At 47.4% G+C, this 69,169-nt stretch overlaps 1 protein-coding gene and 1 pseudogene across 2 annotated transcripts; one reads left to right on the top strand and one right to left on the bottom strand.

Annotated features, from left to right (window-relative positions):
- The first annotated feature begins 30,566 nt into the window (after positions 1-30,566).
- Zfp36l1 (ZFP36 like 1 zinc finger CCCH-type) lies at positions 30,567-37,015 on the top strand. The gene is made up of 3 exons (XM_090344344.1): positions 30,567-30,784; positions 31,422-31,663; positions 34,111-37,015. Exons 2-3 carry the CDS (start codon positions 31,607-31,609, stop codon positions 35,068-35,070), a joined length of 1,017 nt encoding a protein of 338 aa, XP_090200470.1. The 5' UTR covers positions 30,567-30,784; positions 31,422-31,606; the 3' UTR covers positions 35,071-37,015.
- A 12,823-nt stretch (positions 37,016-49,838) lies between these two features.
- On the bottom strand, positions 49,839-57,123 carry LOC150054605 (small ribosomal subunit protein eS10 pseudogene; annotated as a pseudogene). The gene is made up of 2 exons (XR_016537647.1): positions 56,905-57,123; positions 49,839-50,627 (listed from the first exon to the last, which is right to left on the bottom strand). The product of XR_016537647.1 is annotated as a small ribosomal subunit protein eS10 pseudogene (transcript).
- Positions 57,124-69,169: the final 12,046 nt, after the last annotated feature.

Here is a 69,169-nt window from a genome sequence, read left to right as displayed (position 1 = left end):
TCACAGTTCAAAGCCAGCCCAGACAGAAAAGTCTTATGATACTCTTATCTCCAATTAATCACCAGAAAACCAGAAGTGGCACTGTGGCTCATGTGGTAGAGCACTAACTTTGAGCTGAAGAGCTCAGGGACAGCACCCAGGCCCAGAGTTCAAGACCCACAACTGACAAAAAAAATCCTTTTGATAGCCATGGAATTTATAGTAAAATCATGACATTCTTTTTTGGTTTTAGTACTGCATTTTTTCCTCTTTTTTTCCTTAGCTCATTGCAATCAATATTGTTGATAGTTTTAAAGAATCAACTTTTGTTTTCATTGGTTTTTCTTTGTTGTTTTCTAGTCCCTATTTCAATTATCTTTAATCTTTATTATTTCCTTTCTTCTGGTAGTGAGAACTGGGTTTAGTTTGTTCTCTTTTTCATAACAAGTTGTAAAGTTAGGTTGTTGATTCAAGATCTTGTTTTTTACATCATGAAATAGTTCAGGGACTGTCACCCCCAAATATGGAACCTAATATACTGCTTCTTTTTAAACAAAATAATAAGGAGCATCAGATGCTGGCAGAGGTTTTCCTCTGATAGCTCTCTGTCTCTGTAAAGTCCACGTGGCCACATACGAAAATAGTTTCCTTTTGGCTTTCTCCTAACTCTCCAGAAGCTAAACTCATTGCAGGAAAAGAGGCAGAAGTCTGTCAACACATCTCCACAGTCTTTGGTTACCCATCATTGTCTTTTACATGGCTCTATCCCAAAGAGAATCATTTACAAGCCATTGTCCATTGTCCCAAGCCATTGTCCATTGTCCCGAACCATTGTATGTTCTCTAGCCAACCAAGTTCCCCTGAAATTATTTACACCTCAAAGTCATCTATATTCCTCCCATTTTTCATCTTCCTTTAAAAATAGGATCCCTATAATAAGCATCTGAATCATGTTGGGAAGTGGCCTCCATAGAAATAATACTTCTGGATGCCTTTTCTCCTATTTAATCTGTCAGTTTATTCCAGTGAAACCTCAGAAGGCAGAGAGGAAGTCTCCCTTTAACTCTACATTAGTGTTCACAGCTATCAAGGTCTCCTTTCTCTCTCACAATTTTTGCTGGGTTATGTTTTCCTTGTGGTTTCTTCTTGTATCCACTGGTAACTTAAGAGCATGTTGTTGAATTGCCACAAATGTGTGAACTTCCCAGTATCACTCTCCTTCATGGATTTCTGATGTCAACAGTGGCTGACAGATGATAACTGTATATACAGATATTTGTGTGATATCCTGTATCTTTTGTATGGGGTACATTTGTATGATATTGATTGAAATTGATTGAGCCTGAATTTGATGTTGGTTTTAGCTGGGGTGAAGGTGATGTAAGGCTGGAGTCACGTGAGCATATGCCCACAGCCCACACACGGCTGGTGTGACTGCAAATGGGATAACACAGGCAATAGACCTAACAAAATAAGGACAGTTTAAACTTGATAAAGTTTATCAAGATAAGGACTTTTTTATTATGGAGGGGAGGCCCTTCGTGGTCTTCTTCCCCATAGTGCAGTCTTGTGGGAGGAGGGGACAAGAGAGAAAAGGTTGCCCCTTTGGGTAGAGATAGCCTCTCTTGTTAAAATCTGCACTGTTAAAGTGTTGTGCTGAGAAAATAGCAGTCTGGCATTGCACCTGCGTGGAGACCCAAGTTGTTCTCACCACAGTTTGCTCTTTAGTACGTCCACCTTTCATTTTGTGAATTAGAAATGGTAACATTATGAGGAGTTAAAAAATAATGTTTATTGATGTACATTAATGTTATTTGCAGAAAGCCATACAGAGAGCTGAGAGTGTGGCCTAGTGGTAGAATGCTTGCCTAGCATGCAGGAAGCCCTGGGTTCAATTCCTCGGTACCACATACACAGAAAAAAGCCAGAAGTGGTGCTGTGGCTCAAGTGGTAGAGTTCTAGCCTTGAGAAAGCCCAAGGACAGTGCTCAGGCCCTGAGTTCAAGCCCCAGAACTAGTAAAGACAAAAAAAAAAGCTCTGTGAAGAGAGGGCTGTCCTGGTTGTGCAGTCTGCACAGTGACCTTTTGGTCCAAATCCTACCCCCCCTTTCTTCCTCCCTGCATCCCTCTGTGTGTTGTATGTCTTCTTCTTTTTCTTCTCTTTTTCTGCCTTTCTCTAATCCTATCCTTCTTCCTCCGGTATAGAGCTAACAGGATGTTGTGGTTGATCTGATATCATGCTCTTGGGAGTTGAGTCTGTGGAGAAGGAGGCTCTACTTAGCTGAACCAAGGATGACCACCAGAAGGAAAGGTGTCCAGCCTGAAGTATGCTACCTCACCTGTTGCCTCAGTTGCCATAATTTGTGCCAACATCTTGCAACATTTCCCAGGATGGAGAGCAAACTCCAGAAGGTTCCTATTTGGGAACAGGGGATACTAAGCATGCTTAGTTTGTCTCAGAGCAGGGCGGTGAAAGCATTTGTCCTTGCCTGGGTTCCAGTGATCTTGCTGTGATCAGTTGAGTTTGGGGCTGTGCTAACTACATCTGACTGGGATGTTGGGGGCTCACAAACAAGTCAGGAAGACTAGGTTGTACTACTCCTTCATTCTTCAGGAAAACTTGTTCCTAGATTCCCTATTATTTGTGTCCCCTTGACCCAATCTCCGTTAGCCCCTGAGCTCAGAATGCTAGATAAGAATTTTCTGACTCTTCTCAAGTCTTATATTTTATGAGACTGTATACTTATGTAATTAGTTACGACTTTTCTCCCATTAATCTGTCTTCTGTCAGTTTAATTTGTGGCCTAGCTACAACCTAGAAGGGTGGAAGGAAGCCATTTTTTTTTGTTTGTTCCTGTACAATAATTCTCTTGGCTTCCTCTATCCCAAATTTGAATGGAATCTGGGACGTGTTCTCTGGTGACACACTGGCAAGTGCTTGCTCAGTTTCTTGTCTCAGCTGGGTGGGGGATGCCTGGAGTTTCTCAGTATGCTTTTCATCTTAGAGAATTGCTTTGGACTTGGTCTAGTTGTCTTTCCTATGGAGCCTCATAGAAGGTGTGACTGTGGGCTCATCGGCCTATCCGAGTCTCTGTCTTTAAGATACCAAGGTGCACGGGACCACATAAACATCACCATTCTGGCCCCTTTTTAGTCTTATTAGCCCTACTCCTCAGTCCAGAAACCAAGTGAGGCCTCCCTAGCTATGGCAATGAACCTCTGTGAGCTACTTCCATGCTACCTTGCACCCATTCTCTTATGTAAACAGGGCCTGGGCATTGACCCTCTGGGGCTCAGTGGCCAGCATACAGGGGTGCGCTGGGAAGGCCTCCCTGCCTATACAGGACAGCTGTTAGGGCCTCTTGGCCAGCGCACTCCCACCTCAGGTACAGCCAATGGTTCTCTTTCTCCACTTTTCCTCCCAGTGCAGGGTCAGCAGGTCAATATCGGGTTCCTCTTAAGCAATGCATCTCTCAAAGGCTGGTCAATCATTGACCAGGCCCTCCTCACTTGGCCCAGAGTCTCTAGGTTTCAAATCCCTTGTTTGGAAGGATTCCTTCTAAGGAGAGACATCTGAAGGGTGCTCAATGGTGAGTCAGCACCCTAAAAGGTATACCCAAACTTCCCATGGTCTCCCTTCTCTCTAGAGGCCATTTCCCAGAGCAGCCACGACTTACTTTTCCAGCTGAGCTCTTTGGTTCCCCTTTCCTTTTTTTTTTTTTTTTTTGCAATTCACTTGCCCACTTATGCTGATCCACTCACTGACCCGCCATGACTTAGTCATGTGACCTACTCACTGTCCATTCATCCACTCACTGATCCCACTGAGCCATTCTCTGATCCACTCACTGAATCTCTCCTAGATGTAGTCACCTACTCAGGGTCCACTCGCTGCTCACTCACAGATCCACTCCTCTCACTGAGCCACTGATTTACCCAAGGGCTTGGTGGCTGTAAGGATGTACTTCTTTCCTCAATGGCTCATCGGTCCATGCTCTTGTCCATTCTCTCTCCAGCAAGTGTATGAGCATCTCAAGTAGCCTGCCCTGGTTCTGCACATGGCCCACAGAGAAGCTTTAAGTAGGTAGCAAAAGCAAAGACTTTGACATTATTACCTTTCCATCATTCGGGGCAAGATGTGTCGTTTATATCAAAGAAAATTGGCTCCTTGTTAGGCCTACCTGGGAAAAGGGTATGTAGACTTCCCCCTCCCCTTTTGTTGGTTTTTCCACACAGGATGGCGCATCTTCCCTAGAAGCCTTGCCCCGCCCCCCAGCACCTCTGTGACCCAGGTAACTGGTGCACCTGGGGGCCATTACCTTCCCTTTCTCTGAGGTACTTCCTGGACTTGCCCAGGTCATGCCTCCCTCAGAGGACCGTGGGAGGTTCCCAGACTCTGAGATCTGGTCTGCATCTGCCTTGGCCACTCCTCCTCCCTTCTCTTTCCCAATCCTGCCAGAAGCCTTCTTCCCTCCTTTTCTTCCCTTCCTTTCTTGTCCCCACCTTCTCTCCAAACATTTCCATCTCATACAGGCCAGCACATAAGTATGCTCTCACCCAGCCAACTCTTCTTTTGCCCAAACCATATGGGTTTCCTTTTGGCTAAGCCGTACACTTCCTGTTCACCTTGTGAGAATTGTTTTTCTGAAAAGTCCTTGCTTTGGCCAGGTGGATTAGCCCTTGTTAATTACATTAGTTACATCCATTATTTTCCTGAGCACTTTAATTAGAAGCTGCTCCGTGTGTTTGTTCGCCAGTCTTCTGGCTGATGGTGCACCCTTCTGTAGAAGTAAACCTTGCCTTGTTGAGTTTCCTTTGAGTTGATATCCTTCTTCCTATACAACATCCTGAGCTATTTCTAACGATTCCCAGTCAGAATAGGACATATTTAATCAATCCCTCATTTCCTGGCCAGTGCACCAAAGGCATTTTATCAGAAAGTTTGGGGTAGCTACATAGCCTTAGTCCTATGTCTGGAAAGAGAAGAATTCAGACAACACACACATATAGAAACTTTGCCGTTTTTTTTTTTTTTTTTTTTTTTTTTTTTTGTGGGTCATGGGGCTTGAACTCAGCCTGGGTGCTGTCCCTGAGCCCTTCAGTTCAAGGCTTCTACCCTACCCCTAGGCCTGGGCGCTGTCCCTGAGCTCTTTAGCTCAAGGCTACCACCCTACCCTTGAGCCAAGCCCCACTTCCCATTTTCTGGAGGTTAATTGGAGATTAGTCTCAGGTCCTTTTGTGCCCCACCTGGCTTTGAACCTTGATCCTCAGATCTCAGCCTCCTGAGTAGCTAGGATTACAGGCGTGAACCACCACATCCAGCTTTTTTTTTGAGAACTTGTGGAATAGTCTTGCAATGAAAAGACAACGCTTCAACCTGTCCCCATCATCTTGGGCCCTCTCACCACAGCAGATTAACCTCTGGTTACAGAGGAGGAGAATTGGAGTTCTTGAAGACTGCTTTCTGATTGGTGGGTCTCATTGGGATTTCCTGAGTGGCCCAGACACTAAAGAGGGGCTGTCCCTCCTCACTTCCTCGTTCTATTGTTTTCACTTCCTCATCCTCATTCTTCTGTAGCCCCCTGCTTCCATTTCCTTATCAAGCAGATTTGGGTTTATCGGCTTTATCCTGGCCATCTGAAAATGTGTAGGCCTCAATTTCCTCTGACTGCCTGCTTCTCTACTACCCAAGTAAGATTTTTTTTTTTTCCCCCAGACCTCAGGCTTCAACTCAGGGTCTGGGTACTATTCCTGAGCTTCTTTTGCTCAAGGCTAGAATGCTACCACAGTACCACTTCTGGCCTTTTCTGTTTATGTGGTACTGAGGAATCAAACTCAGGACTTCCTGCAGTCTAGGCAAGCACTCTACCGCTGAGCCACATTCCCAGCCCAAGAAGGACCACATAAGAATCCTGAAGGAGCTATTTCCTGGTCACCTGAGTATGGGTATATCATTTTTTTTCTAGTCATAGGGCTCAAACTCAGGGCCTGGGTTCTGTCCCTAGTGCTAATGCTCTACCACTTGAGCCACGGCGACACTTCCTGTGCATAGCTCTCTAGTCTCTGTTGAGCCTTAGTTCTTCACCTGCAGAGACCCCATGTTTGTTCCTCTAGAGTGGTTGTATAGACTGACTTCAGAATTAGTGTAGGTAAATTGCTTCAGCCAGAGCTGTATATGTGGGGCTTTTAGCAGCTATGTCCAGCTGTGGAGATGATATTCGGCCTGTTTTTCACAGCCACCCTATCTGGCCCATGTCTAGCCTGGGATAGCAGGGACTCATTCCTACCTCTCAACTAGGTTATGTCTCTCACGCCCACCCATGGAATAGAGAATGGTAACCAGCCACCTTCCCACACAGCCCTTTTGCCTATTTCCTGGCAGAGCACCAGGGTCTCCTCAGGTCAGCCTAGACATTAAGAGCAGGACCCAGCTGGCTCCTTCCGCCCTCAGCCAGGGCAGGTCCCCATGACAATCAAGGGGTAGGAACAGGCCTGGAGGGGGTCTTCTCTGCCTCAGTTAGACCTTGTCAGATCATGGCCCCACCCTGTAGGGCTGGTGCCTGGACCCTTCCCTCCACACCAGGGAGTCTCCTGGGGGCAGGAAGTGCTTTTCTACTGTGGAAAAGCTGGCTGGGCTGGGCTGGGGAGGGTGAGGCTATGTCCAGGTTGGGTGGGAGCTCTGAGTTGAGGATCTTGTATACAAAGAGCCTCAGGGCTCTTGTAGGAGAATAAATGCTAGCCTTCTTGGTGGTGGTAGCTGCGGGGAAGGCTTCAGGTGTAGGTACCTTTGAGTTAGGGTCTTGCTTCCTGCCCAGGCATGCACTTAGATCTAGAGTTACCTATTTGAGGCTTCTTGTGGTTGCTGAGGGGACAAGTGTATGCCACCACGCCCAACTTCTTCCACTGTGATGTAAACTTGTGGATTTTACTGCCCAAGCTGGCTTAGAACCATGAACCTCCCAATTTCAGTTTCTTACGTGGTTTGAAATAACAGGGGGGGGGGTGTTAGGGATTGAGAGGAAGAATCTTGTAATCATTTCTGCCCGAGCTAGCCTCAAACTTTGATCCTCACCATCTCGGCCTCCCAAGTAACTAGGATTACAGGCATGACCCACTGGCACCTAGCTGTTTCTTAATCTTCCCATACCTGGCTCTATGTGACTCTGCTCAGAGAACTGTGACCAGGATATGTGATAATGGGATCCCTGCTACTAATCATTACATTGCACTAGGGAGCTGGGACTGCCAGTGAGCCATTGCTTATCCTTGTGCAGTTAACCAGTTTCTTTGTGTGCCTGGCACATGATAGGTAGTTAATAAATATCTACTAAATGAACAAATGTGTGAAGCTTCCTCATTTGCATAATGGATGCCAGTGTCTGCCATGCTAAGCACTGTTATTATCTATTCCCAGTTAGCAGATGAGGCCTTGGGACATGGGACTGGAATTTTGAGCTGGCAGTCCAGCATTCGAGTCCCGACTCTAACCCACCCAATCCTAGGCTTTCTATGGCCCCAGCCTGGAATATCATTCTGTTCCCCCCACCCCTGCCCCCCAGCCCTTCCACTCCAGGCTCTCTGAAACCTTGTCCCCTCACACCCCAGAGCTTCTTCTCAGGCTCCCAGCCACAATAGCCAGCTCCCTTTCCTGAGAACCTTTGTCATAAAGAAGGTGAGGCCTGACCTGGCCTGCTTCTCTGCCCTTGGGCCTTCCTCACCCAAGGGAGCCTTGGTTATAAATACCAGGTCACGCCTTGAGCTCCTATTCAGCACCTTTCATCTGGGGGTGCTCCTGGCTATTGGGAGGCTAATTATCTCCTCTCTGGGAAGAGTGAGTAAGAAGCTAATGAGTCATGGGACTGGTCCTCCTGGGGAGAAAGAAGTGGGTGCACCATCCCCGTGGGCCACCCACCCTTCCATGTTCTTTGTCACAGGACCTCCACACAGGGGTCCCTATTCTATAGCTGATAATGAAGACCAGAATTTATTGGGAACTAGTGAGGCTCCGCCCATCCTTTCCATGTGCCCACATGGACATGCGCAAAGCACTCAGGCTGTTGGGAAATGGTAACCACGAGGGAGTTTTGTGGCTCTCTGGCAGGAGCCAGTGGCCCGGCCCCTCATGACCTCCTTCTGAGAAACCCTTGATAAGTAGGAGCTATTACTTTTCATCTTCAGTGGCCCGATGGGGTGGGCAAACTGCCATTCCCATTTCCAGATGCAATAACTGAGCTTCAAAGAGGTTAAGACACTCACTGGAGACTACCCAGTGTCCTGGCTTGGAGCTAATGCTACCCCTAGTTTTCCAGTTATTGTTCTTCCCTCTCTTCCCCCAACCTGGAGTCTGTTAACCCCAAAGGACTTACTTTGCATAATGTTGGAGTTGGAGGGAGTCAGCAGGAAGTTACCTTCTCTTCAGCTCTCCAATGGCACACTGGTGGGCTGGACTTGGGGGTTGGGGAATTGTCTACTGTCATCATCACCCACTTCCCAATGAGACAGGGTCCAAGGTGACAGGACTCAGGGGAAGAGGTCCTAGTGGAGGCTGAGGGACAAAGAGGCAGTGGCTGGTGTTACCCCATCTCCTTCATCAAGGCAGCATGGATACCAGATAGTATCCCCACTACAGACTTCCGAGCTGCCATCTGCCAGTCTGGTCAACCCCTTGGAAGTGGCCCAGGGACATTAGGATGGGGTGGGGGTGAAGGTCAGGTGGGTGCTGAGATATCCAGGGATGGTATATTTCACCTTCCTACCCCTCAGGTGCTGGAGCAGTTGCAGGGCAGGCCTGGGACAGCCTGGTTGCTTTGTGCGGACATGATTCATGGGTATAGAGCATACAGGAGGCTCTTACTAAGGCTCAGAGACAAGGGTTGGATTTGAATCTCAGGTGAATGGTCAGCTACATAGGTGGGTAGATGGAAGACTCATGCCATGTCTTCTCAAAGCCATTCCATCAGCTGTGACTCTCAGGCACCTGAGCCTATCTCAGTCAAGGCCATGGGCCATGAGCACTTTGGCTGGGCTCTTGAAGGTAAAACAATATTCCTGTACTCTAAGGAAGTAGCTAAATCTCAGTATCGAGCTCTCTCCTGCCTCTGAATGTTGCCCTTGTGAAGAGACGGGCCTCTGGTGTCTCATAACAGTCCTTACCCGCTCTGATCTCTGCCTGTGCCCACAGCTCTTGCGTCCAGACTCTGCAACCACCCCAATACCTCCATCTTCATATCTGCACTACTGCTCCCTCCCTTTGTTGCCCTCAGGATCTCTGCCCCCTCCTTCTGGCCTCAATTTAAGGATCTCCTCACAAAGGACTTCCCTTACAGTCTCCTCAATTTGAATGATAGATGCTCCTTGATTTGCAGTGAAGTTGTGTTCCAATAAACTTACCATGAATTAAAAGTATCAAGTAAGTATAAAATATACGCATTCAACACACAACCAACCTAAATGATGCTTAGCCTGGCAGCACACTAGAAGCTATGGGCTTTTTTCCCTTCATATCCTGGCTGGGAACTGCATGCAAGACATACTGCATGTGATTACTGAGGGGGGAGAGAATCAAAGTTCAAAAATCCACATACAGCTTTTCCTGAATGTACATTCTAATTAATCTGTTAATTGATTGCTTTTATTTCTTTTTGTGGGGCTTGAACGCATGGTCCCTTAGCTTTTTCCAAGGCTGGTACTCTACCATTTGAGTGATAGAATCTCCACTTCCAGAGTTTTGCTGGTTAGTTTTAAGAGTCTCACTGCCTCTTATTTGGCCTGGACTGAATTGAACCACAGTTCTCAGAGCTCAGCCTCCTGAGTGACTAGGATTACAGATGTGAACTGTCAGTGCTTTGAAACAGAAACTGCTCCCCATTCTCAATATCCCTTAGCTGCTTCTACTCAAGACTAGAACTCGGGGCCAGGGATTTAGCCTAGCAATAGAGTGTTTAACTAGCATGAACGAAGACCTGTGTTCAAGGACCACAGACATAGAAAAAGCCCCAAGTGGTGCTGTAGCTCAAGTGGTAGAGCTCTAGCCTTGAGAAAGTCCAAGGACAGTGCTCAGGCTCTGAGTTCAAGTCCAGGACTGGCAAAAAAAAAAAAAAAGACTAGAACTCTATCACTTGAGCTTCCACTACCAGCTTTTCTGAGTTTTTCTGCCTAGATTGGCTTTGAACTGTCATCCTCAGATCTTAACCTCCTGAATAGCTAGGGTTAGAGGCCTGAGCCACTGGCTCCCTGTCTGGCGTCTGGCACTCATTTTAAAGTTGAAAACTCCTAAATGGAACTATGGTAAACTGGGGACCACCTGTAGGGGAAACCACGCGTCCAAATGCCACAGGCCCACCCGCGCATGCTGTTTGGTAGGCTGGCCACTGGAGGGCAGTGTGGTCACGCGCAGGGTCACGCACTGTGGCCCGAGCGCCCAGCCACTTGCGGAGGGGAGGGAGGGGGCTGGCCCTCGGAGGGAGCCAGGACACAGCAGCGGGGCGGCCTCAGCCTGGAGGAAGTCCCGACCCCGACCTTCTGGGAAGCCCACAGGGCCACTACCGGGCCGGCCCGCACATCTTCGGATGGGCCTGGCTGCAGGCCTGGGCCTGGTACGCACAGATTTGGGGTCTAGAAGGTGGCAGGGGCGCAGGGGTGGAGGCGGTGCACTGCCTACCGCGGCCGGGTGCCAGAGACGGCGGCGGCCGGACCTTGACTGAGGGCCCGGGAGGCAAAGGGCGGCTCTGCGCGTGATGCCGAGGCCTGCAAAACAAGCCGGCCATCTTGGCGCCCTTCACCGGGTTCACCCGTGGTGGCCGCGGGGCGCAGGGCTGCGGGGCGCAGGGGCGCGCGCCCTGGGGATCGGGGGCTGGGGGGGCGGTGGGCGAGGGGCCGCCAGGCCATGAGAATGGGGAGCATTTCTAAGCAGAACTCAGGCCCTGGCAGCTTTCCTGGGCGGAGTTTGGAAATGCCAAACACTGCGCTTTGCGACTTGGATTTGGATACACGGCCTACGTTCTTTTTAGCCCCACAGTGGCAGAGATGAGAGTCACAGGCTGTAAAAGCAGGTCAGAGTGGTCTAAAGGCGTTGTCCCCCTCACACCCCCCTCGTGTCAAGGTTCAAGACCAGGCGGGTGCGTCGTCGCTTAGGCCAGCCCTTCACAGGAGCCAGGCTCCAAGCCAAGCAGCACCCGCTGACCCTTCAGCAGGGTCTTCAGGGGGCAATGAATCTTAGTCCCTTGTTGCCGTTCTGGGTGCCATCCGAGTCGCCACTGCTTCTGCTATCAACTTAGGCCCTATTCTAGTTTACACATAGATGTTTTCTTTGACACTACTCCCCCCCACTACCCCTCCCAGGGTCTAGAAAGTTCTTACTCCTTGTGCTTCTAGGTGCTTTCCTCAGTTTCCCTCTGTTTCTGGTATCCTTTATTTTCTTCTGCCCACCCGTGGGCCTCTGACCTCCCTTGTGAGCCTCTCTGGCTGGAGTGAATTGTGAGAACACAGGAGGGTGGGCAGCACGTGTGCGTATGGGTCTTTGTTGTGTTGCCTATGGGCACCATTTGGGGGAGAGCTGTTGCCAGAGAAATCTGAAGTTATATTGAATGGGTTTTGATCTGACTTGGGTATGGGAATCAAGATTCCCAAACGTCTTGAACTTTGAGCATGGGAACGTGTAATGGTGTTTTCTTAAGCCCTGTAATGGAACCCTGTTGTGTGCTTTATTTCTCTTCAGCTATTTTGAGTGGAAATGTCAGGGTGTCGTAGGAACAAAACCATAGGTCTGAGCCCAATCAAGCAGACTCGGCCAAAGAGCCCAGGGTCCAGGCTTCCTCTGTGAGATGGGGCAGCAGTCATGTTAGGCTCAGCCAAAGAAGGGTTGGAACACAGGACTGGAGGTCTAGGTTGAGAACTTTAGGAGAAAGCAGATAAGAAAAATGCCTTTAGAGCTGTGGAGAAAGCAAATGCCAAACGAGGGCTCCCTTCCTTTTCCTTTTAAAAGAAGCCAAACGTTTCCCCAAGCAGGACTCCCCAAACCTTCTTTCCTGCCTCACCCACAGATGATTTGCTGAATGCTCATTAGAGGAAAAACAAAGAGGTGGTTTTGTTTATTTATTTAAGAGGAAAAATAAATGAGCTGTGACAAAACAGTTTGAGACCAGGCCCCTCTGAGACCTGGGCTTTCACTTCCTTGATGGGAAGTAAAACAGAGAATCGAATCCCCCTCCAAATAAAAGTGAAGTTAATAATCAGATAGCTGAGCCTTGGCCACATCCTGTGTCAGCTCCCTCCCTCCCTCCCCAGGCTCTCTGTTTATAGCTGCAGAGCCCTCCTTCCTGGCCCAGAGCTGACTTAACCCTTTCCTCCCTGCCCCAAGAAGCCCAAGTCTGCTGTGAGGCCAGAGGCTGATGCCTCATTCTCTCAGGACAAAGCCTGGTCTCTGTAAGGGGTGGGGACTCCCAGGCCCACCCACCCAAGACTGTTTCACCCTGCAGTCCCAAGGCCAGGACTTGAACTCAGTACCCCATGCTTTTGCTCATTGGCTAGTGCTCTACCAGCTGAGCCATGCTTCCAACCCTCTTGGGAAAACCCAGGTCTCTTATTGCCATTCCATATGCCATTCCCCAAGAGATGCACTGTGATTGTTACAGGCACCATCTTTAGGGTGCAGTGCCTGTGTTGGGAGCAGTTCTCTGTACATGCTTCTGGATTCTTTTTTATGAACCTTCCTTCACTATCTTCTCTTGTAGCGGCCCATGTTGATTTCTCCTAGGCCCAGGGGATCTGACCAGAAATTTCTTCGGACCCTGTGGGGTCAGCAGGAACATAGCCCCACTACTGGGCTGAAGACATCTGTGACTAAGCTTATTGGGACATTCTACTGTTCCAAGCAACAATTCTTTGTTACCCTGATTTACAGAAAAGGAACAGCCCTTGAGTACTTTGTCCAGGGTTCCAGAGCTAATAAATACCAGGGCTGGGATTTGAACTGGGGCACTCAAGGTCTCACAACCAGAGACTCCTTTCTTCCCTGGAGCCAGGGGCTTAGTGAAGTGTAGGATAACTGCTTGAATGCCTTCAAAGGTTCCAAAGCCTAAGGACTTTGAGGATCATTCCTGTGTTGTCTGGAATCTCCTTCCTGATTCATCCTAGGGAAGGAGACTTGGAGAGCCATTGGAGCCAGTGTGGTGCTGTCATCCTGTTTGATCCCAGGGAACCTGGACTGTGGTCCAGAATGGGCTGGGATCTAGCTGGTTGGAATCTTTTATTCCTTCCTTGGATTGGCAGTGGGATTTAACGGTGCAAACCCAGACACTTGGTGCAGCTGCTCTGACAGCAGTCCTAGCGACCTTTGCTTATATTCCCTTGTCCCCTCTCATCTTGTGGCCTGTGGGTGCCTCACCAGAGGCCATAATCACCTTCTCTGACTGAAGCTTGTCACAGGGTGCCACACGCCGCCTAAGAGGCCTGAGGCAAGTAACTTAGGAACTGGTTGTGTAGGCCCCTCCTGAGATGTCCAGACCTCTCTCTGAAGGCTGTTACTTGAGAAGTGTATCTCTGGCCAGATCCTCTGGGCCTGCCATTTTGCCAGGTCCCTCCAGCCTGATAGGTGTATTATGCTGCACCCTGGTGTCCGGAGGCCCTCATTATATTATGGCTCCGTTGGAGCTCAGCTCTGGCTGAGCACAGAGCCTGTCTTTGGGAACAAGTCTGGTTTCTTAGGACACATTTTCCCATTTAAAGCCATGGCTCCTTGTTTAGCACATCCCACTGGAGAGAAAGCTGGGGTAGTATGAGAAGGGAAAGGCCTGTTTCTCCCAGAGCAGGGGCTCCTCTTGGGGGAGTTATGGCTTCTCTGACACCTAGCAAGATGCCTGACCCAAAGAGGTTGAGTCAGGAGGGTAGAATGTTCCAGGCAAACCTGGACATATGTCACCTTGAGCCACCAGCTCCAAAAACATCTCCCAAATAACAAATAAATATACATTGAAACCAACTTTAACATATTCCGTTACTGAGCTTAAAGGCAAAATGACAAAAAAAAAAAAAAAAAAAAGTTGCTTCTCCTCTTACTAAAAGGTGCTGTGGGCCAGGCCTCACTGTGGGGCCTTGCTCAGGTTTGGGGAGAGGATTAAGGAGTTTTCCTGACCCCGGGTTGGGGCCACACCGCCTCTTCTCCTCCTGACAGATCTTCCATTGCCTCCTTCTGTCTAAGATCACAGGTGTTTAGGAAGTAAATAATGTGATGCAAGAACCAATATGAGAAGAGTCATTGAGTTAAAACTGTTAGGCTTTTATTAACTTAAAACAGTTTTATTAGGGACAATTAAGTATACGTAGGAGGCAGCATAATTAGGTTGCAGCCTGGTAGCCCTTCATCCAGCTTCAGTATTACCCATCCAGCTTGTTCAGAGCTCAACTTGTGTTTATTCACCTTCAGTTCCTTCCCTACTCCTGGAAAAGAAATGCTCTTTTTTTCCAGGGCTGGGACAGAACTCAGGGTCTTGCACATACTAACATCCTCTACCATGGAGCTTCATCTTTACCTCTTCTCCTGTGTGTGTGTGTATATACACTTTTTTTCCCCTTAGGGGATTTGAACTCAGGGCCTTGAACTTGCTAGGCCAGGTGCTCTACTGCTAAACAACACCTCCAGCTCATTTTTGTACTCATTCTTCCCGAAATAGACTCATTTCCTGCCCAGGTAAAATCTTCCTATTTTAGGTTTCCTATCACAGCTGGGAAGACAAGCGCATGCTGTTAGGCTCAGTTTCCTCCATCAAGATGGCATCTCAAAGACACAGCCCCTTCAATCTCAGCCTCCTATGTAACTACTCTGACAGGTGTGTGCCACTGGGCCAACCTGTGGGTTAAGAAGGGGCCTTGTGAACTTTTCCTGGGAAATCTCATGAACTCTTCTGTCAGGGCTGGCCTTCAGCTGCAGTCCTCCCATTCTCAGCCTCCTAGGTGGCTAGGATCACAGGCCTGAACCACTGGTGCTTGGTTCCCTTCTACAATTTCGAAGTAAATCCCATATATCAGACCATAATTGCTTCATATCTATGTTTCACTGTCTGTTAAAATTGCATTAGCCACATAGTCATTATTTCCTCTAAAAATTAATAAAACCCCCTAAACATTACCAAGATTCAGATTTCCACTTACTCAAAGGACAAAAAACAAAGAAATCAGCCTTGCAATGAGACTTTCTTGGGTGGTTGGTGTGTTCTTACAATGTAGCTTATACAGAAGGAGAGATTTTGAATCTGGGCTGTAATGCCTGGTTCTTAAGTCTGAGCTCAGTGAACACTTGGTAAGCCACAACCTTCTGTGTCAGCCAGTGCCTTGAATGGGTTCTAGGTCAGTGTGTGCTGAGTTTTACGTGAGCATGAACACACACAAAGTGGGGTGCAGCCATGTTGAGCTAATGCGGGGAGACTGGAGTGCAGCTCCCTGCCATCTCCTGTGGGCACAGACATCCTGACAGCGAGGAGGTGCGCCTGGCTAAGGACAGCCTGCACTCCACCCGCCAGCTGCCTGGGCCTCCGCTGGGACCCTCTTTTCTCTCTTGCTTGGGATACTTGACTGTGCTCCAGTGGCTCCGTGGAATCCCACTTTGTGAGGCCTCCAGCCTCCCTCTCGGTCTTGCCAAGTTGACTGGGCTCCTTTGTCAGAGGCTGGGGTGGCTCTCACATGCCTGTCCAACATGCCAAGTGCTTGTCTGTTCCCACAGTGACCCCAGGAAAGAAGCATGGGGGCGACTGTCACTCACAAAGGAGACAGGGGATGGTGGGTTGGAAGTCTGTCTGCCCAGAAGTGGCAATGTCAAATTTGAACATGGTGGGTCTGGACATGGAGTCCGTGTACTCCAGCCTAGCGTATCTACTCCTGAACGTCAAGACTTGTTTAAGAAACATGGAGGCAGTTGGCCTCCAAGCAGGCCCCTTCCCTTTTGAGGGCAAATCTCAACACGCTGAGATCTGCAGTCACCGTGGTTTTCCCTGCCATGTTCAGGTCTGTCTCCTGAGCGGAATCAAGCAAGACTCACACACACCCTTCTTAGGAGATTAGCTAAGTAGAGTGGAATACATTTGAGGTCATTCAGCCCCTTGCTTCCTGGTTTGTCTTTTTTTTTTTTCATGGTTAAATAATCCTTGGGTCAAGGATTATATGGGAGGAAACTGGGTTGAGTGTGAGGCCACAATGTAGACATTATCCCTCCTGCACTTCTTGTCACATCTCCTAGCTCTTGATCAGAGAAAAACGTGACTTTTGGCATACAGAGAATCAGGGTCAAGTGCTTAGGAATTCTTAGAGGGAGGAGGATTGGCATGGGCCTTGTTTTCTTTGTCTCAGTTGGTCAGAGTTCAGCCTATGTGGCTTTCCCCTGGCTGAACTTTGGAGGAGCAGTTTTTAGGTGGCCACCTGTCCTTGAGAAGGCTGTCTCACCCACCAAAGCCAGCCTAGACATGCCAAATGAGCCCCAAACCAATGCTCAGGTTTTAACTTCATTTGCTTCTCATTGTGCCTGGATTTGCTTCCGGGTGGTGCTTAGGGAAGTAGGAGAGTGGGCTTGTTGGTAAGGAGACTGGGGAAAAAAATAACTAAGAAGGCTGTGACAGATCCCCAAGGGAGGCCTTGCCACCAGAGGGAGCAGGTTAGTGCCAGCTCAGTCTTCTCTCTGTATTGTGTGCACCCAGAGAATCAAGGGTGAACTTCCAGAAGCTGTCTGCCAGTTACTGCAAGGGGCAAAGCAGGGATCTATTTAGGTCTCTTGGAGAATACCTGGAAATTAAATCCTCTTAAGTTATTTCCAAGCCTGGTGCTGGTGGCTCACTCTTGTAATCCTAACTACTCAGGAGGCTGAGATCTGAGGATCGAAGGTCGAAGCCAGTCCAGGCAGAAAAGTCTGTGAAACTCTTATTGCCAACAAACCACCAGGAAACAAACAAACAAATGTGGCACTGTGATTCAAAATGGTAGAGTGCTAGCCTTGAGCAACAAAGCTCAGGGAGAGAGCCTAGGCCCTGAGTTTAAACCTCATGAACACCCCTCCTTCCAAAATTTGTTTCTAAAAGTTTGCATTTGCTGGGATTTCCCAGCACTCCCAGAAGCCCCATGCATTGGGATAGACCTCGGCCCAGAAATTTCGAGGCTTCTCTTCCAGCCGCATGGCTCCCAAAACTCTTGGCATAGGACCTTCCTTGGGGTGCCATGATGGAAACCTCAGTTGGAGGTGAACTGGATTGGTTTTTGGCCGTGCCTCAGGAAGACTAGATTGCTGCCTCTGCAAAAAGACTGAAAGTAGGGGTGAGTTGGGGGGACTGTGAAGAAAAACAAAGACAAGAAGGGAAGCTGGCATTTCTAGGCCTGTCCTTGCTCAGCGTTTCAAAGAGCCTGACAGCCACAAACCCAGACTGTAGGACGTTAGAAATGTGTCTGGATGAGGATCAGAGGCCTTGTTCTAAATGTACCAGTTCCTCCTCCTTTCTCCTGGGTCTCTTTAATTTTTTTTCTAGTGTCTGCTTCTATATTCTCTCTTTTCCGAATATTTATAAGTGCCTCCTCCCTTTATTTTCCGTTCTCTTTTCTATCTCACATCATTGTTTTTGGTTCTTTTGGAATGCGTTGTTTTACATCTAGATTCCTGGACGACTTATTTTGTCTGTTTCTTGAGTGTCTCTCCTGTGGCATTTCTCGCAGTTTTTGTTGTTTCTTTCCTTATTCAGTTTTGGTTGTTCCCCCTAAAGCTTTCCTTGGGCTTTGCAGCTTTTATTTCAGATCTTCTGTGTAGGCAGGGTGGGCAAGGAGGAGGCTGCAGCTGGCAGGCAGGGCTGAGGAGGTCTTGGGTACCTGAAGACCTCCCAGCCCTGTTATCTGGTGTGCCCTGGAGGAGGAGCTCTTTCAGGGAGCGGCTGGGGACAACACTGTTCTTCCTAGGATGCTGTTACCGGTGCCAAGCTCCAGCTGGAGGCGGGGGCAGATGGTGTTGCCTCCTGTGTGTGTGGGCCTGGGCTTCATGGCGTGGGTGAGAGCAAGCTAACTCTACCATGTCCCTCCATCTTCCTTAGCTCCATGCCCATGGTGAGGGAGAGCTTACAGCACAGGGGCTGCCTCTTAGGGATGCGGAGGTGTTCTCTCATCCTTGCGTTGTGCCACTTGCCCTGGAATCTGGGCCTATCTGCTGTGAAGATAGGAAGTTTCCCAATAGAGCATCTTTCTTTTTCCTACCCTAACACCCTACCCTTAACCAATGGGCATTTTGAGGGCACAGGGGAAATGTTAGAAGGCTGGCACTTGTCTTTTAAAGGTATTCATCGTCAAGGAAAACACACAAACTTACCCTTAAAGGCTACCTTGAACTTGAAGGTCAGTGCTGGTACTGATGGAACCAGGTGGCACTGTGAGTATATGTGCGCACACACGTGTGTGCCACTGTGTAACTCTGGCTCATCTTGAACTTGATCTTCCTGTCTTTGCTTCCTGAGTGCTGGTATTACAGGCATGTACACCATGCCTGGCTAGGTGGCACTTCTTGATAGGTACAGTAACAGAGAAATCCTAGAAGTTGCAGCCCCTCCTTATCTGGAGTGGTGGAGGAGTGGCCTAGGTCCTGCTCTCCAGCTGTCTTAGACAAATTGAATGAAGTCCATCTGGCTGTCTGCAACGGCTCAGGCTTGTTTCCCTTCTTGGGCATCAACTCTGTTGGTCCCAGGCTAAGCCCTCAGCAGGCCCACTGAGATCGGGCCTCCTTGCCTGGGCACACTTGGAGCTGAGCTACACGGGGGGTGCATGGGGTGGGGATGGAACTGTCCTTCTAGACTTGACCAGTGCCACCAGGGGCTCCCTGGTCACCACAGGTGCACCTTGATCCTGTCATTCTAATCTCTGTTATCTATGCAGAATGTTCTCTGCCACTCTAGAAAGATCTGGATGAAGTTTTCCAGGAGATATGTAAAAAATAGTATTTCATTCTTTTGCTTATGTTTTCTAGGCCTTTCATCTTTGGAGTCCAATACTTGGGATCTCAAATCCTTTAAGACTCTGAAACTGGAAGTCAGGAGTCCCCAAGCCCTTGTTTCCAGACACCATGAACTCAGTTTGTATCCTTCCCTTTGACTCTATCTGCCATGCCTCCCTATAGCAGATATGTGGTGTAGAGGAGGAGCAGGGGCCAGTGGGGAGCAGGTGATGGATCTTCTCAGCTGCTCTTCCTCACTGGAGCCAGGCCCAGGCTCCCCTCCAACAGGAGGAGTGCAGGTGAGGATGAGAGTCCTTTCTGCCTTCGCACCTGACCTGCCCCACTGTGCAACCTCCTAAAATCTGTCAGTGTCTTGTCCCTGCCTTCACATTCCTGCCACCTCCCCCGCCTCTCCTCTTCCCACGCACCACGTTGTATAAATATTTACACCCACTGGGCTGGCAGGAATCCTTCTCCAGCTGCTTTCCCTGTTCTTGCACTTAGCAGCTGCAGCAGATCTAGTTGCCTTTGGTCAGACAAGGGCTGGCCCTGGTGTGGGGGCACATGGTCTCCCCAGCATGAAGGACACAGTTGGCAGGAGAAACAATACTGGAGAGGTCACAGGGGCCGTGGTGAAGGCCCAGCCACTGCCCTTCTGAGCCGGCTGTCCACTGGGGACTTTCCAACAGTGTGGATCCCTGGCCTGAGAGATTCTTGCTTCTTAAAGGAACCACTCCACAGGGTGGCCTCTGCAGCACTGGGCTTTGCTAGAGCAATGGAGAGTGCTTCCAAAGAAAACTGGCTGATGGCAGGATAGAAGAGGAAAGTTATTTTTCTTGGGTCATTTTTCAGCTTACTAGTATGCAGGATGCCCTAAAGATGATCCTTCAGGTTGGGGCAAGAAGTTCAACTTCTGCCCCAGGTCACCCTCCGTCTGGCCAGTCCTTTATCAGTCAATCTTTCCCCATTGGGTAAGGTGGAGAGTTTGGGTGCCCCTTTATTACCTTCCTTGGTGACACAGGGATCAGGGGTTTACTAGGGAACCACAATGGCTCGGTTCTCATATCAGAGCATTGAATGAAGTACTTTTCCTTATTCTCCTGTGGGCATTGGAGTCTTGATCTCTGCCCTCGTGCATGTTTCTTCTTTTTATCCCAGTTCCTGATAGCCATACACATAGAACCCTGTTGTTCTCCAGCCCTTCTGGGCTCAGCCAGGGGCATCTGAAAGCCAACTAAGGATTGTACATTGATATCCCCTACCCAGGGTGCATGCAGATCATCTGCTGCCTCCCGCCACATCTCAGTTTCCCCACTCTGTGGGAGGTTAATTAGTCCGTGTTCCATAAAACATTCCAAATTCAGCTCCAAACAGGGTTTTCAAAAAGCAATTTGACAGTTTCATTGCAAATTCTTTTGCTAGTTAATATGGTAGAAGAGATTCACCAGGTATGAGGGACTGAGGAGAATGTACACTCCATGCTTTTGGGCACTTGGGAGGAGGGAATTGGGGTTTGTAAAGCCTGTTGTATCTAATAAATCCTGGATTCAAGTATGGAGTCACTGGGTGGGCATGTAGGGTTGGGTAAGCAGTTGGGACAAAGCCTCTGGTTTCCTGGTATGCTCTTGTGCTTCCTTCCCCCCCCCCCTCTCTCTCTCTCTGAATTCAAGAAAAACTGATGCCAAAGGTGCCACATCTAACAGCAGTGCTCACTATTCAGAGGGTACAGGATGTGGGCAATCTACCCTACAGCTGCCCCGAGTTGAGGTAGAGGAGGCATGGACTAGTTTTGGCCCACCCTTTGGGAAATGTTTAAGGAGAAAGGTGGGAAACCACAGCTCAGAAGCTGTCTGTCTACTCCCCTCCACCCCCAAGTAAAACAAAACTGAAATAAAAGCAGGGCCTGGCAGATATTAATACTACAGAGCTAGGGCTGGTGTGCTCACAGCCACCCCCCCTCTCCTTCTGTTTCTATAAGTGGCTGAAATAAATTTAGTGAAACAACCCCACCCGTCTGAGAGCCAGAGATTTCAGAGCAGTGGAATTCTTTACCCAGAAAGCCCCTGTTTTCAGAGTGGAGAGCTTTTTGTTTAAATTCTGTTTGGGAATGGAATGCTTTCAATTTAAACTAATTATTTTACTGCAGTCAACTCTTCCTCATAGATGAATGCTTTGACATAGTAAGGCTTGCTAGAAAGATGATCTATAAATGTGCGGCAGCTTAAAATAGTTGGCTATGAGGCCAGTGTCTAGCTGGATCTGTTCGGGGATTTATTGTAAGATTACTTTTCATGATGTCTGTGCATGTTCAGCCAAGTCTTCTGTTGTCTGTCAGGGAGGAAAGTGGGGTGGCTGGCTAAGTTAACAAAGTAGACGAGTACTAAATCTATTTTTTTTTCCTCTTGTGAGTAGTTATGGGGCCCTACTAAGTGCACAAAGGCTAACATGTAAGCCATACCCTCAGCCCTGTCAATGTGCTGGTGAAGAGATGGACACAAATGAACGAACAGAATAGAAAGACCCACAGCAGTATGATCGTTTTGATTTTTAGAAAGATATAAAGAAACGAGAAATGAGTCTTTTCAGCTGTGTTGGGGTATGACATTCACAGGCAAACAAACAACTTCAACATAAAACTTACATCTCAGACAAAAACACTCTGAACATGGATCATGGATCTAAATGCAGACATAAAGCCAAGAGAGGAAGGGTTGGGAAAAAGGTGGCGGGTACGAAGCACAGACTTGTAGGAGTCTTCTTGGACATCTACACACCAAGGATGCTGGCGGATCTGTCTGTCACTGTTTGGGAACTCCGAAGTTTATTGAAGGCTTACAACTTCCAGAGGAAGGCCTAGATAGCCACTGTGGATGACTTCGATCCATTTCAGTTCTTTGAAAAGTAGCAGCTCCTATCCTGCCTGTAGTGGGCAGTGGCTCATGTTCCTGGAGCAGTTTGCACATAGCTTGTGGAAGCCAGGGTGGGAAAAAGAATCCTTTCCTCTAAATACCAGGGATCTGTACTCTGATTGTTGCTTTTGACCACAGAGCTGTAGACAGGGATGCAGAAGGCCACTGTTGCTATACCTCCCCCATGGGTGTAAGCACCTTCCTTTCCAGCTAAAGTGACTTTCAGGGCATTTAAAGTGACAGGACACTTTCATATCTCCTTTTACTCTCATTTTCCCTATTGGGGATATGATTAGGATATGCAAAAATATGACTGCATATATAAGGAAAAGTGGAAAGTGGTTGTACATATGTAGGGAAAGGCACAAGGTTAACAAACAAAAGCAAAACAACAACAACAAAACCTGAGAAGACCTTAAGTTTAAACCTTGGGCTGCTTCTTTGTATGAAGACAGCCTACAACAACAATAACAAAACCCTCAAATAATTAAAACATCAAGTCTTGATGAAGGAGGAGAAACTGATTACCAGAGCTATCATGTTATTAGATTAAAATGTCTAGTTTTCAACAAAAATCCCATGACATACAAGGAAAGCACAGTCCATTCAAAACATAAACCACCAGAAAATATCCCTGAAAAGGGTGTGGCTTCAGATCTATTATACAAAGATTTTTAAAGATGTACAACAGCGGGGCCGGGAGTTTGGCCTAGTGGTTAAAGTGCTTGCCTAGCGTGCATGAAGACCCGGGTTCGATTCCTCAGTACCACATATAGAAAAAAAGCCGGAAGTGGTGCTGAGGCTCAAGTGGTAGAGCTCTAGCCTTGAGAAAGTCCAAGGACAGTGCTCAGGCCCTGAGTTCAAGCCCAGGACTGGCAAAAAAAAAAAAAAGACTAAAAAAAAAAAAGATGTACAACAGTATGTTGTATAATGAAAACAAACATTAATAAAAAGATGGAAAATCTGGGTTAGGGGAGGGAAATGGGGACAAAAACATGAGAAGGGGTATCAATGCGTGTGTGAAGTAATGCACCTTCTATCTGGCGAATATAACTGTAACCACTCTATTAATTACAATAAAAATATATGAAAATTTAAAAAAGACGGAAAACCTAAAAGGAAACTAAAAGAGATTCTGGGGCTGAAAAAGCACCCTAACTGAAATTAAAATTTCATTAGAGACAGGGATGGGAGTTTGGCCTTCTGGTAGAATGCTTGCCTAGCATACATGAAGACTGGGGTTTGATTCCTCGGTACCACATACATAGAAAAAAATGGAAATGGTGCTGTGGCTCAAGTGGTAGAGCTCTAGACTTGAGAAAGCCTAAAGACAGCACTCAGGCCCTGAGTTCAAGCCCCAGGACTGGCAAAAAACAAAATTCATTAGAGAGCCCCAGTTCTTGTGAGGCAGAGGAAAGAATCAGTCAACTGGAAGACTGGGCAATGGAAATGATCAAGTCTGAGGAACTGAAAGGATAAGAAAGAAAAGTGAGCAGAGAGTCTGTGGGATGCTAGCCTAGTGAACCAGCAAACTTGTAGGGGTTTCAGAAGGAGAAGAAAGGGCCAAGAGTGTGGCCTAGTGGTAGAGTGCTCATCTAGCACGCACAAAGTCCTAGTTCTATTCCTCAGTACCACATACTCAGAAAAAGCCAGAAGTGGTGCTGTGGCTTAAGTGGCAGAGTGCTAGCCTTGAGCAAAAAGTGTCCAATGACAGTGCGCAGGTCCTGAGTTCAAGCCCCAGGACTGGCAAAAAAAAAAAAAAGAAAAAAAGGGCAGAGGCAGATAGACATATGAAGAAATAATAACTTAGAAGTTCCAAGATTAGACAAGAGAGATGGACATAAACATGTAAAAAGTTCAATGAACTTTAAAGAAGATGAACATAAAATCCCACACTGAGACAATTATAATCAAGCTGTCAAAAGCCAAATAGAACAGGAGAGAAGTGAGTTTATCAGCATGTGTTTCCTTAGGAGCCTTGGAGGCCAGAGGCAATAGGCCAATATATTGTAAGCATTAAAACAAAAACAAACCTGTCAAATAAGAAATGAGTATTTCTGAGCACTGGTGGCTTAAACCTATAATCCCAGCTACTCAGGAGGCCAAGACCTAAAGATTGTGGTTCAAAATCAGCCTGGGAAGGAAAGTCTGTGAGACTCTTATCTCCAATAAACTACCCCCAAAAAGTCAGAACTAGAGCTGTGGTTCTAATGGTAGAACACTAGCCTTGAGTGAAAAAACCAAGAGAGCTTAAATCTGAGTTCAAGTCCCAGGACCAGTACCCAAAAAGAAAGAACGATTTTGTTCGAGACAGGGTCTTTCTGTGTAGCCTATGCTGACTTCATACTTAATTGTCCTGCCTTGGTCTCCTGAGTGCTGGGATTATAGTGTACACCTGGAGTTATAATAAGATATTTTGATTTCTTACATTTGTTATAATTGTTCTATTTTATTACACATTGGTGTTAATTTCTTATTATGTCTAATTTATAAAGCAATTTTTCTCCTATGTTTGTATGTATAGGCAATAATGTAAAACATTCTGCTTGGTACTATCTGTGATTCCAGGAACCTACTGAGTGTCTTGGACAATATTTTTCAGGTTCAGGAAATGAGTGACAATCTACCTAGAAGACATACAGAAAACAAATAGTGCTATGTGTATATGTGTGTGTGTGTGTGTGTGTGTGTGTGCGTGTGCGTGTGCATACATGACTTACCTAGCATATATCAGATCTTGGGTCCTATTCCCAGCATTGAAAACCAAACAAAAACAACCAAAAGACTCAAACCAAAAAACAAACAAAAAAAAAGAAAAAACAATAGTGAAAAACCAGAATGAAGCCCCTCCTCACGAATTATTACTTTAAATGCAAATGAAGCAAACACTCCCAATTCAAAGACAGATTGGCAGAAGGGATTTAACAAGAAAACATGATCCAACTACATGCTGTCTATAAGAGACTCACATTAGATCCAAAGACAAAAACTGACTTAAAAGTAAAATCTCCTGTAAATGATCTAGCTCAGTGGTGGGACCTACATGAGGCATACATGAGGTCCCGGGTTCATCTCCTGCACCTTCCCAAAAGATATTCCATTAAAATAGTAACCCAGAAAGTAGAAATCAAAGGTTACAGGAAACAAAAGACATTATATGTTAATAAAATTTTCAAAGTAGGATATGCAAAATAGCAAGGAGGATTTATAAATGCAATTATATATAGTTAAAAAGAAAAATCCTAGCAGAAAATCCTAGCTGGGTACTGGTGGCTCACATCTGTAATCCTCGATATTCAGGAGGCTGAGACCAGGGTAATGTCAGTTTAAGGCCAGCCTGGGCAGGAAGAGTGCACAAGACCCCTTCTCAACCCATAACTAGGTATGATGGCTTGTACCTATCATCCTATTCATGTGGGGACCTGAGAATGGGAGGATCAAGTTTCCAGGTCAGCCCAGGCAGAAAAGTCTTTAAGGCCCTATCATGACAGATCTGGGTATCATCCCAGTTATGATGAGAAACCCAAAATAGATCAACCAGGGCAGGAAGCAAGACTCTGATCTCAAAATAACCAGTGGGGAAAAAAGGACTGGAAGAGTGGCTCAACAGAGGAGTTTTTGCCTAGTAAGTACTCAAGGCCCAATCCTGTTGTTGTGGTTTTTTAAATCTTACCTGGGTGTAGACAGAGTCCTTAGCTATGACACCAAAAGCATGAACCACAAAAGATAAAACTGATAAATTAGATTTCATTAAAAGGACACACTTTTGCTCTGTGAAAGGCACTTTTTTCAAAGATGGAAAAGATTGCCGGGCAATGGTGGTTCATGTGTGTAATCCTAGCTACTCAGGAGGCTGAGATCTGAGAATTGAGGTTTAAAGCCAGCTTGGGCACTAAAAAGAACATGGAGATGCTTATCTCCAACTAACCACTATAAAATGGGAAGTGGGGCTGTGGCTCCAGGGGTAGGGCAGTAGCCTTGAGCTGAAGGGCTCAGGGACAGCACCCAGGCCGAGAGTTCAAGCCCCATAACCCACCCAAAAAAAGGAAAAATATTAAAGTGCAGACTTGAAACATTTGCAGATCTGACCAAGAAGCTACACTCAGAATATATAAAGAATTCTCAAATCTCAACAGTAAGAAAAAAGATAAGAGACTTGGAAAAGATTTTTCACCAAAGATGATATATGGATGACAAACACATGAGAGATATTATCAGTATCATTATTAGAGAACTGCAAATTAAAAATCACAATGATTATGATTATTGGAATGATTACAATAAAAAAATAACAACCAAGGGAGAATGCAGAGCAACCATAAACTCATTATTCTGGAAAATGTTTCAGTGGTTTTTACTTTTAACATCTACCACATGACCCAGAAATACGTGTGACCCAGAAATCTCACTAGTTATTTATCCTACAGAAATAAGAACTTATGTTCATACATAAAACTCACACATTTATTTGTAATAGCCAAAGGCTATAAACAATGTCCTTTGAAACAGGCTAGCACATAAAGAAAAGATTGTGTATTTAGGCATTGAAATACTATTTATTAACCAAGAGATATGAACTATTGGTTAATAGCAATTGTATATAATCTCAGAGGCATTATACTATGTGAAATCATATGTAGGTATAATTCCTTTTATATAACAGTCTGGAAAAGACTGAATTACAGTGAGAGAAAGGATCAGTGGTGGAGAGGAATTGGGGATGGGGGTGGGGGAGGGTATTACTAGAGTACTAGAGAGGTTTGGGGAGGGGGTGATGGAAACATTGATTGTGGTGGTGGTTGCATAAATCTATGAACATTTGTAGCTGTGTATGCCAAATAAAGGTCAATTTTATTGTATGTTAAAAAGTAAAGCAAAGTAATAAGCATGCATATATGCTCAAAAACTGAAACAGCTGCTCAAGGAAATGAACATCCCATGAATACCAAGAAAGCATAGGTGGGGGACCATACCTGTAATCTTAACTACTCAGGAGACTGAGATGACTGTTCAAAGCCAGCCAAGGCAGGAAGGTCCCTGAGACTCTTATCTTCAGTGGACCAGCAAAAGGTCAGAAGCACTAGCCTTGAGCAAAAAAGCTAATGGGCAGTATCCAGGCCCTGAGTATGAGCCTCAGGATCAGTACACACACACACACAGCACCGAGATACCTTATCCTGAGTAGGTAGGCATCAAAAATGTTAACCGTAGGAAGAGATGTTTTAACTAGGTTCTTGGGCCAAAAAAAGTAAGATTTCAGACAGGATGTGTGTGCAAAAACCCTGAAGGAAAAGAGGAAGATGTTCATTTTTCTCTACAACTGACTTAGAGCAGTGTCTTGGGGTTGGGGAGTGGTGATAGTGAAATGTCAAGGTCCACACACAAAATCCATACAAGAGCCAGCTTATGCTGCAGTGGAGAGTTGCCCCAGGCAGATTTAGCCCTTGCAGGGAGGGCAACAGTGGGTTATGGCAGGCTTTAGTCAAACTCTGGAACGTCTCCACAGGGAAATGTTAAACCAATCGACCTACGAATGAGTTTTTAAATATCCCACTTCAAGGCCCAGGGGACTGTGTCACCTTGCTGGAGCTGGGGCTGGGTTCCCCAGTGGTCAGTTCATCTGAGCTGCTCCCCAGTGATTCCAGGCATAAAGCTGGTGTGCCTTCTCCAGAGGCCTCCGCCTGCTTCAGGGATAGATTAAGGCAGCTGGGTGACACCCTGAAGTGCTTAGGAGTTTTGAAGTATTTAGGCCTTTTTTGCTTCCACCATCCCCTGGGCTCAAGTGAACTTTAAAGAAATACTTGTAACAGTAAGTGTTTTTCTGTTAGGCAACAGTTCCACATGTCTCCTTCTGACCGCCTCTCTCCCTCTCCCCTGCTCTTCTCCACGCTCACTTGAGCACAGCTGTAGAGGCTAGCACGGGTAACTTAGCCAGACATTTGAACTCAGGACCTCTGAACTCCAGCGTCTTAGACCGACCTCTGATTGCCACACGCCAGTGTCTGGATAGCCACAGGAAATTTACCGACAGCGTAGATTCCTAGTCTCATCCTCAGACCGTCTGATTTCCTGGCCGGGGGTCCAAGTCCCGATCCGCAGTCCATAAAACACTCCAGGTAACTCCAAACCAGGTGACTGCTGGACCTCCCGCGGCCGGATCGCCTTTGCACTCTAACCCCAGGCCCTCGAAGCGGTGTCAGGCTCTTAGGCTGGGGGAAGGGAAGGCTCAGAATTTGAGGGACTTTTTTTCACCCCCAAACCATCAGAAAGAAGTGCAACCCTCCAAGGCCCAGAGAGGGCAGTGCCAGGAGGGGCCACCTACCCCCCATCGGGAAGGGGGCGGGGGTCTTGGCCGGGAGCTCCACCTTCTCACCGGGCCGGACGCGCGCCTAGGCTCCAGATTGGCCAAAGATCGCAGCGCCGGGTCTTCTTCCTCCGGAGGATTCCACTCCCCGCTTTCCCGAGCCGAGCAGCCCCACCCCCACCGAAGTACCTGGTCCTCTCCCCCTCTCCCCTCCCGGGCCGCGAAGGGGGAGCGCCCGGAAGTGGGGCCGGGCGGCCCGCAGCGCCCGAGCCGCTGGAGGAGTGGCTGCCCCGGGGGAGGTGTCGGGGCGGGGGTGGTGACGCCACGGCCTGCTCCGAGGAGGGCCGCGCGCGCCCGGGTCCCGCCGCCCGGCCTTGGCTCGGGCTAGTCCCCCCTGCCACCCACCTGCGGGCACGCCCGAGGGGCGCACCGAGGGGCCCCTGCCCTTGCGCCCGCCTCCCGCGGCCCGGACGCCGGGTCACCGGAGGGTTAAGGCGGTCTCTCCCTCCCCTCGGCTCCCTCACCCTTGGAAAGTCCCCTAAGTGACGTTGCAACCCGACAATTAAAAAAAAAAACAACGTTTAATTATAGAGCCCGGCTCTGGGAACTGGAAGGAACCTGGGCGGGCGGGCGGGCAGCGGGGTGGGTAGGGCAGCTCGGGAGCCGGAGCCCGCGCCCCCCGGGAAGCGGGGGAGGAGAGGCCCTGGGGAGTTGGAATAGTGGAGGAAATTCGAGGAATCGCGTTCGTCTTTTTTAGCCAGGTCGCGGTGTCGAGGCCCCCGCGGACTGGCTGGCCCCGGGGGGCCCGCTCTCCCCCTCCTCCCCCTCGCTTTTCCACCTCTCCTAATCTCCCCCTGCTGAGCTTCGCGAACACTCGGAGTTTTAAGATTAGCTTTTTCTGGGGGGGGGGGCATAAAAATCCGAAATAATTTCACATCCATGCTCAGACTAACCTGTGGTTTTTAACGCGAACCCTGGGCTGAACTGCAGTCTGGAACTCATTACCTCATCACCAAGAAACTGCACGAACCCCTTCCTCCCGTCCCAGCACCCATTTCTTGGAGCTAAGGGAAAAGAAAAAGAAAAGAAAACCCTTTTAGAAAGAAACTGTATACTCGAATGATTTAAATGAAGGTGGATGGAAGTTATTTCCCTTTCTAGCCCATGCCAGAATTGAAGAAAAGATGAAAAATGGAAGCAGGGAGGGAAGCAACAGGCAGCTGGACAGAAGAAAAAGCCAAGGGGGTAACAGCCGGGTTCAAAAATGGGGCCATCAATTCAAGTCAGCAGAGACAAATAAAGGCAGACCCCCGCTGGGGCGCACGGTGGGTTCAAGGCTGCAGCAAAAAAGAAAAAAAGTTTCGCAAAGTTGAAAAATAACCGGTTCCTAAAAACAGTTGTGATTTGGAAGGTTTCCCTAGGTTTGCCTGGAGGTTGACGAATAAATAAGAAATGCAGTTTTAAAGTGTGTGTGTGTGTGTGTGTGTGTGTGTGTGTGTGCGTGCGTGCGCGCGCGCGCGCGCGGGGAGCGGAGGGGGGGTGGAGAGCTGCTGCTCCGCGCTCGGCTCGGCCCGCCCCGTCCTTTCCTAAGAAACGTGCTCTTAATGGGGTGACCTAATTACATCGCAATGGAACTTGCTCGCAGCCACTCGGGCGCTCATGGAGAGTTTCATAACAGACCCGGCCGGCCTCGAGTGCTGGGAAGAAACGTGCGAGGCCGGGGCCCGCGATTTCCGCCTGAATCTCCATTCCAGCACCTGAGCGGAGGCGCGGGGAGCGAGTGTGGTGTGTGTGTGTGTGGTGGACAAATTCGTATTTGGGTAGGTAGCTAGGCAGCAGCCAAACCTATCAGCAAATAATAAAATAAAATTCACATCTGATCGTCCGAAAGGGAGTGATAAGTCATTGCCCTGCCCGCCTTTCGGCCCCGGGATCCTGTTCCTCACCCCTCCCCAAAACAGTGTCCGATGACAAACCAGGTTCCGTCCCGGTGGGGGCGGGGAGAAGCAACAATAAAAGAGTCGCACCCCCCCTTAACCTTTATCCTAACCGAAGTAACTTTTTTTCATGGTTGTAGCGTCTTGTGGCGTGTCTGGAGGAGGTGGTTGCTCATCGTTCAGAGCACGCGTGGAAAGTGGCTCGTTGCTTTGAGGGGGGGTGGGGTAGCGGAAGAAGGGGCGTCCATGAAAGACACAGGGTTTTCGGTACTGAGTAAAGATCGGATGCGCGAGGGAAATGCCACGTCTAGGCTTGTGAGAACTCGCCGTCTCTCCGAGTGGTGGTCGTTTTCCGCAGTGCGTGGGGGGAGGGGCGGGGGGTTCGGGGGTTCCCGCCCACAGCGCCCGTAGAACTCGGGCAGCCGAGCGGGCTCGAGTCTCGAGCGTCGACGCGTGCGCGCGCGAAGCCCGGCTGCCCTCGCCCCCGCCGCCAGCCCGAGTCCTCCCCCGGGAGAAAAGTTTTCCCAGTTCCTTTCCCCCTCCTCCCCACATCTCCTCGGACTCGCCGGGGAGAGAGGGGCAGGGGGAGGGGTAGAAACCCCAACTAGAAAGCCCTACACTTGAACTTTTGGGGGCCCTCCAAATTTCCAGTCTCCTCGCCCGGGCGGGGTTGGCGAAGCGGAGCCCAGGGCCGATGGAGAAGTCAGGGAAAGGTAAAGTTGTGAAGGCACTCGGAGAAGTTTCAGGGGTACGCGCGGGATGGGGGTGGGGGCGGTTTAAGATGGAAACTTGCGGCCGGGACGCACAGCACGGGGCTTTCGCTCCAGTGTACAAAAGGAGAAAGTCGAGCCCGCCGAGCCGTCCCACCAAAAATCAACAACAGAAAAAACCCCCAACAACACAGCAACTAGAACCCCGAAGGGGGTGGAATGAGTGATGTCACAGAGCGCGCTCCGAGGCTGACAAAGGGGGGCGCGCCCTTCCCCCGCCCCGCCGCGCGGCCCCAGCGAGCGGCCCCCAGCGCCGGGGCGCCCCGCCCGCCATCGCCAAACTTTTCCTCTTTAAGAAAAAAAAAAGAAGTTGTGCGCGCGGCTTCGCGTGCTTTCTTTTTTTTTTTTTCCGACTTCTTTCCTCCACTCCCCTCCCCCTTCTTCCTTTTGAAAGTTTCTTCCCTGCCCCCCCACCCTCGGCCCGCCCCTCATCCCCCCCACCCCGCCACCCCACCCTCCCGCCTCTCCGCCTGACCGCATGGCTGATTCAACCTCAGTGTCAATCAACTGTTTTTTCCTCCTCTTCCTCATTTAAATAACTTTAAAGCTCCTCCCTCCTCCCCTCCCTCCCCGCCCGCAGTTCTCCAAATCTGAAACTTATAAATTGGGCTTTGCGCGCCGCAGCCCGGGAGAGTCAGAAAGGCGAGGGGCCCCGGGAGCAGGCGTGTGGGACTCCTGACCGGAGAGCCGGAGGCTGCGCCTTCCCCGCACCGGGACCTTCACGACGCGCCAGATCCTCGCCCCTGCCCCGCGCGAGCGCCCAGCATGACCACCACACTCGTGTCTGCCACCATCTTCGACTTGAGCGAAGTTTTATGCAAGGTAAAGCGGGGCGGAGCGTTCGCTTTTCCAAATTTTCTTTCGTTGAAAGAAGAAAAAGGAAACACACACACAACACAACCAAACCTTACAAGTTTGGGGGTTGCAGAGTTGGAGATCGCGGGAGTTAGAGGGAGAGGGTTTCTTTCTCCCTCGGTGTCCCCTTAGTTTGAAGGAATTTGGCCCTTGTCTTCTGCTCTCTTGAGTTGCAACAGTTGCTGCCAGGGTTATATGTGAATGCGAGAAACAGGGGTTTGGGGGGGTGTTGAAATGCTGGAGAACGGGGCTGCCCCAAGCAGAGGAATGGCTGGGGTGGGGACCACATTTGGGGAGTTGTTTAATCCCTACTCGGTGCAGCTTGGGTCGGCTCCGTGGGTGCGCTCCGGGTCTCTGCGCGGCCGGGAAGGGTCCCAGCGAGTCCACTGACGTTGAGTGTAGGGTCGGGGCTGGGGGGGGGGTCCCTCTGGGAGGAAAGGAGGATCAAAACCGGCCTCGGACTTGGAGATGTCTCCCTGTGCTTTGGGGGAGAGGTTGGGGGATCTCTGCGAGGACGGAAAAAGGCCCCGAGTGAAAGGAGTTGAGATCTCCCAGAACGCGTTAGGGAGGAGTGGGGTCTGTGGCCGCCCCAGCTCGGCCGCAGCGCGTAGGTCATGCTACTGCAGACCTTGGGGTGAACGTCGGTTGTCACCCCCTCCTCCCTCACTGTGTGGCGAGGTGCTGGGGCTCCTCCATGGAGGGACAGGGGACAAAAATGCTGCCCACACTTAACCTGACGAGTCAAGGATTGCAGGCAGATAGCTTCCCAGCTGGTGTAAAACAACCCACAAAAGTGGGAGTGCGGTTGAAACGTTCAAGTCCCACGGCTGTTGTTAAACTTTCCCAGCCCACCCCTCTTCCCCCCGCGCCCCCCCCCCATTTAAAAGGATGAAGCTGCTAGGCTGCTTTTAATTGCCGAAGTGTTTTGCCTTGTCCTAAAACACGTCGGGTCATGTCGCTCCCTCTCCCCGGCTTGCTGCGCCTGTCCGTGCAGCTGCCAAGGCCCCCAGGGCTGCAGGGTTGGGGTGCAGGGACGCCGCCGAGCTGGAGAGCCACAGCGGAGAAGTTTGAACATTTCAGATTCCTGCCCTCCCTTGCGCTTCTCCAAACTGCACGCGCCCTGGCGGGCTGCCGGCGCCCCGGCCCGGGTCTTCGCTCTTGCCACGCTTTTGATCTACTTCTCTTTCTCTCGCCCCCGCCCCCCGCACGACTCTTTTTTTTTTTTTTCTTTTTTAAATGAACCTCGTTGCTGAGAACCGACGCGCTACTGGGTTCCTATAATCCGTGCGCCGTGGGGTGGTTTCGGTTACCGGGTGGCGGTTCCCGATCGGTTCCCGGTCAGCTGCCGATCCTAAGGGACTAACTCCCATTTGCACAATGACACCCACATGGGCCTGCAGCGAACCCCCAGCTTTTGAACCCACATACCCTTTATCCACATCGTAGTTACAGTTTGGGCAGGTGATTAAGGTCCCAGTGGAACAAACCTAGCCTGTGCCTAGCACTGCTCCCCTGCCCCCCTTCTCCCCCTCCCCCTCTTCCCTCCTCTGCTGTTGACTCCGAAGTGGGTGGGGGCGGGGTCTGGTGCTTTCCTCTTCTCATCTGCAGTTTGGTTCAAGATTAAACACTGGTGCCCTTATCCAGGCCTCACTTTGCAGCCAGGAGACCAAGTGCAAAGGCATCTATCTTTTCAGTGAAGGGGGCGGGGGACCGAAGGAGAGATTCTTGCCCAGGGCGCCCCTACCAGGAGTCTGGGACCATGTGTTTAGTGTTTTCAAGCATCACACACTTCTGCCCCAACCTCAGGCCAGTTCTTCCTCCCCCATCCCCCCAGCAAGCAAAGGCACAGGCAGTCTGAAAACTTGTTGGCAGCCAAAGGAAGGGAACACTTGAGAAGGGGAGGAAGTTGGCTGTCCTGGGCTGTGGGGGAGGGGGCCTGCAACCAAGCAGGGTCTGATTAAGAGGGGAGGTTGCTCCCTGTTTAGTGCTCTCTCTGGGGTTTACCCAGTCTGGGGGGGGGGGTGTTTTTTTTGGCTAGGGGGAGAGGAATCTGGAGAGGTCTGCCTGGTATTCTGAGTTGAATATGTTTGGGCGGGAAAGAAGTTTGGATTTTAAAGATTAAAAAGTGGTACCTTTCGGAACAGAAGATAGGCGTTTGAGGGGAAAGGCCTGGCTTGGCAGGTGTGCAGAAAGTAATTTGTCACACAGGCCAGGATTTTGTAGTTTCTTTTGTAGTGGGGCTCAAACTAACCCAAGTGTCTGGTTCCCCGGGAGAAAGGGAGGGACTGTTGGCTCCAGGAGCAGAGAGAAGAACCTAGGCCTCTCTCTTGATGGAGGAGAGAGAACTGCCCTGGGACCCCCCTTCCTCCATCCTGTCACTAACCAACCTTCTTCCTCTCTCTCTCTTCCTCCAGGGTAACAAGATGCTCAACTATAGTGCTCCCAGCACAGGGGGCTGCCTGCTGGACAGGAAGGCAGTGGGTACCCCGGCTGGTGGAGGTTTCCCTCGGAGGCACTCCGTCACTCTGCCCAGCACCAAGTTCCACCAGAACCAGCTCCTCGGCAACCTCAAGGGCGAAGCAGCCCCGGCCCTGAGCTCTCGGGACAGCCGCTTCCGAGACCGCTCTTTCTCAGAAGGGGGCGAGCGGCTGCTGCCCACCCAGAAGCAGCCGGGAAGCGGCCAGGTCAACTCCAGTCGATACAAGACCGAGCTGTGCCGCCCCTTCGAAGAAAACGGCGCCTGTAAGTATGGAGACAAGTGCCAGTTCGCGCACGGCATCCACGAGCTCCGCAGCCTGACCCGCCATCCCAAGTACAAGACCGAGCTGTGTCGCACCTTCCACACCATCGGCTTTTGCCCCTACGGGCCCCGCTGCCACTTCATCCACAACGCCGAGGAGCGCCGCGCCCTGGCCGGGGCCCGGGACCTCTCTGCTGACCGTCCTCGCCTCCAGCATAGCTTCAGCTTCGCTGGGTTTCCCAGTGCCGCTGCCACCGCCGCTGCCACCGGGCTGCTGGACAGCCCCACGTCCATCACCCCGCCCCCCATCCTGAGCGCCGACGACCTCCTGGGCTCACCCACCCTGCCCGATGGCACCAATAACCCCTTCGCCTTCTCCAGCCAGGAGTTGGCCAGCCTCTTTGCCCCTAGCATGGGGCTGCCCGCGGGTGGCTCCCCTACCACCTTCCTCTTCAGGCCCATGTCCGAGTCCCCTCACATGTTTGACTCTCCCCCCAGCCCTCAGGATTCTCTCTCGGACCAGGAGGGCTACCTGAGCAGCTCCAGCAGCAGCCACAGTGGCTCAGATTCCCCTACCTTGGACAACTCAAGACGCCTGCCCATTTTCAGCAGACTTTCCATCTCAGATGACTAAAAAAACCAAACAAAACAAAAACAAACAGGGTAGGGAGGGACCCCTGCCCCCTCTACTCCCCTTCCTCCTGCACCCACATCCTAGACCCTCCCCACCCCCTGAACATTAACAAGGTTAAGCTCAACTCCTTCCCAGAACCTTGGAATGACCCCATCCTTCTCCTTTAACCTTATCTCCTACCCCTCTTGGCCCCAAAATAAGGACAAGTCAATTTGTTAGTAGTTTCTTCTGGCTTGAATCCCCCTCCCTCCAGTCTATATAGCCCACTTAACTACGCAGAACAGACAAGTCCTATATTCATCAGTAGATGCCTTGATATTTTCTCTCCCCCACCCTGGCTTAAGCCTTAAGTGCCAAATCACAAAAGAAAAAGCAGTAACAGTTTACAGAAGCAACTTAGTGCCTTGTAATCTAACTTTGTCACTGTGACTACATTACCTCTTCAGCGCCAGGGGGCGCCCTTGGGCCTCCGGAGCCTCTGCCCCTGGGGAAGGGAAGGGGGAGTGGGGAAAAGACCCAAAACCAGCAGTTCCCCCCACTGGCCACACAAATGCACCTACCCTTCAGTCTCCCCCACACTTCTTCCCTCCTCTTCCCAGTAGTTGCCCCCCCCCCCAAAAAAAAAAAGTTTTTGCTGGACTTAGGAAACGTCTTGACATTCAAAACCTTTTCCTTTCTAGCCTGAACCCTTGTTGACTAATCTTGCCTGGGTTTGTGTAGGTCTGCAGGAAGGAAGATCGGAAAAAACAAAAACAAAAAAAACAAAAACAAAAAACCACAAAAAAATGGATGAAGATTATTTTGACCTAAATGGGACTTTGTGATTTAATTTTTTTTTTAAACACGTGGGGAGAAGGGGAAGCTAGATATGGACTATGAGAGACTTGATCTTGGTGCTAAAGTTCCCCAGTTCATATGTGACATCTTTTAACAAAAAAGTAATGAAAAAAAATGAGAGAAAAGCTTAAAAAAATGTAAAGGGGTGAGCAGTTAATGGTATTCATTCCACATACGATATCTGTGTAAAACGATTTCCTGTAGAAGTAGCTTTAATGGTTTTTTTTGCTCTGGAATACCGTAGGTCTACCCTTAGCACTCACGCCTGCTTTTTTTTTCCCTGGGTTTTAAAACTTCATATAACTTTCAGAAATTGGAGAGCAAAAAATTTTGCTTGTCACTGCACATCAATATAAAAAAGCTTATTTAACTTATCAAAACGTATTTATTGCCAAACTATGCTTTTTTTGTTAATTTTGTTCATATTTATCGGGATGACAAATCCATAGAATATATTCTTTTATGTTAAATTATGATCTTCATATTAATCTTAAAATTTTGTGACGTGTCTTTCCTTTTTTTTTTCCACAGTTTTAATATATTATTCTTCAACAACATTTTTTGTAACTTTACACTTTTTGGTTATTTTATTTTAAAAAAATGAAAAATTAATTTAAAAAAATGCAAAAAACTGTTGGATTATTTATTTTAGAAATTACCCCCTTTGTGTTGGACTGCAAATTTTCTTTTGTCTTTTAGGCCTTTCACCAGTAGGACTGAGAATGTATGTAAAAGTTCTATGACAGCACAGAAGGAAAAAAAACCACCTTTGATGTATAGCTTCTAAAAGGGAAAAAAAAAAAAGAAAACCTTTTGACTTCCATGTGCCCATCTCATGACATTCCGCTCACAGATTTGAGGTTCTGGATTCTAGGTTTGGAGTTTTCCGATGTTAGTGTAAAATAGAACTGGCATGCGCGCGTGCCGCGTGTGTGCGCACACACACACACACACACACGAAGATGAATGTAATTATTATTCCTCTTGCTGGTCACTGCCGTTGCTTTCTATTTCTCTTTCTTTGTGTGAACTTATTTAAAAGAAAAACCTTTTTGTAACGACTATTTGCAGTTTAAAGAAAATCAATAAACCCCGTTTTTTTTTTTTTTCAAGAAGTACTGGTGATGGAGCTGAATTTACTTTGTCTGGTTTTCCTCATTTGGTAGCTGCCCTCTGTCTTGAGCCTGGTGGGTTGGTCAGTTTCCTGTGGTGGTACTGAGACAAGGGGTGGAGATTTTTTTGCAAAAGAGCCTGTATTTCCTCCTGTGTTGCTGCAGGGAGGCAGCCAGGTGTTTTTGACTAAATAGGGAAGGCCAGACTTGCCCTTCTGTGTAGCCTCAGCTTGTTCCAGGGAGCGCAGCTTGGAAGTCCAGTCTACCCTACCCAGCCTGAGGCCTTTATTAGGGTGGGTGGTGTCTGGAGCACCAGTGATGAAGAGGACAGTGCACAATCAGGCCCAGATTGAATGCTTCAGGCCTGGAGCTCCCATAGGCATTAACCATGTCTTAAGCATTAATAAAGACTAGACTGGGAAGGAAAGGCCTGGATTTGACTCACTTCCCTCTTGAGAGGGCTATTAGGTACAAGTGGGCATCAATATTGACATAACACAAGTTGGCAATAATTCCCACCACCTTAGTCCTAATTATACCTCTGATGCCATGCAAAGTAGGTTCTAGAAGTCCCCTTGGAAATCTTCCCCAGCCAGAATCAGGTAACCACAAATGATCTTTCCCTGTCAGAGAGATCAAGTAGATCTTTATACAGTCTCCTGCTATTTGAAACTCAGCTGTCTCTTAACTCTGCATTCTTGAGTTTGGGGGATTGAGCTGGATTCCCACAGCAGATCAGAGGCAGACAGACACGGTCCCTAAGATTGCACACCTACCTAGATCTGGACTGCACTGGTCAGCAGATACTGTGGGAGATCAAGGGATGTGAGAGAGAAAAATAGGGAAGAATTCTCACTCCAGAGTGTGGGCTAATGGTTCAGGAAAGGGAAAAGCAGCTGTTCCTGGGACCAGAGTGAATCTAGGCCTCTTGTCAGATAAGTGGGGTATGATTAGATGACACCCATGTGTGTGTGGGGGGGGACTATGTGTGAAATTGAGGTGAATAGAGCTCAGAGAGGTCTAAGCTTACCTGTCAGCCCTGAAATTCCTCCACTGGAATGGGTTCCTAGAGTTAGATAACAAAAACAGGCATTGATTGCAGCCAGGCCCCGGAGAGCGAGGTTTGTTCCAAAGGCAAAAAGAGGCTCCTTGCTAAGAACACTGTCATGTTTCGACTTTTTAGTCCACTTAAGTGTCTACGTGGGGAAATCATAGGGGCTTGGATTTAGGCCACCCAAGCCCACAGCCCAGTGGCGTTCTGGGGAAGAGGAAGACCTTTGAGGGCCAAGGGAGGATATGGGGTAGAGGAGTAGATGAAACATGGGTTTTGCCACTACATGGATCTTAATGCCTTGGTTATGGAGAAGAAGGAGGGCCGTGGCAGAAGGAAGGATCCAAGCCCAGAAAGAAGGTTGTTGGAATTCTGGTGGACCCGGGGCCTAAATGGGGCGATCAACGTTAAACCTTTTAGCTGTATCTCAAGGCGCTGCTATGAGGATCAAGTGAATCTCTTCATAGACACCAGGCAGTCTTACAAACTGTGTGGGCTCAAAATGACCCCATCAGGAAAATTCCATACTGTCCTTAGTTCACATATGAAGAAACAGAGTGCAGGGTAGTTCCTTGAATTGGTCACATGGTATGCAAACACCAGGACTTGATTGCAGGCCGCCTAGTTAACATGCTGGCACCTCACCACTGTTCTATAGAGTGTTAAAGGCTGGCATACTGAAGACCCAGCTCATGGTCCTTGGCATACCATAATACAAATCCACTAGGGTTAGCTGCAGATGTTTGAGAGGCAGCAGTAGATTGGGTGATGGTGTACACACCCTGCCTGAGGATCATGATCTCATGTCCCAAGAAGCCCTGCACTGGTGAGTTTGAAGGAGGGTCCTGGAAGGGGATGAGCCACCTCCGTGGACTTTCCCCTCTCTGCCTGTAGTGAGGTGGCTTCTGTTAATAATCAACAGACCAAAGGGTGCCAGGGGCCGGCAAGGACTTGGCCCTGTGCCCCTCTCCCTTCCCCCCTTCCCCAGGGTCTCTCACCTCTGCACGTAGTCAAGCATTTAATCATGTCTGGCTGGACTCACTGGAATGCTACCTGAGTTCAGGGGGTGAGGTGGTGGGAAGGTCAACCGCCCCTGTCACCCTTCCTCCACCCCACCCCTGGCTGCTTTGCAGATGGCCTGCTAAGGCCTGCAGGATTCAGAGTGCTGGGAGCCAGCCAACATCTCAGCCTGGTCTTGAAGTCAGGGCATCACTGGAGGCTCCACCTCTGGCTGGATAAAGCTGGGGTTACAGGGAGCCCTGGCCTGAGGGCTTTCAGTGCTTTTGGGAGGAGTCCCAAATAGTTAGATCTGAGCTATCATCATTGTGGGAAAGTAGGCCCCAAAGAGCCAGGGCAGGGACTGCCATGGGCCACTGAGCCCCCGTGGACCAGGATGCCTCTTCCTTTTGCGTAGGCTGTTTGCACTTGTTTTGAAATGTTGGCAAAACCTCTAGTCTCAAGGTACAGGGCTGTGAATGACGGCTGTGCCTGTGCTATCAGCTTGTTGTCAACAAAAACAAATATTGGCAATAGCTAAACCTAAGTCTGTTTCCCCCCCATCTGAAGCCAATGTTCCTGGCTCTCAGTTGTACTCATAGCAACATGGGGTCAACTTCATTTCTCTGGCTTCCATTACTCTGTGGGTAAGGAGCTACTTCTGGAGTCAGAGGAACTTGGGCTCAAGTCCCTCCCTGCCCAGAATCAAGTTTACTCTGACTGAAAAATATAAACTAAGTAAGCAGCTTAGAGCCCAGTTTTCCTCATTTACTAAATAGGATGATGATGATGATGATGACAACGATGACAATTATGCTTGGTTCAAGAGATAAACTGTGGTGCAGTCATACAATGGAATATTACACATCTCCATAAAAGAACAAATGATGACACACACCAGCATGGATCAATCATAAAAGCAAAGCTGAGTGAAATAAAGCAACTGCCACAGGGCACATATGGTATACATCCATCTGTATGGAGTTCATAACTAGTTAAAACTGGTCTATAATGGAAGCCTGAGCACATGGAATATATATGAAAAATTTATTGAGCAATGCACTGAAGATTTGGGGCACTTTAAGCCACATCCCCCTACCCCATGCAAAGCTCCCAAAGAACTCCCTCCAAAAAACCTCTAGAGTTGGTATAAATGCTGAATAACATGCATGAGAAAAGAAGGAAATTCAGTATCTGGTTCATGGTAGAGACATCATGAATCGTGGCTATATTTGGTAATAGCAACCAGATGATATTGGGATCATTCTCATCTCCTTTGTATTTTACCTTATTTTAGTTTGTTCATTTGAAACAGGACCTTGCCCTGTAGGTTCAGTCTTACCTGGAAATTGCTATGTAGCTTAAGCTAACCTCAGATTCTTGATCTTCCTGCTTCTGCCTCCCGAGTGCTGAGATTCCAGGGAAGGACCATAATACTCAGCTTAAGGAGTGGGATCTGAATTCCTGCATAGTTTTCAGGAGGCTGTCCTGACCCCTCAGCAAGCAAGTGTGACTGCTATAGAAAAGTTAACTTTAGTGGGGATGGGAAAGACAGAGAGAGGAAAGGGGTGACATGTACTCTTTATCTGACTTATGTAACTGTCACCACTCTGTATATCACCTTTATAATAATTTAAAATTTAAAAAAGAAAAAGAGAAGCTAAGTTCATAGTAACCCAGGTACAAGTGAGTGGATTAATTAGTAAATGTGATCATCCACAGCAGAAAAAGAGTTTGTCTCTTGGCAGATGCAAAATAAACCTCCTGTTGCTTGTTGACACCTCTTATAGGAGACCAAAGGAGGCCAGGCTGGGGGCAGGCAAACAACAGAGAGCTGCATCTGAGGAGTCATCAATACAATCTTCTTACCTGCTGGGCCTAACCTGGCCTTCCCCGGAGTTGGGAGACCTCAGGGGCCTACCTGGTTTAGGTGGGCCTTGGGAATGGCTCTCTTGGCTCCTCTTGTCTTCCCTAGCTCTCAGGCTTCATCTGCAGCAGCAACAGGGCTGTGGGAAAAGATCCCTGGATCTCAGCAGAGTGGTGCCCAGCTCAGGGGGTCCAAATAGTCACCCTCAGACCCTGCAGTGGGTTTGCACAGGGCTTCCTGCTTTGTGTAGTTTGTCACAAGATTTAGCCTCAGTGCTCTGGCCAAGGCTTAGAGGTAGACAGAAAGACAACACATGGGGTGATTGCTCTCAGGGCTGGGCCAAAGAGTGCCTCCTTCGATTTTACACCTTGTCTTACCAAGCAGTCCTGGATTTGGGTCCCTGTTCAGCTACATGCAAACTGCATGGCTTTGGGTGCGTTCTATAAGGTCTGGGAGATTTTGTCCTCCTCTAAAGAAACATGGGAAGGGGCCGGGAGTTTGGCCTAGTGGTTAAAGTGCTTGCCTAGCATGCATGAAGACCTGGGTTCGATTCCTCGGTACCACACATAGAAAAAAGCCGGAAGTGGTGCTGAGGCTCAAGTGGTAGAGCTCTAGCCTTGAGAAAGTCCAAGGACAGTGCTCAGGCCTTGAGCTCAAGCCCAGGACTGGCAAAGAAAAAAAAAAAAAAAGAAACATGGGAAGCACGTTCTCCTGACCTACACTGCAGGACTGAAGAAGGAGAGGTGGAAAGGAGAGGAAGGACCTTTGGAAATGAAAATCCCTTGTGTTGAGCATACAAGCAGCTTGTAGGCCTCAGAGTTCCAGCACCTTCCTCTGGAGATGTCTTCCTGTCATAACTGTCAGGCAGGGCCCCTGCCTCCGCTCACATGCAGTGCCTATGTGTATAGGTGGTTCTTTAACATTTACATCATCAAAGTAACAGGAGCCAGCTCTGTGGAGGCTGACATGCAAGCCAGGTGCTGGGCTCAGCCTTCCAGCATGTGGTCACAGCAGATAGTACCTCAGTATGGATTAGTACCAGCCCCATTTCACAGATGGGGAAAGCCAGGCGTGGGACGATTCACATTCCCATTTGCACACATGTATTCACATCTAGCTGGAACCCAGTCTGACTTCAATTTCCCACTGGGTAGAGGAGACAGATGTCAAATAGCATCACTCTTTCCTGGGGACTTGGCTCCTCTTTCCCTGACATTTCTCTCTCTGCAGCCCAGGGATTGGGTATTAAGTAGAAGCTTTCGGAAACCAAAGCATTTATGTAAAGCGGCCCACTGGAAATCAAGCCCCTTGCCTCAGCGAGTGGTGCTGTGGCAGAGGGAACCTTATTTTCTCTCTCAGGGTGTCTTGCCTGATGAGTGATCTGGAAGCAGAAGACAATGTGCAAGTCTAAAAGGGCCCAGCTGATTCCCTTCAAACAGCTGCCAGCTGTGTGGGAGCCTATAGTCACAGCCTGTGGGCCTGTTCTAGAAGGCACTGCTGGAGTTGTTGCTCTGTCTGTTGGGCTCTTCTGTGAGATGCAGCCCCCAATGATGACACCGTACTACTCCAGTCTCCTTCACTCAAGGGAGAACATATTCCTGTAGTGTAGTCAGATAAGGAGAAGCCTTGGGTTCTCTAAGCTTTAGCCAGCAGCAGGTACCTGGGATGGAGGAGCCTCCCTCCTAGCACAACCACTGTTTGAGGGGTCACCCATCACTGCCAGCTGGGAGTGGGGAGACGAGGGCTCAGCCCTCATCCGGGAAGGCTTTTCCTTCAGGTCTCTTAGTTCCTTTGTTATAAACCGTGTCACTGCTCTGATCAGAGCACCTGGAAGCGCGAGCAAAGCCAGGCAGTGGGTCAGCCTGGCTTTTACCTGGACTCAGATGAAAGCTGACATCTTTTTGGCTTTGATATGACCCTTGACCTTTCCTTCTTCAGCACTGAGCAGCTTTGGTTTGGCTAGGACAGGACCTGTCTCTTCCTGCCCAGAGGCTGACACTTGAGATTCAAAGGAAGCAAGCCAAACCCAAGTGTGTGTGTGTGTGTGTGTGTGTGTGTGTGTGTGTGTGTGTGTGTGTGTCAGGGAGAGGGTGGGATGATGATGACTTCCTCTGGCATGTAGTCATTGTTTTGGGGAGATTTCTGGGGTACAGATCTACAGATACAGGGAGGACCTAGGCCTTTTCTCTACAAATAGGTGTTGGAGGCCTGGAGACTGCCCTGCATGAAGGTCTAGCTGGGGGCTATACATTGGTGTGATTGCTGAGCAGTAAGCAGCCTTGATTTGGAGGCTGAAAGAGCCCAGTCTTGTCTCAGTCTCTTGCCAATGGTCCTGGATGGTTATTTCCTATTCCTTGTCTATGGAATACTGGGGTGGGACCAACAGAGTTCTTCCATGATCCTATGAATATCTTAGAAAGCGAAATGCCCTAAATTTCCTCTTTGGAGGTGCCAAGTTTCCTCTGCCATGCAGAACGATGGGGAGCCAGCAGTGTGGATGTTGTAAAAACCCAACTGGAGTTATAGGCGGAAGGGAGTTGGTGTGTTCTGGTAGTGAGGTTGGGTGACTCACACAGATGGGTCGCGGACTCTAGAAGTTGTTGGCTAGATGAACATTCTTTGAAGTGGAGGTTTGCATCACATTTATGAACTGTAGATTGAACAAAGATTATGTAAGTCATCTTGAGGCTTGTTCTGTGTTCCCAGACACACATTCTTTCACAGGAAGCCCCGGAAGCACACTGTTTTTAATAACACACATCTTTCCAGGGGCACTGATGACTTACATACGTAATCCTAGCTACTCAGGAGGCTGAAGTCTGAGGATCCCAGTTCAAAGCTGCCCAGAGAGAAAAGTGTGAGACTCTTATCACCAGTTGACTAAAGGAAATTGGAAGTAGTGCTGTGGCTCAAAGTGGTAGAGTACTAGTTTTCAGCAAAAATGCTCAGTGACAGTGCCCAGGCCAGAGTTCAAGCCCCACAACAGACAAAAAAGCAAAGCAAAGCAAAGCAAAGCAACAAAGACACATCTTATTTTAGAACTGTGCTTTGAATGTGAAGATTCCAATTTATCTGACCTCAGAATGAGTTTACAGAGAGTGTAAGTTGAACTATGGAGTGAGAGTGGGTAGCTAGTCAAACAAAAGCTAAGTGCTCCCCAACCCCTCAACTCCAAGGGTCCTTGACTCCCTATTTAAAGTAGCTCTCTTCTTTACACCGTATGATGCACACTTAATATTTTAATGCCTGTCGCTCTGAAAGTCCCCTGTTCACCTAAATTCTTCACTTACCTGTCATCTTCTCACCAAAATGTCTCATCAAAAGGTGACTCTAACCAGGTAGGTACCTAGACTCTTGTTTATCGTTCTATTGCCAATATGGAAACCAGTAACACCAGACACTCAGCAAACACTGGACATTGGCTGCCACTGTGCCCTTGGCCTAGACTTCTTAGTTTCTAAGAGTCTAACATTCTCTAATCTAAGGAATTCAGCACTTCAAAAGCCTGGGAGGGGACCAGGAGTGTGACCTAATGTAGAGTGATTGCCTAGCAAGCACACAGGCCTGGATTTGATTCCTTGGCACCACATATGCAGAAAAAGCTGGAAGTGGTGCTGTGGCTCAAGTGGCAAAGTGCTAGCCTTGAAAAAGCCCAAGGACAGTGCCTAGGCCCTGAGTTCAAGTCAGGCGGAAGGAAGCTGTGGTGTTTCAAAGTTAATTAGTAGTGGAGTCAACCTGGGGAATCAGGCATTTGGCTTCTCCTTGGCTTCTTGTCCTTGAATGAGTCACCCGATCTTTTGGGGTCTAGGTTGCTTCATCTGGAAAAGGAGATTTAGACTGAGTTATCTTACAGTCTTTTCTAGCTGGATACCTTGTGATTCAAGAATGCGGTGTTTGCACTCACTCCTCTGTTCTCAAACTTGTTTGTTCAACTCTCTTGAGTAGTGATTCTAGGCCTATAAAGCAGAAAGAAAAGTAGTATTGGGAAACAAAAAGTAAATGCAAATACAAACTACTGTATTCTGGATAACAAATTATGAGGACTATAGGTGGAATCTTAGGGGATTGGCTATTTATCATCAATTAATAAAGATTTTTTGAATCAGGCATAAATTGACTTCATAGCCACACCAAAGCTTATATTATTAGCCCTCAGTACAATCAGTGGATTGGTTCCAGGCCCTCATGTGGGCACCAAACTCTGCAGACGCCCAAGTTTCTTGTTTAAAATAGCACAAGCTGGGAGTGGATGGCTCACACTTGTAATCCTAGCCACCCTGGAGGCTGAGATCTGAGGATTGTATTTTGAAGCCTGCTGGGGATGTTTGTGAGACTTATCTAATTAGTCACCCCAAAGCCAGAACTAGAGCTGTGGCTCAAGTGATAGAGCATCAGCCTTGAGCAAAGAAGCTAAGAAACAGTACTTAGGCCCTGAATTCAAGCCCTAATACCAGCACAAAAGGAAAATAAAGATATGGTAGACATTATTTACACCAAACCTTCATATATCTTATGTACTTGAAATCATCTCTACATTACCCATAGTACCTTATACAATGTCATGCTGAGCAAACAGTTATTACATGCTATGGCTTTAGACATAATGAAAATAAAGTCTGTGTTTAACATAGATGCAACTAAAATAAAATTCTGTGCATGGCTGAATATAAGGATATAGAATTCAACCATATGTTCCTGGGCTTGAACTCAGGACCTGAGCATTATCAAGGCTTTCTCAAGGCTAGCGCTCTATCACTTGAACCATAGTACCACTTCCAGCTTTTTCTATGTATGTGGTACCAAGGAATTGAACCCAGGTCATCATGCATGCTAGGCAGGTACTCTTACCACTAGGCCAAACTCCTGGCCTAAAATATTCTTTATAAATACAGTCATGTCATATTTCTTTTCTTCTCTCTGGCCCCTCTAGAAAATAACTAGTGGGCTTGAATGATTTCATTTTCTTGGTGAGAAACTCAAAACAAGCTACTCTTCATGACAACATTAAGACAACCCTTATTGCAAAATTGCACGATGTGGTTGGTGTATGCTGACATTGGAGACAGAGAATGCCTGGTTTTCATTGTTAAGTAAGTTTTGCTGCTAAGCACATATTCCTCTTTCTACAGGTGAGGGTTTCCCTCTTTGTAACCTGAGGTGGTACCCCAATATACTCCATATAACACATAGATAAGTACTGGGTCCCAATGATGTAAGAAAGTGTAATTATGGTTCTTAAAGGCATTAAATGTGATCTTCATTCGTTTGGATTTTGCATTTTAGTTGGGAAGCCAAACACAAATGAATGAAACAATGAGTTAATCAAAGATGAACTTGTAATTAGAGGACAGTTCTGCTCACTGGCTGGCCTATCTGGTGCCAAGAAGCCTGGGATGGTCGGCCAGCATCTATGCAGAAAGCAGTATGGACAGTGCATATTGGCTTGTCTCTGGAGGTATCAGAGAACCCTCTTACTTCCCAGAGCCACAAAGACTCAAAAAATTGAATGTGAATGACTTCTAGGTCCAGGGCCAAAGAGAAGTGGAGGGGAGGGCTGCAGAGGTCTCAAGGGCATTGCCACTGGAGCCATTCCATAGGCTCACCAAAATGTGCTGTGTACCACAGAGCATGGCTAAACATTTTGGGCCCACCTTTAAATATCAAGAGTTTCTTTAAAAAAATTAAAACAAGAATCCAGCTTTCTATAGAATCTTTTTTTTTTTTGCCAGTCCTGGGCTTGGGCTCAGGTCCTGAGCACTGTCCTTGGACTTTCTCAAGGCTAGAGCTCTACCACTTGAGCCTCAGCACCACTTCCAGCTTTTTTCTGTGTATGTGGTACCGAGGAATCGAACCCGGGTCTTCATGCATGCTAGGCAAGCACTTTAACCACTAGGCCAAACTCCCGGCCCCTTCTATAGAATCTTTTGAAAAAATATCAGAACTTGGGGCCGGGAGTTTGGCCTAGTGGTAAGAGTGCTTGCCTAGCATACACAAAGACCGAGGTTCAATTCCTAGTTACCACATACATAGAAAAAGCTGGAAGTGGTGCTGTGGCTCACATGGCAGAGTGCTAGCCTTGATAAAAAGCCCAAGGACAGTGCTCAGGCCCTGACTTCAAGCCCCACAATTAGCAAAAAAAAAAAAAAAAAAAAATCAGAACATCTAGACACAGAAGCCTTGATTTCCCTTTTAACATGAGCCATATGGAGCTAAACAGTAACTTTTTTTTTGAGACAGATTCTCATTATGTAGCTTAGACTGGCCTTGAACTTGCTATTCTTTCACTTCAGCCTTCTATGTGCTGGGTTTATAGCATGGGTCACTATACCTGGCTAGTATGTTTCTTTTCTTTTCTTTCTGTTTTTCTGTTGGTTGTGGAGCTTGGACTCTGGGTCTGGGTCCTGTCCCTGAGCTCTTCAGCTCAAGGCTACTGCCCTACCCCTTGAGCCACAGTGCCACTTCCTGTTTTCTAGTGGTTAATTGGAAATAAGAGTCTCATCATCTTTAGTGCCTGGGCTGGCTTTGAACTGCAATCATTAGATCTCAGCCTCCTGAATAGCTAGGATTACAGGCCTGAGCCACTGTGCCCGGCTCTGTTTCTATTAAGATGGGACTTGTGTTCTCCTAATATACTTCTGTGTATTTCACTACTGAATGGTACAAGAACTTTTTTTTTTTTAAGTCGGCTATTGGGCTTGAACTGTGGGCATGGGTGCTGTCCCTGAGCTCTTCAGCTCAAGGCTACTGCTGTACCTCTTCAGCCACAGCATCACGTCTAGTTTTCTGTTGGTTAATTGGAGATACGGATCTCACAGACTTTTGTGCCCAGGCTGGCTTTGAACTGTGATCCTCAGATCTCAGCCTACTGAGTAGCTAGGATTACATACATGAACCACCAGCACCTGGCTATAGGAATGTTTTTATGTATTCATATCTCTGTCGAAATTAAAATAAGAGCCAAAGAGGGCTGTATAGTTTTTAAAAAAAGAGGCAACAGGGAAAAGCTCATAGCTTTATGCATATATCAAGAGTAGCTATATTGAAAGGCATTTGGTCTACCCATCCCACTCATCCATTCCTTGTGGGGCTTCTGTACCTGTGGTTTGTGAGTGACACATCAGGATACATAACACAGCCTTACCTTAAGGACAGTACTCATAGCTGAGATAGATTCATTAAGAGCTTCCATGTGCCATATGTTAACTCTCTTGGGCTTTGCACAGGGACAGAGATGTTAAGTTAACATGCTTATGATCACATAGTTACTGGAGGGCAGATGCAGGACTTAAATAGAATCCTGCCTGACTAAGCCATGCTTGCTTTGCTACCTTTGTGCCATGAGGCTATAAGAGAGAAGTCTATGGCCTAGGGAATGGTGTGTGTGTGTGTATGCTGTATGTCTTCACTGGCATTTATGGCACCGATCATAAGGGCTTTATTCCCTATTGAATGCCTGAGCAGCACAAAACAAGGCTTGGCATGCAATAATCACTCAGTACATAGCATTGAATGAGGGGCAGGGTGTATGTGTGGGAGGGGAGGGGGAACCAACAGTATCTGCAGCTCACTTCTGTCTACAGAAGCCCGGCATCAGGAACACCCAGGAAACCCTGCAGAGGAACTATACTTGCTTTGTATCAGTTAACTTCTGAGTACTTCCAAAGTCAGGGTTTAAAATAACCATTTATTTAGCTTTCAGGGTGATGGGTGGACCATTTGAGATGGGCTTAGCTGGGTGGTTCTGATCTGAGCTGCTTCACTGTGTTTGTGTGTTTAGCCAGCAGGTGGTCTGGGTGGCTGATTTAAGATGACTTGGGTGGGTTTGCATAATCTTTCTTCTCCAGCAGGACATCTGAGGCCTTGTTCTCTGTAGCATTTCTAAGAGAATGGGCATTGGCTAGCCAGAGCTCTGGAGGGCAGGGTTTAGAACTTGCACATCATTTACATCACATTCTATTGGCCAAGAAAAATTACGTGGCCAGGCAATATTTAAGGCAAATTGTCCACTCTGGGATGGGAGCAGGTTTAGGTGGGTAGATTCAGGAAGAGGAACGCGTAGCCATTAAAAAAATAATCTACCACATGCTCGTGCACTGTGGCATCTTTTGATTTGGTAGACAATCAAAACTGGTATTTGTCCTACAATTTCAGACAAATAGGGGTCCTAAGCTGTCTGGCTTTGTACCATAATGTCTGTCACTGATACTTTCTGTTCATTCTTGTTCCTTCCTTTGATTTTTATTCTGCTTTTCTTTTTGTGTAGCGTGGGGAATCGAACTCAGAATTTTTTATTTCCTAGGCTGGTGTTCTTCCACTTGAGCCACACCCAACTCTTCTTGCTTTAATGTTTCATGTAGAATCTTTAGCTTTTGTCTGAGCAGGCCTTAGACTGTGATTCTCCTTTTGTCTCCCATATAGCTAGGGGTATAGATATGCAACACTGTACACAACATTCCTTTGGTCATTTCAAAGAAAGCAATTATTTCTGAAGGATATTATATGGTCTTCCTATTTAACAGAGTCAGCAGGGGCTGGGAGTTTGGCCTAATGATAGAGGGCATGCCTAGCATGCATGAAGCCCTAGGTTTGATTCCTTAGTACCATATACATAGAAAAAGCTGGAAATGGAGTCAGCAAATCCACATAGGTAGTGGGAACAGAAATGAGTGGAGTTGAGTATTAAGTTGGGTTAGAAACATGCGATTTGTATTTTCATTATTTATTTATCTTTCAAGTTGGTTATGAGGCTAGAACTCAGGGCATAGGTACTGTCCCTGAGCTCTTTTGCTCAAGGATAATGCTTTGCCACTTTGAGCCACAGCTCCCCTTCCTTCCAGTTTTTGAGTAGTACTTGCTGTTATTACCACAAGAGATTCAAGGAGGGTGTAGCTTCGCAGTGATAAAAACAAGAGAAAAGTTACCTAATAGTGGGGTGAGTAAAGCAACAGTTGTAACCCATTGTTCTGGGGCATATGGTAGACACCCAATGAACCATTCAGATAATAAGGATTAGATTTCAGTGAATATTCCCCCTGCCTGCCAAGGAGACAGCCATCTTTAGACAATCCAGGGCTGTACCTAGAAGCTGTTGTTGCAAACAGAAGTTCTTTGCATTCAGCTGATTTTTTTTTTCTGGCTACAAGTTTATGCAACACAAAAGAATCCTTTCCATCTTTCCTGGGGTGGCTGTCCAATCCATGAACAAATCCACCTCTAAACTGGAGTTCAGTTGCTGACCCAGCCCCAGCCCGGGCTTTCTTGTCAGCACCAGGGGTACAGTGCTCACTCTCTGTAGGAGTCTCTGTCAGCTTCACCTATTCTGAGTCTTACAAGCCTCTCACCCTCCAGACCTCTGGGCCGAGGCCTGCCAGTCTCAGGTCAGCTATGGCGCAAGGTAGCAGGCACAGTCTTCGGAGGCAGATGGAGGTAATCTGGGAAATACTGGATGCCTTCATTGGTTAGGTACCAATAGCAATGCCTCCAGGCAAACTGTTCTTCACGTAGCCTTGAGACTTGAGAGATGGCATGGCGTTCATGAGGTGGAGGTTGGGCACATTCTTGTCTGCCAGCTCTGGGTGCTTGGGCATGTGGACATCCTTCTTGGCCACCATCACCTCCTCCTTAGAAAGGCGTTCATAAATGGCAATCGGGTTCTTCTTGGGCTTCAACATCACAGTGGCTTCAGGGTCTGAGGCTGAGAAAGTAAGATTGTTTTTTAAGTTACTCTTCAAAATGGACTTTTAAATATACAGCAAGTAGATTAAAGTTATAGGATTCTTTTCCTATAACAACTCTCCCGGGGAATCTGATAAAAGAGAGAGATGGACCTGATAATGCTGTGGTTTTCAGGGGGCCCCAATTCCAACTGTAACCAGCCATCCACGACTAGTGATGGGGGTGGGGAGAAGATGTTCACACTCTGGTCATATCCTGGAGAAGGAGAGTTCTGAGAGAAGAACAGAAAGAATTCCCTATCTGAGAGGGGAAAGAAAGGGGATTAGGGGGTTATTGCTTGAAAAATCCGGGCGGAAATTTCTGAATATATGTAATATTTTTCCTGTGTATGTGTTATCAAGGAATTGAATCCAGGGCTTGTGTATGTTAGGCAAGCACTCCAGCACTAGGTCTGGCCTCATGATCTTGCTTGGCTTCTCCTCTCCATCCTCAGGGCTGGCACTCTGTGACTGAGACACACCTCCATTTCCAGCTTTTTGGTGGCTAGAGATAAGAGTCTCACACACTTTCCTGACTAGGCTGGCCTCAAAACAGTAATCCCCAGATCTTAGCCTCCTAAGTAGCTAGGATTACTGGGGTGAGCCACTGGTACCCAATTACATACTTTTCCCATACAATTCTTGCAACAGTCTCACTTGCAGATGGGCAGAACCTGAAGCTCAGGATGGTTAAGAAACTTGCCCAAGGTGGCACAGCTGGTTCCATCACATAGCTGGGGAACACCGCTATTATCTTATTTGGCTTGACAGAAGTCCTGAGAAGTTCATCACATTAGCTCTGAGATCTAATTGCTACATCTACAGGAATTTCATGAGTCAGTTGTTAGACACAGCCATTATTAAAGATGAAATCATACAAATGGACAATTAAGTATATGAAAAGCAAGTGTAAAGACTGCACCACACTTACTATGTCAAATTCCATTTCTCTTGTGCCCCCTGTCCAAAGGCAAAGCAGAGTAGCTACTACTTTGGCGCAAAAATCTCTTCTCTGGGGTTGGTAGAGACTGACTCCTCCCTATTCCAGCTGGAAGCCACTCCTTCCGGTCATTCTCCAGGGAGGATATATTGTAGGAAATGGCCACCGAGGCCGCAAGGAAGAAAAACACCCATTTCCCATGTGCCTGCCACGGACAACAGAAAGCTGGAAGCCTGAGTTCTGAGCCCTGTCTTTGAATGCCAGGCTTCTCATGAGGACTAGGCCTCTGCAGCCTTGGCTCAGGAGGTTTTGAGGCTGGGAAAGCAGCTGTTCTATGAAGAGTGATATAGTCCCGGGCACCAGATAGATCTGGGCTTGACTTGTGCTTCTTTCTGCCTCTTTATAAGGTGGGTAACCCTAATTAAGGTGTTCAACTTCCCTGAGCCTCAGTTTTCTCATCTGTAAAATAGGAGAGTCCCCATCATATAGTTTTTTTTTTTTTTTTCTGGAGTTTGGATTATACAGAAGCAAACTGAATGCATGGATTGCATTCTATGACATGAATGGTAGAAGAAATGCAATCAACATCAAATGAATGAATAAGAATGATTGTTGTGTATTAGGCACTCTGTTATAAGGCTTGGAAGATCCCCACATGGGTAGGCATGAGTCTCATCTCTACAACTGGGCTCAAAAGGAAAGAAAGGTGATCAATCTCATTGTTTTGGGCGGAACTATCCCAGTGTCTTCCAGATGCCCATTACCTTAGTTCTAAGATGGGTCAGAGTGGTTGCCTCTGCTGGCGCCTGTCCAGCTGGATGGAAGCAGTACAGAGGGGAGAGGAATGAAACAGATATTCACGAGAGATGGGGAATAGGGTGGGTGAGCTAGAGGATACTCCCCTGGGCAGAAGTGGGAAGGGAAACCCAGGGCACTCAAAATGCCACAGGTCACAGAATTTTCTATCTGGGTGGGGAGGTAGCCAGGTCTTGTATCTTTAAGGAGAAAATGTGCCCCAGAATTAGTCCCTACGAAGTGTCAGAGTCACTCTGGGGCACTTACTGAGTTATGATCAGGTAAGAACCTGGCTAATTCCTAGGGAGAAAGGAGAATACATTATCACCACTGTCACCAAAACCTCGTACTACTTCTTATTCATGTGGCACTTACCTTTGACAGAGGTGTTCTCATTTATTAGTTGAGGACAAGGAGACTGTTGAGGAATTTCCATTTCCTTTACCCACACAGGCTCCTCAGAAACCTTCAAGCCCTTAACCTCCACACTCTCATTGCCCTCCGTTTCCAAAGCAAGACTTTGCAGCATGTGATGGAAGGTGAAACTGCGAAAGGGCGATGCTCCCAGCAGCCTCTCTTCCTCCCTGGTCCTGCCTGTTGGGAAGTCCCAGAGTCCTATTCCTTCTCTGACTTGAGTTTTCAGGAAGGTAAGGAAAGTAGAACTTCCCTTCTCTTCTCTGGGTTTCCAGAAAGGGAGGGGACCATAGCTTCTGGTACCTTGTTCAAATCACAATGACTCATTTTCTTTCCTTCCCGGGCCTACTTACTAAATCCATCCAGGCTTTCCAGTTTGCTTGGCTAATGGCTCTGCAGGTCTGTTTGCAGGTGAGGCAAACAGCAGCTGTCTCCCATACCAATCTAGATCTCAGTCTCCTTTTTGCCTCATGGCACAGGTGGATGCCTCAGTCCCAGCTTGGACAAGCACCTCTAATCTTTCTCTAGGGGCACGCCAGTCTTTCCAACATGGGGATCTTTGCTTTAGAAACCATCCAACACCTTCAGCCCATCCTGTATTAAAAGGAGGGGGTGAAGCAGCCCTGAAGATAAATGCTTTTGAGGAAAGGCAAGGGCCAGGGATGACAAGCAAGAGTGGTGGGCTATAGGGGAAGGCTACTGCCATGGAGAGATGGGATACAACAGGCACTTGTAAACTTAGGGGTGTAGGATGGCTTATCTGAAAATTTAAGGTCAAGATATTTAGGTGTGAGTTTGATGGCTTTACCTATATTAATTCATTATCAGATGAGTAGTCAATGAGTAGTTTTTCTAATTTTGTAGGTCATTTCAATGAAGATTCTATTGATTGTTTCCCTTATTATGCAGAAGCAATTTACTGTTTTCTTTTCTTTCTTTTTTGCTCGTCTTGGGACTTGAACTCAGGGCCTGTGAATGAACTGTCTTTGGGCTTTCTCAAGGCTAAAGCTCCACCACTTGAGCCACAGCACCACTTCCAGCTTTTTCTATGTATGTGGTACCAGGGAATCGACCCAGGGATGAGTGAATGCTAGGCAGGCACTTTACCGCTAGGCCATGCTCCCGACCCAGAAGCTGCTTAGTTTTATCTTTTCTTTTTGGTTTTGGAGGTCACATCCAAAAAAAAATAATAATACTCTATATCAATGTCTTGAAATGGTCACCTGCATTTTCTCCCAGGAATTTCAGAATTTCAGTTGCTACATTTCCGTTTTTTGAAGTGTAACTAGAAGCTGTGAATTATTGTTGAGCTGTTTAACATTTAGGCCTTTGATACATTTTGAATTGATTTTTGTACAATGTGAAAGCCAAGTGTTAACTCCCAGTCTTGTGCATACAGTTATCCAGCACCATTTTTTTTTTTGCCAGTCCTGGGCTTGAGCTCAGGGCCTGAGCACTGTCCTTGGACTTTCTCAAGGCTAGAGCTCTACCACCTGAGCCTCAGCACAACTTCCAGCTTTTTTCTATGTATGTGGTACCGAGGAATCGAACCCGGGTCTTCATGCATGCTAGGCACGCACTTTAACCACTAGGCCAAACTCCTGGTCCCTCCAGCACCATTTTATGAACTATTCTTTTTCCATGCCATGCCTTTGGTACCTTTGGGTTTATTTCTGGGTTTCTATTCTGTTCTGTTGGTCTATGTGTCTGTTTTTATGCCAATGCCATGCTTGTTTGTTATCATTCCAGCTTCATCAATTCTTAGGAGATACAGAGTCCTCCGAATACAGCTGACAAACTTAGAGTGGAGTTATAAATAAACGTAAGAGTATAATGAATGTTTCATGTTTCATGACAAAAGACTTTTTTTTCTTTCTGCCAATCCTAGGCTTGAGCTGAGTGCCTGAGCACTGTCCTAGGGTTTTCTCAAGGCTAGAGCTCTACCACTTGAGCCACAGCACCACCTCTAGCTTTCTCCTATGTATGTAGTACCGAGGAATTGAACCCAGGTCTTCGTGCATGCTAGGCAAGCACACTCTTTTTTTCCTTTTTCTTTTTCTTTTTTTTTTTTTTTTTTTTTGCCAGTCCTGGGCTTGGGCTCAAGGCTTGAGCACTGTCCTTGGACTTTCTCAAGGCTAGCACTCTACTACTTGAGCCTCAGCACCACTTCCGGCTTTTTGCTTTGTATGTGGTACCGAGGAATCGAACCTGGGTCATCATGCATGCTAGGCAAGCACTCTATCACTAGGCCAAACTCCCAGCCCCACAAAAGACTTCTGGTCTGTTTTGTTTAGTATATCCTAAGAGCCTAGAACAGGCCCTTCAACATATATATACTTGTTGCAAGGTGAGTTATAAATGGGCTTGAGATACAGTCTCTTCTGCTTTGGCCAAGGAGTATGTATGTGCCATCTCTTGTGTTTAGGTGTGAAGACGGTTGGACACTGAGAACCTATTGCTCTCTGATGACACCAGGCTGATGGGAACATCGTTTTCTGTTTTGAGTTGTTGGTTTAGGCCTTTGTTTTTGGTCTATTTCTGTACTCGGCAAACTTTTTCTATAAAGGATAAATAGGAAATATTTTAGCTTGGAGGGGGTAGGCACTACTCAAGTCTGTCACTACTCAAGTCTGTTGTGGTTCTGAAAAAAGCCACCCATATGTGCAAATGAGCATTCCTATGTTCAAACAAAACTTGGTTTTACAAATAAATAAATAAATAAATTAAACGGCTTTATACACAAAAAAAAGTCAGTGGTGAGAGCAGTCTAGCCACAGCACAGGGTTTTCAAGTTCTTGCTTGCCCCAGTGTTCTTTATAAGACTATTTTAGGGTCAAGTTGTTTGTTCTTCCCCCCCACCCGGTCTCATTTTTCAGAAAATTAAGCATCCCAACATGTAATCCCAATATCCTGACATCCGTTTCCTGGTGTTTAGAGTTTGGGTTTCATTTCATCTGGGGTGGCGGGGGGAGGCTCTCCTTTCCTAAGTATCCTCTGGCTGGTCAGAATTGAGTCTTGCGGTGCTGTGACTCTAAGGGACTGTCTTGTTTGGGCAGGGTATAAGTTCATTCATTCTCTCTCGACTTCCAAGAACTCCCTGGATGATGGCGAGAAAGAAAGGGGGTATGTAGCTGAGGATGGAGAGGGACCTTGACTTTTTCCTCTGTTCATGGTTCAGTTGGGTTTGGAAAGAAGAGAAATCTAATTTTCTTATTGAGGCAGATAGTTTAAATCATGGAACCTGATGCCTCAGACTTTCTTTTTTTAAATTTTAGTCTGGAATGTCTCTCAGGCAACATGACAGTCTGGAGAGTATTTGCTGGTTGCCCCCATTTTCTGGGTCAGAACCAGGATTATTATGCAATCAGAAATCCAAAGAGGAGACAGACTCACCCCAGCATCCACTTCTCCCTGCAGACTCCTATCTCATCAAGATAAAGTTAGAATAAATTTTTTTAGAGCAGGAAAAGGCCTTGTATCTAATGAGCTCACTTCCATCTTGATTCAAGTGGCTATTTGGACATGATGAGACTTCAGAGGCAAGCCTCCCGGCCTAGATATTCAAGTCAGAACCTGGGACCCAGTGGGCCATCACACTCTTCAGCCAGCTGACAGATTGCTGCTCACTCCTTGGCAGGCTAAAAGCTTTCAGAGAGAAAAACACATCCATGACCCCCTCCTGTCCAGCTGGGAAGGAAGAGGGAGGAGGAGGGGGGGAGCTCCTCACCAGGGACAATTAAAGACCTGGCCTTGACTTGGGTTGTTAAGATAACCACAGCCTCCCTCCTCCAGCCTAGGAGCAGTGACCTGTGTGCCCAGCCATGGCTTGAAGAGAAGGAGCTGGCCAGGGAGCAAAGATAAAGGAAAAAGGGGGAGGAGTCAGGGCGGTTCCCTTCAGGAGTTGATCTGGCTAGTGGCTGAGCTGGAGCTGGAGAGCTGATAGCAGATAAGGGGTCGGCTTTCCTGTGGCCTTGTTTATTCAGGCTTAGTTTCTTGCTGGCCAGCCCCTGAAGTGGGGGCAGAGGGTAGCATGGAGTTTCTGGATCAAGACAAGGCTTGCTTTCAGCCAGCCAAGGCTGTTGGGCTTACAGATTCCCCTGACAACTTACCTCCTCCAGATTCAGTCTTCCTATGAGACACTCTCCACAGTTGGGGGGAGGGGCTTCCACTCAAGAAACCGTGGGCGTGGCAACCATGTCTTCCTGATGGCCTTTGGTTCTGAGAATTTAGCCTTAACTCTGCTTATGGTAACATGCTTAAGCTAATTCAAGAATTCCCTCTGAGGTATTCTTCAGCCTCCTGTATCTGAGGATCTGGAAGCTAAAGAAAATCCATCCCTGTGGAGATGAGAAGGAATGAAGTGATTATGTGAATCATGACCACAGCATGGGCCCTAATCCTCTGGATAGTTACAAAAGGCTTTGCAAAGGGAAGACATCTAGAGGTTTGAAGGATAAGCAGGATTGCCTGCACAATGACCAGAAGTCCAAAAGAGCCTCCCTGTCAGAGGAAATACTAGGGAAGAAAGAGAGGTGAAGGAAGAGTTGGGAGAGAGCAGGGTGCTGGGGAGACCCTAGAAGAGGAAAGGGATAGTCCTGAGAAATGAAGTTGCAGAGGGAGACAGCACCACTTCATAGGGTAAAGGAAGAAGACAGAAAAGGGACCCAAGGGAGGAAAAGATTGGGACTAATGACAGACTGGTTGGCCTGGGAGCTGGGGGTACCCCAGGAGATTGTCCTGTACGGAGAAAAAAGGAGCAGGGTCATCTGGGAGCTACTCTTTGTAGAAACTACTGGAACAGAGCCTGGCTAGCCTCCCTTGACTGCCCTTCCACATTAGCACTCAGCAAGCACTGTGGGTTGAGGGCTCCTTAGTTGTATGTCCATCCAACTTAAACTTCCATATGCTTGAGGGGTCCTCAAGACTTCCTTCCTTCCTTCCTTCCTTCCTTCCTTCCTTCCTTCCTTCCTTCCTTCCTTCCTTCCTTTCCTCCCTCCCTCCCTCCCTCCCTCCTTTCTTCCCTCCTTTTCTTCTTCCCTCACCTTCTTTCTTCCACTTTTCCACATTTCTTCTGCCTTCCCCTTTCAATAGCTACCGAATACTCTTTTCCTTGTTAATTCCCTGATATTCACATCCAGTAGGTATGTTGGTCCAGGACATCCAGCTATAGTGATATTGAGTATAATAGGCCAGGGTATAGGCTCTAATATCATATTCCTTGGAATCAAATTCTCTAACTAATTCAGTAACCTGGGGCCAATCTCTCCATCCCTTGTTTCCTCATTATTAAAACAGATAACAATAGTGCCTGTGGCATAGGCTGTTGGTAAAGTAAATGAGAACCCTCTGGTAAAAGGTTTTGCACCTTGTGCATGGTCCAAGAATATTAGTTGTTACTGTTTATATACATCAGCTGTTTGCTTTGGGAAAGGAACTTAACAAGGAGAATTTGTTTCTGAGACGCTAATATTAATGGTAGCTAGCTATAGCTATAGGGTATATAGGATTTATATAATATATATCCATCTCTAGCATTTATCATGACATCAAAATTAAAAAAACAATATCTAGGGAACTTTTTGATTTACTCTAGTAAATCTGTTATACATAGACTCAAGAAATGACTATGGTTGTGGGATCCATTCTTCCATCCATGGCAAACAAGTGAGAACCGTGGATTTGATTTTTGTTTGTTCTATGCCAGTACTGGGGCTTGTACTAAGGGCCTGCATATTGTCTTTTAGTTTAGTGGAGTTTTTTTTTTTTTTCTCTCAAGCCTGTCGTTGTACTACTTGAGCCACAGATCCAGCTTTTTGATAGTTAATTGGAAAGAAATATCTCAGTGAACTTCTTGCCATGCTCCTTGTAAGATTATTGGAGTGAACCACTGATGCCCAACCAAGGCCTCTGGTTGTATATTTTTTTCTTACATCCTTTAAATTGGTTTCTCCTCATTTAACAAGTGATAAGGAACCCTTCACGTTCCGTGAGCCCTATTGCAAATATGAGGAAAGAGGTTAGCTCATAATAGATTAGTACATGCTAGTACCTGGTTCTTCCCTCAGATTTAGGTTTGAATGGGTGGTATCCGGAGGTGAGGGTAGGTGGGTGCCAGGCTGATCCAAGGCTTCCCACAGGATGCCTTGAAGCCATCCTCAACCGATGAAGATAGGGGAGAGCCAGCCTGCGGCTCCTCTTGCTGACATTGTGAGAGAGGGGACTCTGTGGGAGCCATCCTGTACCGCAGGCTGGCTGGGAGTGGGAGACAGAAGGAAGGAAGCAGTTTTGTGGGAGCTGTGGAGGGGACTGACACTGAGGAGGAGAAAGACCATGAGACACGTGGGTGGGTGAGCCAGGCATTGCAGAGTTCAGAGAGAGTTCAGAAGGAGCCAGGCACAAGGAGAGGAGCTCTGTGATGATTAAAGAAGAGCTCATTAAGGCCAGCTGGTGGGATCCACCTGGCCAAGTTACCTCAGTAACTCCCCTCCACATCCACCTCCCACCCCCAACACAGTCTTAAAAACCAGGAAAACATTACATTTATGATGAGTAATTGCAAATAGGCTTAGATTGGGGGGTAGGACATCAATGAGAGTGGGGAGGGCTAAGGGTATGAATGAGGATGGATATGTTGTTTCATGTATGAAAAGAGAACAAGGAAATTGTTGAAGAGGGAGTGGGCTGGGGATGTAATAGAGGGAGATTGATCAGGATACATTATACATATGTATAGAAATGTCACAGGGGCATGCACAATAACTATAGGTTAGCAAACAACAACAACAAAAAGCAAAAGAAAGAAATGGATGGTTGCTTAGGCCTGCTGGACATTTTACAAATCAGAGCATTCATGTGTGTTTGTGTGGATACAGATCTTGGGGTTTGAACTCAGGGCCATGGGCATTAGCATTAGGCTTAACAATTTTGTTCAAGGTTGGCATTTCCAGCTTTTTGTTGGTTCATTGGTGATAAAAGAATCTCATGGATTTATTTGCCCAAGTTGGTTTCAAACCCAGAGCCACTGGTGTGTTGCTCAAACCAGGGCATTGTTTTTTCTTTTTTTTTTTTTGCCAGTCCTGGGCTTGAGCTCAGGGCCTGAGCGCTGTCCTTGGATTTTCTCAAGGCTAGAGCTCTACCACTTGAGCCTCAGCACCACTTCCAGCTTTTTTCTATGTATGTGATACCGAGGAGTTGAACCCAGGTCTTCCTGCATGCTAGGCAAGCACTCTACCACTAGGCCAAACTCCTGGCCTCTAGGGCATTCTTTTGTATCTACTTTTATTTATTTATTTTTTAAAATTGCAACCTTACAAAGAGGCTGCAGAAAGGAAGAAACAAAACTATTTGACAGAAGAGAAAACAGAGGCTCCAAGAGGACCAAGTACACGGGGGCCAACTTGGAATCTAAAGCTAAGACTTCTTGTGTCAAGCCACCTACAACTGAAGGACCAGTAGGTGTTCTTCAGGCAATTAGGGATTTGTTTGCAAGAATACTTTAGGATTTTCTCCTTAAAAACAATTTAAAAAAATGAAAGCACTGGCCCTCTCTCCTTTACTGAGTCATAGGTTTCTTTTCTGACTTGCAAACCAAATCTCCATGAGGCAGGCATTCCTGGATTCCAGCGCCACTCAGGAGAAGAGTGGAGATGCACCCACAGCCCTGTCGGCGCAGAGATTTAGTGCTGGACAATCCTGAAGCCTGGATTTCTGAGGTGCTTGTTAATAAGTGACTAAGTGAGGTTTCGACATCATCCTGTCTGGGAATCAGCTGTCAACCGACAGGATTAAGGGCCTCAGGCCCATTTAGTCTGTATCTAAGAGACTCTACAAACACTGTGCATGTGGAGCTTTGGGGAGGGCCCCTTTATCCTCAGGGTCTTCAGTTGGAGCATCCATAAGTGGATGAAATTTGTTCTCCATGTACCCCTACCTGCTACTCCAATCGCCTCTATTGACTTTCTAAGGACAGGTTGTAGTAAACATTCCCCAAATTCCTGGAAGTCAGTCCAGTTCTGCCAGTACAGAATGGTATCCCTGAATGTGCCACTTGGCCTCCTTGGGTCATGGTTTTCTCACCTGTTATATGTCTGAATGAGGAGCTAAAGGAGTGGAATGCAGCTATAGAAGCCAGCAGAAAGACAGGGGTTCGGGAGAGATGTGACGGGTCAGAGGTAGGAGCTGAGCTGACAAAGAGGGAGAAGGGCATCGTGACAGCCTATCAGGCTTGTTCTCCCTTCCAGGCCATTTCAAAAGAGGTTCCTGCCTTCTCAGAGGGGACAGCCTGGGAAGCCCCTCTGAGGAGGCTGGGTCAGTTAGCCATGTCAACCGTGCTCACCTTGCAGGTTAGCCTAGTGAGGCTGGTCAGGAAAAGGGAAGTGTGGGGGAGCAGGGGTGGAGGGGAACTGCCAGGGAGGCCATTGCTTGGCCAGCACTTCCCAGGCTTAAACTAAGCTCTCAGAGCAGACAGTATCTTTGCTATCTGGTGCTTAGATCCCAGCATGGGGGAAAAAGTTGGCACAAGCAGCCAGTCGTGTCCAGAGCAGTCTATTATCTTAGGGCAGGGCAGGGCAGGGCAGGGGGGGAGGGGGGACACAGACAGGCCTGCTGATAATGGCCAAACAGTTCCCTCTACTGCCAGGCTCTTTTTCATCTGGGCCATTGCCTTTCTTTACATACGTGTGTGGAGTCGGTTCCATTCTGCTGCTTTGTAGGACCTGGCAACTCATTTCCTTCTGTGGTCCAAGGGTGAGGCTTGGAGGGGTCCTGTCGTCTGGAAGACAGTGGGGCCTCTTTCAGTTCTTTTTTGTGTCAGTCCTAGGGCTTTGAACTCAGGGCCTGGGTACACAGTCCCTGAGTATTTTGCTCAAGGCTAGTGCTGTACCACTTGTGCCACAGCTTTGCTTCTCTGTTTTTTTTTTCCTGGTGAATTTGAAATAGAATCGGATGGACTTTTCTGTCTGAGCTGGCTTTGAATCATGATTCTTGATCTTAGCCTCCTGAATAGCTAGGATATGGGCGTGAGCCACCAGCACCCCGCTTTTTTTTTCAGTTCTTGATGGCAGAAATCAACTCCTCTCTGTGACTTGGTCTCTGTCTCTGTCTGTCAGTTTCTCTATATATATTTTGGTGTGTGCACCTGTGCTGCTACTAGGACTTGAACTCAAGGCCTCTGTAGTTAGCTTTTTTCTCTTTCTCTCTTTCTGTCTCTTTTTCTTTTTGCCAGTCCTGGGGCTTAGACTCAGGGCCTGAACACTGTTCTTGGTCTTTCCTCAAGGCTAGCGCTCTACCACTTGAGTCACAGCACCACTTCTGGCTTTTTCTGTGTATAAGGTGCCAAGGAATCAAACCCAGGGCTTCATGTATGCTAGGCAAGTACTCTACCACTAGGCCACACTCCTGGTCCTCTTGTTAGCTTTGTACAGTAAGAGTATTCATTGCTAACACTTAACATCTCAAAGAGACATTTTATTAGTAAGACCTCCTAAGATTTCCCTTCCCTCTGTCCTTGGTGGGAGTTGTGGATCCAATGTCTGTTTGCATGTAAGAGGGGGTGTTTATAATGTGTATGTGTCAATGTATCAAGTCAGACAATAGGCAATTCTTAAATAATGAGAAATTTCTGTGTGTGTGTGCATGCACACGCGTGCATGCGTGCAGGTTCTTGGATTTAAACTGGGCACTGGCCCTGATTTTTTTTCTCAAGGCTGGTGCTCTACCACTTGAGCCACAGTCCTACTTCCAGCTTTTTGTTGGATAATTGGAGGTAATAGTCTCATGGCTTTCCTTCCCAGAGTGGCTTTGAATTGGGATCCTCGGATCTCAACCTCCTGAGTAGCTAGCATTGCAAGTACAAGCCACCTTTAAGAGGAGAAGGGGCCCAATGGCTCCCTGTCTTCCTCTGACAACATTGGGATGCATGAGGTCATGTCTATCTCAGAGCAGTGGGCCAGTGCGAGTGTCCAGGGATATGCCAGGTGCTGTTATTGGTCACGGAGGCTTAAGGCTCGAGAAAAACCCAGTGTGATGATTACTCACAGGATCCTGGCCACCATGCTGTCTCTTTGCTGGGATGTGGTTAGCCTCGTCCATACTGAGCACGAAACCAAGCGTACTTTTTTTTTTTTCAAGCACAATCTCAGAAACTTAAGGTTCCTCAGCCTGGGTGTCAGCAGATGCCCCTTGGCCAGTAGCCAGGGTATTTATTGGTGAGGATACTGGTTTCTGCATCTGAGCTTTGAATCAGCTCAGAAAGTGACACATGACTGTCATCAGGCCCACAGATCACCACCTGTTAAAAACGATGTGATTGGAGCTATTTGTCCTGAAGGATAAGAGGTGGGTACTTACCAAAGGTAACCTTTACGGCTAATTTGGGGGGCATAAAAGTGCTCTGTGCCTCAGTTTCTCCATCTGTAAAACCAGAACCACATTAAGAATATCTTCTCTGTAGGGCTGCTGCAAGAAATTAAAATGTTCATGTTCTCCACCCTCTCTCCGGGAGCATTTGACATATAGAAAACACTCAGTAGAAGTTACAGAAGATCGAGGTCAAGATAAGAGGACAAGGAACATCCCGATGAATTTGCCGCATCTCGAGATGCCAGGAATGACTTGGCTAATGACATCAGGCCACAAGTGTCTGGCCCAGACAACAGTGTTCTTTGAGTACATTTATTTGAATTACAGGAATAGCAGTTTCCAAGTAGGAGTGCATTCCCAAGAGGGATTGGCTCTCCTTCCCCCTAAGCCCACAAACAGTCCAACTTTGTAATGCCTAGAGCCCAGAGGCCTTTGGAGACAGGTGTGAGGAGAGAGGGCGGGGTCTGTGGTCAGGAGACCTCTATTCTTCTGGAAGCTGCCAGTTACATCACCTGGAACATATTTCTTAACCAGTCATCCTCAGGTGATGGATGGAGGCTGCAGACAATAGGCTGTGGTCTTGCCTCTTCCAAGCTCTGTGAAATTGAATGTGTCATTCAATCTCTCCAAGTTGTGGTTGCTCACTTGGGAGGCAGGAAGATGGAATGAGGTGATGGTTAAGCTCCTCAAGTACATTTATATCAGCAGGTGAACAGAAGGGGTGATTGTGACGAGTCACATACACCTGCCAAAGGGTAGGGGCCATACTGGAGTGGACAGGAGGAGATGCTAGGATCTTCTCCATTCCAAACAAAGCTTTTAGGAAACTTTGGTTAAGACTAAGTAGGGGCTGGCTAGGCTGTCATACTGTCATAGCTCACTTCTCTATTCCTAGCTACTTAGGAAGCTGAGATCTGAGAATGCAGTTCAAAGTCAGCCCCAGGGAAATCCTTGATATTATCTCCAAATAATCAGCAGAAAGCCAGAAGTAGAGGTGTGGCTCAAGTAGTAGAGCTCCAATCCAGAGTGAAAAAGCTAAGAGCACAAGGCTCTAAATTTAAGTCCAACTGCGCACTGCGCTCGTTCTCTCTCTCTCTCTCTCTCTCTCTCTCTCTCTCTCTCTCTCTCTCTCTCTCTCTCTCACACACACACACACACACACACACACACACACGGAAGGAGTAGCAGCTCAGCGATGTAGGGCTAGAGAGCTCCCAACAAACCCCGAATAACTTCCTGGTGCCACCTTAAGAGATGGAGTGGAACCTCTGTTCATCTGTAAGTTGGACAAATCCTGCCCCCTTCCTAACAGAAGGAACAAATAAGAATTAATTAGGAAATGTGGCTGTCAAACGTGACCAGTGTTATTATTAACTTAGTGTGTTTGTGTAGAAGGGGGAGCCCTCTTGCTTCAGTGCGTGGTAGGAGCTGCCAGCCAGGCGGCCAGGTTTGATGGGAAATCCTGGAGATTGTTTCCACATGGAGTTTACAACACAAATAATTAGTTGCAGCAGTGGAAGGAGGCCTCGGAGGCAAGAAATGATGGATTTGGTTGGTGGATTCCAGAGTCCTTCATGTTGAATGAGCTCCTCACTGGGGGGAGGAGTAATGTACCAGAGGGGGCGCTGCAGGAGTTCTGGCGTCACAGTTTAGAGCCACAGGCAGGGTCACTAAATAGGTCCCCTGTGCTGTTCTGGGAACATCAGCTGATGGGGGTGGCATTGAAAATGCTGTGGAGAGGCCATGCTGGCCAATAGGCCTCAGGCCCTGCCACTTAATACGCTCCCCTGAAGCAGGCATGTTCATGGAGCTGGTCTGCCATGTTGCTTCTTGAAGACCCAGGACTCTTGGCTATCCCTTGCCCACGCCCAGCTCTCCTGATGAAGTCTTTGCACACAGAATTTGAAGACTAGTACTGAAACACTGTAAATAGTGAGAGTAACTTGACTTGCCTTACATATGCTTGGGTGTGAGGGTACTGTGTTTCCCTGCTCTGAAAGCCACTTCACTGACTCTGACCTTGACTTAACCCAACAGATCTTTCTTCTCCTATATGAAAATATTCCCATGTATCTTAGTTCTTCCTTCCAGGACTAAATAACATGGACTCCGGAGGCAGACTGCTTGGATTTAAATATTGCCTTTACTACTACTTGTTAGTGGTGTGACTTTGAACAAGTTGGTTAACCTCTTTGTGTCTCAGTTTCTTCAACTGCAGAGTAGAAATAATGCTACCTCATAGGCTTGGCTTGGGGGTTGAATCAGAACATTCTGAATAAATGTTCAAGAATGGATGGGTGCTGGATGTCCTGGGCAGAGCAGGCCACTTTAGGTTCCTGGTAGTTCTGTATCACGTCATTTCAACTTGCAATTCAAGAACAGAGTGTTTGCTATTCACTTGACATTCCACTCCATGGCTCTGCCTGACCCCTTAGCAGCTCATAAATTCCACCTACACGGAAGCTGCCCTGGCAGGGATACCTTATGGCTCTGCGAACTGATGTTTCGTACTCAGGCCCTAATCCTTTCATGCAGTCTCTTCCTGTTCTCAGCAAAAGATCGTTGCCCTTCTTAGGCAGATGAGCCTCGCCCTTGTCTACACCCACACCCACACCCATGGTGATATCACCATCACCTTGAACCAAGGGGTGCCCTCTTTGCAGGGTTATGTGGGAAAGGGGCATCTTAGAGTGCTTGCTGGCGTCCTTTGGAGTTCTGGTTAGTGTCTGGAAACCTCAGGATGTTGCTTGTTATCGGGAGTCCTGGTTCTGCACAGGGTAGGCCAAAGGCGACTTGTATTGACGAAGGATTTTTTTATTGGTCATCTTCCTTGTTTCTGCTTTATGTGACCCATGGGTAGTAAGATGGAATGGTGTTGAAAACAGAGCTGGAAAATCAGAGCTAGTATAAACTAGAAATACAGATAAGTAATTGGGAGCAGACATTTCCCCAAATCATGTAGACTTGTGTGCTTAAATGCGAGCACAGCTGCGTTATATATTTATCGCGCATCTTTAAAAGTTCACTCCATGGATATGGTACTGTCTCTTGCTTCTGGAAGACCATTCTAAGGAAATGCTACATAATTTGCAAATTGCTTTATGCACAAAGATGCCCTTTACATAGTTGTTTGTGAAAGGGAGCACTGGAAATGACAGTAATGTCCAGCATTTGGAGATGGGTTATATTGGGTTATATACATATATATGTATAAATATATATATGCCAGGCACCAGTGGCTCATGCTTGTACTTCTTGATGCTCAGAAAATTGAGACTCTGCCAAATTAACCAGTAAAAAATTGGAAGTAGAGGTGGAGCTTAAGTGGTAGAGTGCCAGTGTTGACTGGAAAAAGCTAAGAGATAGCACCTAGGCTCTGAGTTCAAGTCCTAGCATCAGCATGTATGTGCATGCATATGCAAGCACACACACATACAAGTGCCCGCATATGTGTGCATGCACGCCCATACACATATACACACACAGAGCTATGGTTATAGGCTGATGTTAGTGATTTCAATCCTTCTGCAGGGTCCTGAGTTGCTTGAGAAACTTATTGAAATGAACATTCCCAGCCTCCACCCCTAGAGGCTTTGATTTAATGGGCCTGGGAAGAGGGCCAGAAGCGGCATTTCATTTTTAACATACTCTGTAGATGCTACTGAAGTTGTCCTGGAGCTTGACATTTGAGAAAGCCCATCAGCTTGATGAGATTGTGCAGTCATTTAAAAGGATGTTTATAGAAAGATTAGGACAGTATGGAGGAATGCTATATAAGTAAAAAAGTATGCAAGATTGTATATATAACTCTGTATCCAGTTATGAAATACAGCTATGCAAAACAAAGCAAAAATATACAAAAGCATAAGCAGAGGTGGTCTCAGGGTGGTAGGTTTATGGTGATTTTCTTCTTTTTTTCTCTATTTTCCCAAATTTCTAAAAGCATTATTTTTGTCATGAAACCTTCCTCCCTGCCCCACAACCCCATAATTTTAAACAGACAGTATTCGTGGAGCAAATTAAAGAGCATTTGATTGGTTACACTCTTTGTTGGGATTCCATGTTGAAAGGTTTCATTTTTATCTCTGAGCAGATGGAGGAAATCTGACAAAGCAACTCTGGAGTTTCAACTTCAGATGGACCCCAAACCCTCTTGGAAATAGTCTCATCATATACAACTGCACCCATAGACACTGGATACTTTCTAGCATTATTGGAGGCATGTTCAAAGCCCCTTAGTATTGTTAAGCTGGAAGGCACTCTTGTGGGTGCCAGTGGCTCATGCCCTTATTAGAAGCTTGTCCCATGTGAATCCCAGAGTGTACAGAGTAGGGTTTTAAAGACTTGAAGAAATTAGTTGGGCTTGGACCTAATGTCTTATGCTCCAATTCCTACTTACTCAGGAGGCTGAGATCTGAGGATCATGGTTCCCAGTCCCAAGGAAAGCCAGTCCCAACAGGAAAATCCATGAGGCTCTTAGCTCCAATTAACTAGCAAGAACCCACAAGTGGCTGTGGTAGAGTGCTGTAGCCTTGGGCAAAGAAACTCAAGGACAGTGCTCTGGTCCTGAGTTCAAGCCCCAGGACTGGCACAAAGAAAACAAATAAATTATTTGTTTCTTTAAATACAAATTTCTAGAAAAACAAGAAGGTGGGACCTTGGCATGTGTCCACCTTCTTTTTTTTTTTTTTTTTTTTGCCAGTCCTGGGCTTGAGCTCAGGGCCTGAGCACTGTCCTTGGACTTTCTCAAGGCTAGAGCTCTACCACTTGAGCCTCAGCACCACTTCCAGCTTTTTTTTCTATGTATGTGGTACTGAGGAATCAAACCCGGGTCTTCGTGCATGCTAGGCAAGCACTCTACCATTTGGCCAAACTCCCGGCCCCAACACCTTCTTTTTTTAAGCTGTAGGACATCCCTCTGTCCACAGTAAATCAAATAGATGCATATCTATAAACAAGTAATACAACTTCATAGAACTATAAATGGTTTTTCATTGAGTTGAATAGAATTATACTTGTATTTATCCTGTTCAGGGTTGAATGGGACAAAGGCACAAGCTTTACTCTCTCCTAGAGCCTCATCATTTCTGTCATTTTTATGGCCTATGGAAAAATCCTGTTCCCTGTTGGAAAGCGTCAAACTTGCATTCCACCATGTGCTACGTACAGGACCCTTCCCCACATGTGCTGGCCTCCCCTCCAGCCCCAGAAGCAATATCCTACTGTAGGAGAATCATTTCTACCCCCAGTTGCCCAGGTGACTAAGGGCAGAGCCAGGAGTCGAACCCAGGCTGGCTGCCTGCAGTCCTAGCTGTTTCACTTACTACTTCTGTTGTCAGGCTTGGCCGAGTGGGGATATTTCAAGAACTATAGCTGGTCCTGAGCTTCAGGCCTGGGTGTGAGCAGAAACCTTGGGCTCCCATCTTGCAGGTGAGCCTGGGGCTTTGTTTGGTCACTGGATGTCAATTAGTGCACCACTATGGTGCACCACTCACTGCCACAGGGTGACACCTGTCCTCCCAGCCACAGGAATGGGCACAGAGAGACAAAGAGGCCTTTGTGGTAGTTGTAGGTGATATGAATTTACTGGCATCCTCAGTGACCCACGCTCTCCAGGACGTATTGGCCAAGACCTATAGGCAGCAACTTCCTTAGTCAAGCCCCCCAGGGCTACCGGGGAGCCCAGCCATTCATGGTCCCATTGGACATTCATTCACTGACTCTCCATGGAGACCTCTCCTCCCCTATCTGTGTGAGCTGAGGATAGGGCTGGAAGGAAGGCTGGCTTTACTTGCTCTCCAGGAGCTGACTGATGGCCCCTGGTGATGCACTCAACCCCAGTTCTCACAGTTCTCAGAGTGGCTGACTGAAGAAGATACCACAGAAACCTGCCTGGCCTAAAGGGTGTGGTGAGGTTGGCCAGGGGAAGAAGCATGGAAAGGCATTTACTTAATATACCTACTGGCCTCAGTTTCGGTACTCGTTAAATCTTCAGCACAATCCTATAACTATTGA

Source organism: Megascapheus bottae, chromosome 14 (assembly GCF_031878675.1).
Source record: "Megascapheus bottae isolate mThoBot1 chromosome 14, mThoBot2.hap1, whole genome shotgun sequence".
NCBI lineage: Eukaryota > Metazoa > Chordata > Mammalia > Rodentia > Geomyidae > Megascapheus > Megascapheus bottae.
This window is presented reverse-complemented; position numbering and strand designations above follow the sequence as displayed.

Bases quoted from the DNA above. Each gene is read 5' to 3' on its own strand.
- Zfp36l1 (XM_090344344.1), top strand. From the start codon at position 31,607: ATGACCACCACACTCGTGTCTGCCACCATCTTCGACTTGAGCGAAGTT. The intron at 31,664-34,110 runs GTAAAGCGGGGC...CTCTTCCTCCAG, and splicing joins TGAGCGAAGTTTTATGCAAG to GGTAACAAGATGCTCAACTA.